General features: G+C 41.8%; 1 protein-coding gene across 1 annotated transcript; it reads left to right on the forward strand.

The window, feature by feature from the left end:
• The first annotated feature begins 9,840 nt into the window (after positions 1–9,840).
• On the forward strand, positions 9,841–56,450 carry SMARCA1 (SWI/SNF related, matrix associated, actin dependent regulator of chromatin, subfamily a, member 1). The gene is made up of 24 exons (XM_053373476.1): positions 9,841–10,222; positions 12,695–12,781; positions 18,418–18,584; positions 20,418–20,518; positions 20,623–20,723; positions 22,410–22,589; positions 23,163–23,318; positions 23,694–23,825; positions 24,809–24,877; positions 25,441–25,550; positions 26,614–26,840; positions 27,662–27,783; positions 28,301–28,453; positions 29,897–30,029; positions 32,693–32,841; positions 33,058–33,177; positions 35,066–35,176; positions 35,312–35,425; positions 39,804–39,926; positions 42,188–42,320; positions 45,207–45,325; positions 45,723–45,935; positions 54,134–54,244; positions 55,968–56,450. The coding sequence occupies exons 1-24, from the start codon at positions 10,058–10,060 to the stop codon at positions 56,037–56,039; spliced, it is 3,168 nt and encodes a 1,055-aa protein (XP_053229451.1). The 5' UTR covers positions 9,841–10,057; the 3' UTR covers positions 56,040–56,450.
• Positions 56,451–72,089: the final 15,639 nt, after the last annotated feature.

Raw genomic sequence — 72,089 nt, forward strand, 5'->3', positions numbered from 1 at the left:
GCCCCCATTAGCTAAAGTGGTGCTTCAGGTTAAGAAAGTTTCAGGTTAAGAACAGACCTCCAGAACGAATTAAGTTCTTAACCCGAGGTACCACTGTAGATAGATATAGGTACATACATACGCTTCAGGTTAGATAGATATAGGTACATAGATAGATATAGGTAGATAGATACAGGTACATACATATGCTCGGGTTACATACGCTTCAGGTTACAGACTCTGCTAACCCAGAAATATTACCTTGGGTTGAGAAATTTGCTTCAGGATGAGAACAGAAATCGTGCAGCGGCGGCGTGGCGGCAGCAGGAGGCCCCATTAGCTAAAGTGGTGCTTCAGGTTAAGAACAGTTTCAGGTTAAGAACAGACCTCCAGAACGAATTAAGTTCTTAACCCAAGGTACCACTGTAGTAAAGAGGAGGAAGCTGACAGGCAGTGATGCCACCCCCAGGACTGGTTGCAGGTAAATTAGGAGGTAGGCAGGTGAGGGCTGGCTAAGGGCAGACTGAAGTTGGTGGGGCAGTGCCCCATTTGTCCTAATGGAGCAGCCTGCATGTAGGATATGTTTCACTGAAAGGCAAAAATGCCATGTTTTACTACTGTTTAAAAACCCCATGCTCGTGTTAAGTAGGGATCTAGTGCTCTCTAGTGGTAGGAAGGAAGCACCACTGCTGTTACTAACTTCTGAGCTGTCTTTCAAGAGTGGGTAACATTTGGACTTGTCAGTGGGATCTACTTTGTTTTCCCCTGAAATGCTGACACCCACAAAGTGAAGCCAGGTGAATGAATGAATGAATGAATGAATGAACTTTATTAAGGTCTCAGACCAGGTTTAAAAAGCATATAGATAAAATAGCAGTTAGGATTTTTTAAACCGATAAGGCATAGGATAAAACATCTGGATAAAATACAGGATTAGACACGGATAGTGGATGGATAAAAAACTGATAACTAAAACAAATAAGAACTAAAAACAAACAAGGACACGCAGTTAAAACAACTGTGAGAGCAAAAGAACTAAAAGATTCTCAGTTAAAACAACTATAAGAGCCTGCAGAGTAAAAGCCTCTTAAATAGAGGACACTCACAACATTAAAAACTGCTGTGCAGATATGGTTAAAACAGACAATTAAAACAATGTACAACACTAAATTTAGCAGCAATGTACAACTATAAACTGACTCAGGGAGTTGACTCAGAATCATCCATGAAGCCGTGTTTGGGACTTTTCATGCCAGACTATTTTGAGATGGGTGATGGTCTGCGCGCACAGATCTGTACACAGAATCTGGCGACCGTCCATGTCATCTTCTGATCTTTGCCTAGCAGCAAAAGGTCAAATTTTTGCTTTTGTGGGAGGTCGGCGAGCCTCACCAGTAGGGGAGCAAAGATCTTACTACGTGCCTCTTCATAAAAGGGGCATCTAAAGAACAAGTGTTCTGGGCTTCCTATCTCTCCCAATGGACAGGTGCATAGTCTCTGGGCATACGGGACCCTTCTAAAGGCTCCATCCAGGACCAGCGAGGGAAGAGCCAAACTTCTGGTAAGTGTAAAGGCCCTTCTTGCATCCCTAGATACGAGAAAGAAGAGATATACTGCTGGTGTGGCTATATATCTCTCAATTTCTCCAATTCTATAGTCGGGTCACCTTGCACAGTCCTGCTGTCTCTCAGTGTCTAATATTCTTTGCCTGACCGTAGCTTTTGCCTGGTCCAAGCCCAGACTTAGAAGGGCTTGAGGGGCAAAACCCAATTTTCGGAGGGTGTTCAGAACTGCAGTCTGCCAGCCCGACTGGAATTGGTCACAGAGGATCAATGGGGCTATCCCTCGGGGTAGCAGGTTCAATGTCAGCCATTTGTAAATTGATGTTAGGCAGATGCTAGCCTCCACTCTCATCATCCCCATTTCCAATGTAACCCATGCCTTAGAGACACATCTGGAGACTTGGAGGAGAGCTCTAAGAAATCTAGATTGAACTCTCTCAAGTGGGGAGAAAGCAGAGGAAGGTGGGCCCAAAAAGGAACCATACAGGAGTTGTGCCAAAGTTTTGGCCTTGTATAGTTTTAGAGCTGCGGGGACAAAGAAGCCCCCTTGTGCTCTGAAGAATTTGAGGATACAATTTGCGGTTTTTTCCGCTGAACTCCCAATGGAGTTTATGTGTAGTTTGTTGGTTCCTGAGGCCCGTACCACCATTCCTAGATACTTGTAGTTTGTGACTTGTTCTAATTTATGGCCCTGGAGTTCCCAGCTTCTAAGCTTTGGTTTTTTTCCAAAAGCAAGTATCTTGGTCTTTTGATAGTTGATTTTGAGGCATTCAGATTCACAGTATGTTGCGAGCTTTCTTGGTGCTCTTTTGAGTCCAATGGGGGTTCTGGATAGAATTACCGCATCATTGGCATATAGCAGGACCGAAATATGCCGATTTGCAAGCTTTGGCGGGTGGAGTTCTGAGTCATTGAGTGCAGATACTAAGTTATTTAGATAGAAATTAAATAGTAGAGGGGCCAATAGGCACCCTTGCCTGACTCCTTTGAAGGTTTTAATAGGGTCTGTTAGGTGTCCTAGGCGACTGCACCTGACTCTAAGAGCCGTGTTTGCGTGCAGTGCCTGAATTAAGAGCAGGAGCCTTCTATCTATATTGGTCTCCTGTAGTCTGTCCCAGAGTCTGGTTCTGGAGACTGTATCAAAGGCTGCCTTTAGGTCAACGAAGGCAGCGTATAGTGAGGCCTGCCCTCCTGATTTGTATTTGTCGATGAGATGTTGTAGCGTTAGGCAGTGATCTGTCGTGGACCTTCCGGGTCTGAAGCCCGCTTGTTCTATTGCCAGAATATCTTCATTCTCTAGCCATTCTGTAAACTTGTTAAGGAGGTGCTTTGAGTAGAGTTTACTAATCACACTTAATAAGCTAATTGGCCTATAATTCGCTGGGTCCCCTCTGTTGCCCTTTTTATAGATTGGGACTATTATGGCTGTTCCCCATTCCCTTGGGATGCGGCCAGTGTCATCTATGTAGGTGAAGAGGGTGGCTAAGAAAGGTGCCCACCAATCCGCCTGTGCTTTTATTATTTCTGGCGCAATGCCGTCTGAGCCTGGGGCTTTGGCCGTTTTCAGTTGGTTTATATATGATTTCACTTCGGTTACTGAAACAGGCGGCCATTTAGCCAGTTGTTCTATATTATAATCCCGTAATGGAGGTTCAGCGTCCTCGTACAAAGATTGGAAGAATGAGACCCACAGGCTAGGGGAAATTTGTGAGGTTAAGGGGGAAATAGCTTTATGGGTGCCAGAAGTTACCAGTTTCCAGAATAGTGTCTGATCTTTTGCTTTTGCTGCACTAATTAGTTCTATCCAACATTTTCTGGTATAGGCATTCTTTTGGTGGCGTATTAGGTCTTTATAGTCTTTTTTTAGGGCACGGGCGGCAAGATAGGCTTGGTGTCTGACAGAGTTTTCGGCTGTCAGGGCGGCTTTGTAAGCATTTTGCAGGGCTTTCTTTGCCTCAGAGCAAGTGTGATCAAACCAGGGTTTGTTTGATGTTATTGGTTTAGATGGCCTTTTTTTCTGTGGTATTAAAAAGATGGGGTTTTAATTGTTGGAGCAGGCTCTCATACTTGGAAACTGGGTCCTCAGGCCCAGGATTATTTCCAAAGCCAGTTAAAATTGTACGGAGTTTTTCAGAGGTTAGAATCTTCTTCAGTTTGGAGTCAAGTGCAGGGGTCCATTTGACTCGGCAACCAAGTCGCTCTAATGCGGTGATCTCTGCAGGGTATACTGTTCTCAGGAAGGGTGACTCGTTTAACGGACACACCTGGAGGTGCAAAGGGAAATGGTCCCCCTCTATGAATGGGAGCACTTTTAAATTCACTATTTTTGTTAGTAATTCACTGTCCACCAACATATAATCAATTGTGCTGGATCTTACCCCAGACATGAATGTATATTCCCCGGGGATGTCGCCCATGGTGTGATCATTTAGGATATGAAGACTTAGCTGCCTAGAGAATTTGAGGAGGCAGGCTCCCCCAAAATTTGAATGCTGATCCTTTGACTGCCTTGGTAGTTGTAAGGCCTCCGGGCCAAAGTCGTCAAGGTACCCTATTTTTTGCCTGTATTTAGTTTCTAAACTGGGGTCGTCAGGACCTAGCCTTGCGTTTAGGTTGCCTACCAGCAAGACCTTTGCTCCCGGATAGTCTGTTAGCAGTAACCTGACATAAGAGTCCAGTCTATTCCAGATGCCCTCAATATCGTGTGTTTTTTTTGCTTGTTGGGGGGATATAAGCGTTGATAATTAGTAAACTGCAGTTTCCCCAGGATATGAGTAGGGTCATTGCTAGGTGCTCTAGAGGGGACAGTTCCTTACAGGTGGCATTTAGGCAGAGTGAAATTAGGATGCATAACCCCCCCCCTTGAGCCTCCCTGGTCCTCTGCCTGCAACTGCTCTCACTGCATATGTGTAGTATCCTTCCAGTGATGGATTTTCGGCCGCCCACGTCTCCTGGAGAGCGATGATATTAAAGTTTTGACGGTAGAAGGGAATGTCTGTAGAATGGGAGAGGCATCTGGACCAGCCGGCAACATTCCAGGAGATGATGTTTAGGGCAGTAGTTGATTCTCCTTTGGGTTTGGCTTGATTGAGCCGCGACGCGGAGGAATGGGGGAGCCTTTTGAGGGAAAGGCTAATTTGGGGGTATTAATTTGTCTGTCCAGGCAGTCACCCACTAAGACCTTATTTCATTCCTCTGCATGAATAGCTTCTAGGATTCCCCGGCAGTCCATGAAGATTGGGCCAATTCCCGGCGCTGGCACCACTAGTTTGATTTGTTGCAATTTGGACTGGGCTGTTGGTGGGGGTGTAGGAGAGCCCGTTTCTTCTGGAGCCAGATATTGACAAGTTGTCCATTCCTCGTTAGTTAAAGGCTTTGATTTACAATTGATGTAATTAAATTCCAAGGGAGGAGGCGGGGCTAGAGGTGGAAGGGAGTTCCTTAGGATAGATAGTCTTTCAATTAGTGCAACCTGGGAGAGTAGAAGCCAGGCGGAAAATGCTGTCTCTTGAGTGCATGCTTAGCCCAGCAGTTTATTTTCAGTGCCCAAACTGAAACTCTCTCTCTCACTCCTTTCAACCACATATCTTTTACTGCTTCGCCTAAACTTTTTTTTTTAATCTCAGCGGCCTAATTTAGCATGTGAAGGCAGGAGGAAGAAGAGTGACAATTGTTGTCAGTATTGGAAAATGACTGGGAGGTGGAAAGCCACACAATTTTCAAGGAGATACAGGTGAAACTCAGAAAATTAGAATATTGTGGAAAAGTTCATTTATTTCAGTAATTCAGCTTAAAAGGTGAAACTAATATATGAGATAGACTCATGACATATAAAGCGAGATATGTCAAGCCTTTACTTGTTATAATTGTGATGATTATGGGGTACAGCTGATGAAAACCCCAAATTAACAATCTCAGAAAATTAGAATATTGTGAAAAGGTGCAGTAGCTATTCAATCGATAACAACTGCAGCGGGTTCAGTAGGAAGCACAATCATGGGGAAGGCTGCTGACCTGACAGTTGTGCAGAAAGCTATCATTGAGACCCTCCATAAGGAGGGAAAGCCTCAAACGGTAATTGCAGAAGAAGTTGGATGTTCCCAAAGTGCTGTATCGAAGCACATTAACGGAAAGTTATGTGGAAGGGAAAAGTGCGGAAGAAAAAGGTGCACAAGCAGCAGGGATGACCGCAGCCTGGAGAGGATTGTCAGGAAAAGACCATTCAGATGTGTTGGGGACTTTCACAAGGAGTGGACTGAGGCTGGAGTTAGTGCATCAAGAGCAACCACACACAGACAGATCCTGGAGATGGGCTTCAAATGTTGTATTCCTCTTGTCAAGCTGCTCCTGAACAAGAAACGTCAGAGGCATCTAGCCTGGGCTAAAGGAAAAAAAAAAAAGAACTGGTTTGTTGCTCAGTGGTCCCAAGTCCTTTTTTCTGATGAGAGCAGCTTTTGCATCTCATTTGGAAACCAAGGACCCAGAGTCTGGAGGAAGAATGGGGAGGCACACAATGCCAGATGCTTGAAGTCCAGTGTGAAGTGTTGATTTGGGGAGCCATGCCATCAGCTGGTGTTGGTCCATTGTGCTTCATTAAGTCCAGGGTCAACACAGCCGTCTACCAGGATATTTTGGAGCACTTCATGCTTCCTTCTGCAGACGAGCTTTATGGGGATGCTGACTTCATTTTCCAGCAGGACTTGGCACCTGCCCACACTGCCAAAAGTACCAAAACCTGGTTCAATGCCCATGGGATTACTATGCTTGATTGGCCAGCAAAATCGCCTGACCTGAACCCCATAGAGAATCTGTGCGGCATTGCCAAGACAAAGATGAGAGACATGAGACCGAACAATGCGGAAGAGCTAAAGGCTGCTATTGAAGCATCCCGGTCTTCCATAACACCTAGCAGTGCCACAGGCTGATCGCATCCATGCCATGCCGCATTGAGGCAGTAATTGATGCAAAAGGGGCCCAAACCAAGTACTGAGTACATATGCATGCTTCTACTTCTCAGAGGTCCAATATTGCTCTATTTGCAATCCTTGTTTTGCTGATTTCATTTAATATTCTAATTTTCTGAGATTGTTAATTTGAGGTTTTCATCAGCTGTACGCCATAATATCACAATTATAACAAATAAAGGCTTGACATATCTCGCTTTGCATGTCATGAGTCTATCTCATATATTAGTTTCACCTTTTAAGCTGAATTACTGAAATAAATGAAATTTCCACGATATTCTAATTTTCCGAGTTTCACCTGTATACCAGTACATCCTAAACTAGAATGCTGATTAGAATGTTGGTCTGCGAGACCAGGGTTCAAGTTTCAGCTCAGCCATGAAGCTCCCTGAGTGAGCTTGGATCAATTGCTGTCTCTTAGCCTAACCTGCGTCACAAGGGTTGTGGTGAGGAAACAATTGGGAGAGGGGGAGAACCTCCTTAGAGGAAAGGTGGGGTGTAAATATAATAATGATAATAATACAGTACTGTAAATACCTTCAGCCCACCATTGTTTTATGAGGCAAAATACATTATTTAGGAGATGTTATGATAGGATATGGGACGCGGGTGGTGCTGTGGGTTAAACCACAGAACCTAGGACTTGCCGATCAGAAGGTTGGCGGTTCGAATCCCCGTGACGGGGTGAGCTCCCGTTGCTTGGTCCCTGCTCCTGCCAACCTAGCAGTTCGAAAGCACCTCAAAGTGCAAGTAGATAAATAGGTACCGCTCCAGCGGGAAGGTAAACGGTGTCTCCGTGCGCTGCTCTGGTTCACCAGAAGCAGCTTAGTCATGCTGGCCACATGACCCAGAAGCTGTACGCCGGCTCCCTCGGCCAGTAAAGCGAGATGAGCGCCACAACCCCAGAGTCGGTCACGACTGGACCTAATGGTCAGGGGTCCCTTTACATTTACCTTTATGATAGGATAGGTGGCGCTGTGGGTTAAACCACAGAGCCTAGGACTTGCCGATCAGAAGGTTGGCGGTTCGAATTCCCGCAACAGGGTGAGCTCCCGTTGCTCGGTCCCTGCTCCTGCCAACCTAGCAGTTCAAAAGCATGTCAGAGTGCAAGTAGATAAATAGGTACTGCTCCGGCGGGAAGGTAAACGCTGTTTCCGTGCGCTGCTCTGGTTTGCTGTATGCCGGCTCCCTTGGCCAATAAAGCAAGATGAGCGCCGCAACCCCAGAGTCGGTCACGACTGGACCTCATGGTCAGGGATCCCTTTACCTTTACCTTTATGATAGGATATCCTACATATTTACTGAAATATATTTTGGATCCTATTGTTCTAGGACCAATCAGACTGCTGCAGTTTGGATCCTATTCAACTCAGTACATAACATTTACTTTTACAGTATTTGAAAGCATGTCCCTCCTTTCCTCAGCTGGATCAGGGCATGGAAGCTAATAATGTTTGACTCTTTCTCTTGCACCATTTTCTTGATCTAAATCCCTAATGCAAGATCTTGTGACAGCTCCCCTCTGAGGGCAGGCATGACTGGGGCGCCATCAAAAGGAAGGTTTTTAAATGTTAATGTCATGTCTTGCACTGCCAACAGAGCTTTCTCAGAGGACGGGGACAAAACTAGGATTATTTAGCTCTGTCTATTGTTGGAGCTTCTCAGCCCTCGGTCCTACCAGTCCTAATGGACCAAACAGCTGGGTGACAAATCAAGGCATCAGTCCTAAACTTTTACCTAGGAGTAAGACCCTTTTCCTTTTGGGGAGATGTGTACAGGATCACAAAACAAATTGCATTAGTACCTGACCATGTTGAAACCTACACATTAAATTTGCTTTAAAAATTCAGACAAATAACAATTTTTTAAAAAATCGATATGTTTGGAGTATTGAACTTTCCGCCTGCATACATCAATAGATATGACACATGCTTTATAGTTGAATACTGTGAAGATTAGTTTTCTGATTTCCTCGCCTGAAGGGTGGTATAGAAATTTAATTGTTTAAAAAGTTTGTAATGGCAGTTCAAGCTACGTGCTCCTCTTCATTTTTTCTACCTATATCTATGGGTTTAAGGGCACAACGTAAAGGAACTAGCCTCGGAAGTCGCCTTTACGCATGTTCAGTTCGGTCCTCCCTCCCTCCCTCCCTCTCCGGGGTCACTCGCGCATGTTCTGTTATGAGCGCTTGGAAAGAGCGGGGAACTGGGAACGGGGGGCGGGGGCGGGAATCATAGCTGTCAACTTTCAGATTTGAAAATAAGGGATCAGCAGCCTCACCTGTCCCGGCGACAGTCTACGGCATATCTAACAATCCGGGATAGCAGCGGGAAGCAGCGGGAAACGGCGCTGGAATAAGGGAATTTCCCGCAAAAAAAGGGGAAGGTTGACAGCTATGGGGGGAAATACAAATCTTCTTCGCGAGCATTAGTAATTAATTAATCAGTTTGGTGTTTATGCTGATCGTCAGTATGATAACATCATCATAAGTGTCGGAAGTTTAAAACTAAGGGAGGAAAACAACGAGCATGAGTTAAGACTGTCTGGATAGGGATCGGTATGCATGTAAGGCGATGGTGTAGCCATGATTTGAAGATTCCTTATTAACTTCCCCCTCCCTTGCAAACGTCCACTTTTTAAATTGCTAATAGGAAAAAACCCCAACCACCTCTCAACAGATTATCTATTGTTGCTTTAGCACCTAAACGCGCTGTAAATTTATAAAAGATAAAGGCAGTCATCACAACAGACAAGAGGAACGTTGGAAGCAACACCTTCTGACTACTAGTATTTATTGTCTTTATAATATACATTACATACATATATGTGCTGTATGAAATCAAAAGACCGGACTGTTCACAAAGAAAAAACAGCTGGTGAAATTCAAATATGGAAATAGGAAGTTTGTGTATGTGTATGGGCGAGGGCTGTGGCTAAGCGCTACAGCATCAACAGCACATCCCTTGCGGGGCATTAGGACCCAGGTGCAATGTCTGCCACCCCCCCCGTCAGAAAGCCTGGAAAGCTGCTGCCGACCAGTGTAGACAATACTGAGTGTAGACAATAGTGAGCCAGGTGGACCGTTAGTTTGATTTAAGCAGCTTCCCGCGCTCCTTATGAAAAAAACAATACGGAAAAAAAGAAAGTGAGGAAGGAACCTAGCACCAAAAATAAAAAATAAAAATGCTCAAGCGGGACTAAATGCTATTAATTAACCGGTATTGACTATTAAAAGCGCGACAACGCCGTTGGAAGCAACCCTTAAAATTTGCCCCTGCAGTTTCCCAAAGGGGGAGGAGCCTACTGTCTCGCGTCACGTGCTCCTCCGAACCATAACAACCACAACCTTTCCTTCCCATTCCCGCGCGCGCGAAGGCGCTCAGCGTCGTTCTCGCGGTTTCTTGCGATACCCGTCGCTGCCGAGGGAGGGCGGCGGGAGGAAAAGGAGGGGGAGCCAACGGAGGGGGGCGGGTTTTGAGGGGGTCCCTACCCCGCCCCCCCTCCTGCCCCCACAACTCCTGCTCTACCGACCGGTGGTTGCCGAGACACAAAATGGACGCTGCCGAGGCCGACGTCGTTGTCCCGGTGGCGGCGACAGCACTGACAGCGGCTCCGGCCCCAGCCGCTGCCAGCCCGGGCTGCGAGGAGGTCGAGGAGGAGCCCTCCACCTCGGCCGCTTTCTCTTCCTCCTCACAGGAGCCCGGCGGCCCAGAGGAGGTACGGCGCGGGAAACGGGGAGGAGGACGAGGGCGGCGGCGGCCTCTAGATCGCGCGCCACAATCACCCCAAACCTGTGCGTATGCTCAGAGGAACACTTTATTTTCATTTTTTAACAACCCCACCCGGAGCGCTAAGCTCCGGGGAGCCAGCATACGAAACTGCATCCGTCCTTTTGAGAGACCATCACCCCCCACCTTACCCTCGCGCGCCCATTTCTTTATTTTTCGTTTACACCAAGGCTGCAGAACCAGCGGTCCTCCAGATGCGTCCTCCCCATCAGCCGCCCAGCCAGCATGCCCAAAAAGTGCTCGGGAATGACAGGAGCAGCTGTCCAGCACATCTGGAATGGAGGATCGCTGATCTTCATCAGCATAGCTGTCAACTTTCAGATTTGAAAATAAGGGATCAGTAGCCTCACCTATCCCAGGGACAGTCTATGGGATATCTAACAATCCGGGATAGCAGCGGGAAACGGCACTGGAATAAGGGAATTTCCCGCAAAAAAGGGAAGGTTGACAGCTATGCCTCATCAGTCGTTTTACGCCCATCGTGGTCAGGGACTTGGGAAGGTTTACCATGCTGAGTCCTTGCTTGCCTGAGTAATCTGCTGTTTGATACTAAATGTATGGAAGAAACGCCCTCAGGCGAAGTGTATATCCTCCAGGCGCATGTTTATTCCACTTGTGGTGTGGGAGGGAGGGAGGGGTTGGCTTTGCGAGGGCTGATGCCAACCCATCATGTGCGGGTTTTATGTGGCTTCCCAGGGGCACCGGGTTGGCTGCTGTAGGAGGCAGGACTAGAACAAGGGTGAGGGACTTGTGGTTCCCAGCGTGTGTTAGTTATTGCTTGTTGCATTTCTTTCAAGGAGCTAAAGGTGTTGAATGTATTTCTCTCCCCCTGTTTTATCCTCACAACAACCCTGTGAGGTAGGATAGTCTGGGAGTGAGGGACTGGCCCAGTGAACTTCATGGCTGAGGTGGGGATTTGAACCCTGGTTTCCCAGATCTTAGTCCAGCATTCTATATCTGCTATACCATCTTCTCGGCAATGACAGTGCTGCCTGAGACTGATGGTGTGCAGCAACTTCAGGAGCGTCACAATTTCCCCATCCTTGGTTTAAGATTCCTTGAAGAGCATCAAAAGGTCCTGGGAGCAGGACTGTGAAGCTCAGTTATGGTGGGAGAACCAAGCAGTCCTCCTTGCAAGTTCTTGACCTCTTGCTTATGCCTAAATGCAATGACGGCAGCTGTGCACTGAGGCTGTCCACAGGACAGGTTGAGAGCAGGAGTGGGGAAGCTGTGGTCCTCTAGGTGTGTTGGTACTGAAACTCCCATATTCTCTGACTATTGGTTATGCTGCCCAGGCTGATGGGATGTGGAGTTCAACAAAATCTGTAGACCATCAGGTTGTTTATGATTTTTGTTAACCATCCAGAGTGTGTTACAGCAATATAAACAAACCACAATCAGTTAAATAAACACACAATCAGAAGAATAACTAACATAACCTAAAAACATAAAAAGCCAGGCAGATTCCATATAGTTAAACATTCTTTAGGAGTTTTCATTAGGTGCAGTTACCATCATTGGCCAGTTGCCCAGGTTCTACCTACTTTCTGTCCACTATGGGCACAGAGACCTGAAAAGAACAGATGATCAGTTTAGTTTGCTGTCCTTGTATATCCACCTAAACTATAACTCATATTTAAGGTATGATTGTTGGCTTATTGTGGTTCAGCAGGAACAAGCAGCAATACTTGAGCATGTTGTAGTTGCTCAAGTTTTGCTCATTCCCAGCCCACCTGTCCATTCCTGCCCACCTGTCAAACTAGCCCAACCCCTGACCTAGAGAGTGATCTAATTTATTTATTTATTTTACTTATATTAAGTAAACAAAGATGAACATTTTGAAACTGGAAGGTGTGCCTAATATATTTGTAACTAGTATCCATTCATTGCTGTTAATGATCTTATGGAATGGAAAATGTTCCTTGGAAAAAATAAAGCACTGGAATTTTCCCTGCCCCTGTGTAAGAGCCTAAAGAGCAACTTCAGGCATATCCAGTGCAATTTTGACTTCCCTTTTTCAACAGCCCACATGTCTCCCCTTGTTATACAACCATGTGTTTTTGAAATTTTCCTCAGTTTTAAAAGCAGTGCACAATATGTCACAGGGATGTGTTGCTGTTTGAAAATCTTAAGTTCAGATGCCCATAGGCACAACTACTTGTATCACTCTTTGAATCTTAAGCAATTTATGTGGTATCTAAGTGCAGGAAACTTTTCACAGTGGGTGTGGTGGAGGTATATGCATTGTTTTGAATGCACAAACAAGTTCTTTCCCTCATTTCAGAAGTCGTATTTTCTTGATTTTTACAGAGGCAATGGGGGTGGGGGAGGTGAGTTGAATGGGGAATTTGGTCCTCCATTAGACACACAGTAATTGTATAATTTGTCATTTTGTTTACAGAGAAGTGATCCTCCATTTCAACTAAAGCCCCCTCCAAAGGCATCTAAATCTGAAAAAGATGTTGATCCAGAGTATGAAGAAAAGATGGTAAATTTTCTGATATAGCAGTTTATCTGATAATATATTTGTTACGTTTTTGTTGAGCTTTAGTTGTGGTGAAAAGAGAAGTAAAAATATTAGTATACATAATATTAACTGTTCTAAAATAAAACAGATTGTTTTTCTAGACAGTTTTAGGAAGCTTTAAAGTGCATATATGTAAACATTTAAAAATATTATTTATTCATGATACCATCACAAAACAAATGTTTAACAGTCTGAGAGTAACACAAGGTGACATCATTTGAAATTAACCCAGACCCAAATAAAACTACATCATAAATGAACTTAAAATGCTGAATTTCCCTGGCAGATCACAACATGTGCCCTCCCTTTAAAGTTCCACTTTTAAGCAATATTTCAAGTAAAATAAATAAAAATAATACACGTGTATCTGAATAAAATTAGGATAATTTAACTGATGTTCATATATGCCAAAGTGAAAACAGCAAGCTATAACCCATTCAGGGGATCCTTAATACACCAAATCAATCACTAGAACAAGTTTGTGTATGTAGTATGTGCAGCCTTATCCCGTGCATGCTTACGTGGAATTCAGTTTTCCCCCATCTCTGGCTTGCTCCCAAGTAATTGTGTGGTGAAATTTGAGGCATTTGTTTGTATCTTCACATATAATAAAGCTGAGGTGGAGGAGTCTGCTGTTACCCAAAAGAAGCATAAGACCCATCTTACTTTACTGCTTTCCATAGATTTTAGCAAATTTATCCCTTCCTACCCTATTTGTAGTATTGGACCCAGTCTGTTGGAAAACTGCTTAAAAGTTACAGAGTGCAATAAGGTAAGCCAATAAAAGGGCAGGTTTTGGTCCACTTTTCTTTGTGCTCCTTTAAAATTAGTTCCCTCTACCCCCATTTTGGGACGCGGGTGGCACTGTGGGTTAAAGCCTCAGTGCCTAGGACTTGCCGATCGAAAGGTCGGCGGTTCGAATCCCCGCGGCGGGGTGCGCTCCCGTCGTTCGGTCCCAGCGCCTGCCAACCTGGCAGTTCGAAAGCACCTTTGGGTGCAAGTAGATAAATAGGGACCGCTTACCAGCGGGAAGGTAAACGGCGTTCCGTGTGCTGCGCTGGCTCACCAGATGCAGCTTGTCACGCTGGCCACGTGACCCGGAAGTGTCTGCGGACAGCGCTGGCTCCCAGCCTATAGAGTGAGATGAGCGCACAACCCTAAAGTCTGGCAAGACTGGCCTGTACGGGCAGGGGTACCTTTACCTTTACCTTACCCCCATTTTATATGTGAACGGAGTAAGTCTGTGTTACACATAATTGTCTTACATGTCTTTTAAAATCCAAACAACATCATCTATTCGAGGTTCCGTCATTTGGTGTGAGAAGTTTTTACTACTGCTTAAAAAGTAAAAACATTTTCTCATGTCAGTAGCCTTGACAGAAAGAATTGTTTTGATTCTAAAACTGATGCTCAACAAATCTTCTTTTTAATATTCTAGTGATCTTTCCTTAGGATGATCATACACAAGAGAAGAGTAGACTACTGTACTAGTTTTAAAGACTATGTGGAAGATGCAGTTTGTCAGAAAAGTGAGGAAAGTTGCACTTCTGAAATTCTCTCTTCCACACATTAAAAGTATAGAGTAACACTGTCCTCTGTTAGATTGGGTTACTCTCTGTTGTTCAAACAGTGACTGTATTTGCATAATCAAATATTAGCTTAATAAGATGAGATAGGAACAAGCTTCATGCACAACCAGTTTGCTCATTCCTTTGCATGAGTGAGTAGAGAAGCCAGGAAGCTACAGTTAACAATAGCTTTCTATTATATCAGAATTGGGAAACGATGGCTAATGTCTTCCAAACAAGCCAGAATATGAAGCCATGATTTCAACTTGGCTTCCAGATTATGCTTTGTTTGGATGCCATTAACCATAGTTACCATTCCAGCCTGATTACATTACTTTTGGCAGCACTCAGTGATTTTGTATTTCAAGCAAATCTGTAATTATGTTTGAAATTTATAGTAGCTTTTCACTATTGCTAGAATGTTTCTTGGTAGAGAAAAAGAAGAGATTTTCCCTTGAGAGGGAAAACCCCTAAAGATGAAGATCACTGTTGACAATAAAGTTAAACAATTTGAATAAAATATAAAATAGTATAGTATAGTATAAAATATAAAATAGTATAGTATAGTATAGAACAGAGATAGCCAGTGTGTTACGCTTCAGATTTTGTGTGGACTGCTGCTACCACCATTCTTGATCACTAGCCATGCATGCTGGTGTGATGAGAATTGGAGGGCACTATGTTGGCTATTGTGGTATAGAAAGACCTAATGCTTAGGATCTGTTGAGCGAAAGTATAGTACAACGTAAGAAAATATCCATATTAGAAACTCATTGATATGAATCTTGCTAAATAAGAATTAGCTCTGAAAGTCTACAGATTCCATTGAAGAGGAAACTGAATGATAACCAACATTTAATCATTCACTTGTTTCTGTGAAATTCTGTCAAGAATTAACTTCAGCTGCCCAAGTATGATAACATTATAGCAGCCATCCTGCAGTTTCTCAGAGCTGCTAATGGAATCGGACTTTTCAGTTAGCCAGTATTCAAAATCTGCCTCAAGAATTCCTGTAAGTAAGGAGACAAACATTAAGACAGTCTTCAAGTTAAAAACAGCTGACACCTGGCTGGTTTCCTGGTTCTTTGAAGGAGTTGTGTATTGTTGCTTCCAAGTTTGTAGAAAGATAGTGTGGTTGTAATCTTATGCACATTTACTTGGGAGCATTATTTCTAAATAGACATGTGTAGGATATTATTGTGTGCCTACTACAGAGTGTATGCTATTTTTGGACTTGAAGAAATTTATATCTCCCCTTTGCTCATTCTTTAAAACCTTAGCTTCAGCATACTTCCTGAGCAGTGTCTCAAAAAGACAGAAAGGCAAAGGAAGAAGTAACCAGAAAATACAGGAAGCTCTTGCTTATTATTCTAAATAGAGCTCTGCTCAGTTTTAGTCTGTTCTTTTTCAAATCCTGTATGTTAAATGTTTTCCCCCACAAAAGGCCTCAAAGCTTCAAGAAATTTTATGCTGTGTTATGTTGCCCTCATGTGGTGAAATGTTATGCTATCCTCCTTTTTAGCTTAAATTAAAATAAACTGCTTAGCATTTGTATATACATGCAGGTCCCGCTATCTGAATGTTTGTTGTCCATTTATCCAAATATAAAAAAATATGCCCAAACCCCACTACACACATGGCTGATTCAGATAGCTGGAGTTTTCCCATATCTTTGTTTGTTTGTGCTTTGCTGGTTGACTGCAACTATTTTCAGATGGAAAACGTAGAGAAAGGTGGGGAGAGAGATCGGCCAGAGAGCAGGAGAAATCAGACAGATCAGTTTTTCCTTTCTCTTTTCATTTGCAGGTTGGCTGTAGCCATTTTAGGAAGAAACCATGGCGGGAGGGGAGAGAAAGATGGATGTCCCAAGGGTGACTGATCCAAGGTCATTCAGTGGGTTTATGGCTGAATGAGGATTTGAGTCCAGATCTTCCCTGTTCTAGTCTGCCATTTGTCATAGTCTAGTTTCCAGGCTTTGGTCTCTAGTGGGAGGGGACAGAAGCAGCTACAGATAGACTTGTAGAGCTGGATAATGATAAATATTGCTACCATGCTGGAGATGGGAAGCAGAAAAAGTGTGGCTTGTTAGTAGTCACCTAGTGTGTTTGTGACAGAGACAGAATTTGAACTCTGGACTTCTTGGTTCACAGTGTAAGCATGTATACTCCTAAGCATGCTTTTATATATGTTGGCTGCGGCAAGCCAGTCAGATGGGTGGGATACAAATAAAAAAAATGTTGTTACTCATCTTAATGGGGCTTATTCTTAGGTAAATTTGTATAGGATTGCAGCTTTATTTTCATAGCCACTACAATTCACCAGCTGTTTCTTACTTAGGCCATCCTTACAAAAGAAGAACTGTGTAGCATATGCCATGAAACCATGGGGCTGTCACAGTATGTCACTGGTCCAATGCATGTTGCAGGTCACATTCTGGATCTTGTTTTCTCAACTTGGCAGAAAGGGTAATCTGAAGATGGGGGATATTGACATCAGTTGCTTGTCATGGTCAGATCACTTCCTGTTGAGATCTAGACTTTCAGCACCCTTTCCTCTCTGCAGAGGCAGTGGACCTTTTGGAATGGTCCGCCCTCAGTGGCTAATGGAGCCAGTGGATTTCAAGACAGTTCTGTGGAATATTCTGGCTGATATGAAGGGTGCTCCTGTCTAAGCGCTGGCTGACCTCTGGAACATCTGAATAGATTGGGCTGTTGATATGATCGCTCCTGGGTGCCCTTTCCTGCTTCGTAGAGCCATATTGGTTCCCTAGGTGGCACCACTTTGCAGTGGTTCCACTTCTACTTGGATGGGGACTGTTCTTTGGCTCCATGGAACCTTCAGTGGATATGCTGGACTGTTGTCTTGCCTTGATAATGGACTAGATGAGAGCCAACACACTGAAGCTCAATCCAGATAAGAATGAGGCACTCTTAGTGGGTGGTTCCCTAAACAGGATGGATGGGAGGTTGCCTGCTCTTGATGGGGCTATACTTCCTTGGATAAGTGTGTAAGCAACCTGGGGGTACTTCTGGATCTTTTGCTGTCGCTTAGGACTCAGGTGGCCTCACGGGTGTGGAGTGCTTTCTATCAGCTTTGGCTGGTAGCCCAGCTGCACCCATAATCAGGACAGTGATAGTCTCTGTTGTCTATGCTTTGGTAACTTCTAGGTTAGATTATTGCAATGTGTTATACGTAGGACTGCCTCTGAAGACAGTTCAGAAACTTTGGCTGGTGCAGAATTCAGTGGCCAGGTTCCTCACAGGGCAAGACAATTTGAGCATGTTACACCAATCCTGGACTGACTGCATTGGCTGCCAATTAGTTTCCAGGACCAATTCAAAGTGTTGGTTTTGAACTATGAAGTTTTACATGGCTGAGGATCTCAATACCTCAGGAACTACCTCTTCCCAAAGAACCTACTGGGAACCTGCAATAATCATCAGAGGCCCTTCTTGGTATGCCTCATCCATGAGAGGTCCAAAGGGTGGCAGTATGAGAATGGGTCTTTTCTGCAGTGGCTCTCCCTTTGTGGATGCTCTCTCCAGGGAGGTTCACCTGGTGACTTTATTATACACTTTTAGGTGCCAGGCAAAAACATTCTTCTTCAATCAGACCTTTGGCTGATTAACATCCTCTATCCTTTTAAATGTGTTAATGGGAGGGTGTGTGTTATTGGTTTGTTTACGTTCTTGTTTTTATTATGCAATTTGTGTTTTTATCTTGTATTTTTCTGAGATCTTCAGGTTTACACTACAGAAGTTGAGAAAATATTGTATTCTTGATTAGGAAGAGTGCAGTTTATATTGTATTTCATATATTATTTTGCTGCCATGCTTCTTTATGAATGGATTCTTGTAAGGCTTTGAGGTATTTTAAAAGTTTCAAAACGTATTTTTGTACTCTGTTGTTTGGTCATTTTTCTACCCTGCATTTGCCTACTTTGTGAGGATATTTTCTGAAAAAGTGAAATACAAATGTATAAAATAAAGATAAATGAAATAAATACTGTGTTTGTTGCCTTGAATATAGAAAACAGATCGAGCCAAGAGATTTGAATTCCTGTTGAAGCAGACAGAACTCTTTGCACATTTTATTCAACCTGCGGCGCAGAAATCACCAACATCTCCCCTGAAAGTGAAACTTGGACGACCACGAATAAAAAAGGATGAAAAGCAGAGCTTACTTTCGGCTGGAGAGTATGTCTTTTTAATTTAAATTACTGTTTGATATTAAATGCTATGTGTGTTTAATGCACTGCATCTTTTATATGCAAACCTGTACAGGTAACTTGCAATTTACATGGGAGTTACTTTCCTGGCCATCAAACATATAAGCAAAATTGCCTAAAGCTAGAACACTCCCGGAAAACCATAAAAACCCTAGAAAACCTAAAAACAGAGTAAGCTATCATGTCAGTGACTGTGACTTTGTGATACAGCCTCATCTTGTAATGAACCTTTGCCATAATATGCTCCTGGAATGGAAGATGGAAGATGCTCTACTTGAGGCTCCCGGGGGTCTCCTTGCCACACCTACTGGACCACACCTACTATGCAACTGGACCACACCTACTATGCAGAACCTGTCTCCTCTTGATTTAGGTTTGCTGCTGGGGCGAGGATCATGGCTCGAGCCTTCATTAAAAGGGGTCCTGTGGTCTAGCTTCTTAGGCTAGGGTGAAGCTGATTAAGCTGATAGTTTGGGCTCTGATACCTTTGCTGCAGCCTGCTGCTTACCCTGCCTGTCCCTGCAGCTTGGCTGCCTCAGGACTGTGTTATTCTCCAGCTCTGTGCTGGACGAATCATGGCTTTTATGCCTGACAAGGGTGGGGTGTGGTTTGAGAGAGTGAAAGTCCCATCTCTTGAAGCTGAGATGGCCAGCAAATTCAGGCATGGGGAGAAGAGAGCCAATGAGGATTTTTTTTTTGCCCTTTACTGTTTTGGGATTGTGCACTGCCACTAGGCCCACTTCATAATCCATACAGGTATCTATGTAGATGAAAAATAAAACCAATTCCCTATGTTCTGTCTGTGTTTTATACTGTGAGCTGTCACCTCAGAGAAACAGAAGACAGAAACTTGGTTTCAGGATGAGATGAAGCAAGGCCATTCTACATGGTGTGAACCTTAGGTATAAAACAATTTTTCCTCAGTTCCAACATGGAACTAAGGAAATTTGTATACAGAGAAAGAGTGGAATGGTGTCAGAGATACAGTCCCTCCCTGTAAGCCAGGAATTGGCATGGGGAGAAGAGAGCCAATGAGGATTTTTTTTGCCCTTTACTGTTTTGGGATTGTGCACTGCCACTAGGCCCACTTCCCTTCTTAGGCCCACAAAGGTCTACCCTCCAGTGAGAAGCACCTCTCTCTGGCCAATCCTGGGTTTTTGTTTTCCAGTAGAATTAGAGGTGCAGGGACTTAAGAGCGGGAGGATACCCTCTTCAAGTATGAACACCCTCTGTAGTCATAGATCAGGCCCTGTTGGGCAGATTGAAGCAAACCATGACCTCACCGGCCTTTGCAGTATCTGCCTCATGGCCACTGCTGAGGACGGTTTTTGCTTTGCTGGTCTTGGCATCCAGGAGGCTCCTCAAACCACCGTGCCGCCGCAGCATGACTTTGATGCATAGCTTGAAGAATTGTCCAAGATAGTTGAATTCAGCAGCTCTAGAGAGGGGAAAAGATGGTAGGCATAATGTCCTGACACTGGTCTAAATTCATCCTCCTTTCCTGTCCCATGTATGAAGAGTAGCCCCAAAAGGAAGTGAAGAGAGAAATGAAGGGCTACCAAACGTGTGAGGAAATGGCTGATTGAGTGGGCAGGAAGGAACTGGGGCAGGGGCTGTCCCACCCTTTAATGAGCATGTTTCATATTCACATAGTCCTTCCTTGTGGAGTGAGTTAGAGGAGCAACTTATTTGAGATTCCTTGCTCTACTACAGGAAAAAAGGCAGGACTTTTGTGGCATACAAAAAGGTCCTTGTGGAAAGCACATCATAGGTTTGACTAGTTTCTTCATTTTTTCTTCAGTTATCGCCATAGGCGCACAGAGCAAGAGGAGGATGAAGAGCTACTTTCAGAAAGTCGAAAAACCTCAAATGTGTGTATTAGATTTGAGGAATCGCCTTCGTGTGAGTATATTTATTAAAATCTTTTTCCATTTTCTTAAACGAGTTAGGAAATAATATTATAATCAAGCATATAGATAAAAAGTCACATTTTATGTGCTTTGCAGATGTTAAAGGAGGAACGTTACGAGACTATCAGGTTAGGGGGTTGAACTGGATGATCTCCCTTTACGAAAATGGCGTGAACGGCATTTTGGCAGATGAAATGGTAAAAAGCTTTCTTTTTGGAGTACATCTTTGGGGTGGAAGTGAAGTGTATATCTCTTGGAAGAAGACAATTCTCCAAGCAGAAAAAAATGGTTTTAAATAAAAATGTAATTCTCATTGAAGTCAGTGGCCATAAGCCAGATGTGGACCTCCAATGATGTCTCCCTTGTCAAATCCTCAAACTACTTTTTAAACTCTCATGAATTTAAAGAACAGTTTTAGATTGGAGTCCACATTTCCTATGCTTTAAGTAATCCAGGTGGTTTTAGTACAACTTTGGGAATAAGTCTCTTCAGCGTACTTAGCCCATAATTATTAGCTAATTGGAGAATATTTGGAGTAAGATTTTAAATCCATTGTCTTCAGATATCATACAGCTATTACTAAAAGCAATGGTGTTTCTTATTATCTTTGTGATTCTGATAAGCTATGATTCCTAATAAGCTAGTCAGATGAAATTGGCTAGAAGAATGTGACTCCCTGATGGCATTCATGGAAGAACAAATTTATCCTGTCATATGTCCATGTTAGTCATTTGTGGTGCCTGATTGGGGTGACAGGAAAGAAGAACCAATTGACCCTCAGTTTACTTGAGCTTTCTGTCTGGTTGCCTCTACATGATTGTTGCTTGCCCCAGGTAATGAAAGTAATTAATGGCTGCTAAGATGACAACTATAAATAAATGGTTGCGAACTGTTCCCAACCCTTATTGAAATAAATAGTAAATGTCCCATTCATTTTCTTAGTTGTGAATTGTGCTGCCAGTTAAAGCATAATGATCTTGGTCTAATAAATCATGGTTTATTTGATCAAGAGTGTTGTATTATGAGCACCACAATACATTGCTTTTGGAGTTCGTTAAGCAACACTTTTCCATAACATCTGAACTGGGAAACTGGTTTATTAATCTTGAACTACGGACCAGGATCTGATCATGGTTTCATTTTATTTTTATAGTTCAGGATTAATAAACCAGAGTTTCCTGGTTCAGATGAAATGGGAAACTATGGCTTAACAAACTGCAGAATTAATACTGTTGTGGCATAGAAGACGAGAGAAGGCAGCACAATGCTTGCTCTCTCTGACAAACCATGATGTGTTAGATGAAGATCACTATGTCTAAACTGACGTACTATTGACTGAGCTCATGAAAGATTTCTCATGGGTTCATTGACAGCAGGTCTTTTGAACTTTGGTGGAAATAGAATTCAGTATGGTGACAGAGGAGATAAGTATCACAACTTGCCTGCCATTAGCATATCCTAGTATTATGTGGGCATTTTCTCTTTGGTATGTAGAAAATTTACTGAACTCAGAGAGTCAAGGAATAACAATTGTGTGTAATTCAAAGAAAAGATGCATAATGCATAGCAGTAGTACAGACTGAGACTCAAATATTCAGTTGTAACATGGCTAAGAGCAAAATGTAATTAAAAAATTCATTCTCTGTAATAATTCATGCATATTGCAGAGGAATGCTTATGAGAAGCTGTAGTTTTATTATCTCAAAACAAACTCTAACCAGAGTTGTAATTTGCATATTGCAATATATTGAAATTATGGCAGATTTCTATTCCATAAATTGTACCATGTTCGTAAACTTTTCTACTCATTATTATAAATGGAAATCAGTTCAGTGCTGCTAACAATGATGCATAACTTTAAATAATTTTTAATACTATTGTAGGGTCTAGGAAAGACTCTGCAAACAATTGCATTGCTGGGCTATCTGAAACATTACCGAAACATTCCTGGCCCACACATGGTTCTGGTCCCCAAATCGACTTTGCACAACTGGATGAATGAATTTAAACGTTGGGTTCCATCTCTACGTGCCGTTTGTCTCATTGGAGACAAGGATGCCAGGGTAAGTGAGCACTATGTAAAGAAGTGACTTGCTTTTCAAGTTGGGAGTGTAATGCCATTGCATTTGTATAGCATCATAATTGTGCACAGCAGTTTACAGGTTAAACCACACATCACTAATGTTCTTATTGTTTTACTATGATTTTGTTTTTTAACTTTTTATCAGATTTTGTATGGCTGTGTTGTTTATTCTTGCTAGCCCCCTCAGACTCCGTTTGGAGAAGGGGCGGGATATAAAAGTTTTGTATGTATTAATGAATGACATACTTCATTTTAAGATGCATATGTCACATCAAGGTTCATCTGAGAAGAGGCATTCACTTATCCCTCCCCTCCTTTATTTTTAAATATATATTTGTCATCATTGATTTTTATTTATTTACTGGGGGGGTGAGTCATTGTATTAGCCTTTATGGAACTTGATTTCCTCCCCACCTTCCATTTCTTCTTCATTTTTGTGAAATGCTTTCCCCTTATAACTAGTATATGGCTGCAGGAGCAGCTTCCAAATGAGTTAGGTGGCCCTATTCAGCTTACCTATCTAGAAGTGTTTACCATGTTCATTTTTCATTAGGCTGCTTTTATCCGCGATGTTATGATGCCTGGAGAGTGGGATGTGTGTGTTACCTCCTATGAAATGGTAATTAAAGAGAAGTCTGTTTTCAAAAAATTCAACTGGAGGTATCTGGTGATTGATGAAGCCCATCGAATCAAGAATGAAAAATCTAAGGTGAGCCTAAGCTTTATTTCTGTAGATACCTAGAGAAATACTACAGAATACTAGGATAGTGGAAAAATCTGGTAACTCTTGAATGGAAGGATAACTTTTTGTACACTTTGAGAAAATAGGAAGCAATAGGAAGTAAAAAAATAGGAAGTTAAAAAATAATTCCTTTCAGAATGGCAGGCAGGGAAAAAATGAAGAATTTAAAACACTAACTGTTACATCCGAACAATTAATAATGCTTGTAATTATTATCTTAGGTTATGGGAGTTTGGAGCTTCATTTTGAAATACTTTGTATGTACTTTCATTTGTAAAAAATGTATCCTGGAGTATGGTAGTAATGTAGTAGTAACAAGTGCTCTTCTAAAAAATTTCCTAGCTCTCTGAAATTGTTCGAGAGTTCAAGACAACAAATCGGTTGCTATTAACAGGAACTCCCTTACAGAATAATCTTCATGAACTATGGGCATTGCTCAATTTCCTTTTGCCTGATGTCTTCAATTCTGCAGAGGTGAGATTGTACATTATGTTAAAGTCCTATTTTTTGGTTTTGCACACTTTATATGGTAAACTAACTTTTGCCAATAATTTAAGTTATCTTTTTATCATATTATAATGGTTTACATTCTTAAGAGAAGGTAAATGAATAGAGAGGGAAGTTAGGGAAAAAATTATGTAGCAGATTCTTAATACAGCGGTACCTCTGGTTGTGAACACAATCCGTTCTGGAGGCCCATTCGCAACATGAAAAGAGTGCAACTTGCAGTGGCGCATCTGCGCACAGGCAGGTTGTAATTCGCCGCTTCTGTGCATGCGCGTGACGTCATTTTGCGTTTCTGCGCATGTGCGAGCGGTGAAACCCGGAAGTAACCCTTTCCGGTACTCCCGGGTCGCCGTGGGGCATAACCTGAAAGAATGTAACATGAAGCGGACGTAACATGGGTATGACTGTACTGTTACATGGTGAAGTTGCATAATGAGCAACTGAAATGGTCAGTGTGGGTAGAGGACATTTTACAGGAGGAGAGGGACTAAATCGTCATTGCATCTTTCAGATGCAAGTATTAGTTTATAGTATTGGTGTATCTGAACTGCATTGTTTCCTATTGACTTAGCTTTTAGTCAGTGTACTCTACACGAGCATTTGAAGGGAGGGGTAGGTGGAACTGCTTTGAGAAGTTGGTTCAGCCACTTTGGGCCACATTTTAAGTGGATCTGCACATTATATGAGACACAGGGATGCTTTTCACAATTTGTAACAACATTTGCTTGTGCCTGTTCACGTACGCCCCCCTGCTAGTGATGCACATCTATGGCAGAAATATAATAATGTCAGGGCATAGGTATGCTTTACTAGATGTTAAAGAAGGGAAGAACTTGACACACTGTTTCCAGTGGACAGCTTCGTTTCTAGTTTACTAAAATTTCCCCTTGAGTTTTGAAAGTACAAACACAGTAACAACAAACCCAGTAACAACAACATAATTTTTACAGGACTTTGATTCATGGTTTGACACTAAAAATTGCCTTGGTGATCAAAAACTTGTAGAGAGACTTCACGCGGTAAGTATGGCAATTCTGCTTTCTGAAATAAATTTAATTTCTCTTCCATTGTCTTGTACGAATAGTATATTATTCTTAGCGTAACATCTTAATGTACGTTTCTGAGAAATGTGTTGTGTATATTGTGATGTGATATAAGACAGAATTTGTGGAATTCTGGTGAGGCAGCCATTTGTTTACTACTTATTAACATAACTATTAATGTGTGTCTTTGTGTCTTTTCCCAACAGAAGCAAAGCATCCAGTTATTTATACTATACACTCAGTAAATGTATTTAGAATGAGGCGCATCTTGAAACTTCCCTTTCACAATTTGTGATACCAAGGTCTTTAGGAGATACATTCTGTGTACGGGGGTTCTAGTTGCTCCTGTTGCTCCTATAAACACCATGAGAAATGGTCATGTATTCTGCATGCTCTCCCACCTCAAGTAGCCTCAAAAAATTAGCATTAGGAAAAGGCATCACAAGAGCAGTATAAGAAGTCTAGGACACTGGCAAAACAAATACTTGAAATGCAGACTTGTAGCAATGTGTAAAATGTGTTGATGTGTTGATTTTTAGGTTTTGAAGCCATTTTTGTTACGGCGTATAAAAGCTGAGGTGGAGAAGAGCTTGCCACCTAAAAAAGAAGTAAAAATTTATCTAGGACTCAGCAAAATGCAGAGGGAATGGTAAGATTCTTTTTTAAATTTAATTTAAAATCAGTCTTTTATACTGGCCTAACATAGTGACTATAACAAATTAACAGTAAAGACCCGCTTCAAACCTACATATGATTTAAGCTACACATTCATTAAATTGCCTTGGGCAAGCTACCACATCTCAGTCCCAACCCCGCACCTTAGTCTGTAATAGAGAAATAATAGTACTGACCTACCTTACAGTACTATAGTAAATATTACTGAGACAATGTATGTGAAGCACTTTGTACACTTTAAATGTACTATATAAATGCTAAGTATTATAATCCATACAGGTATCTATGTAGATGAAAAATAAAACCAATTCCCTATGTTCTGTCTGTGTTTTATACTGTGAGCTGTCACCTCAGAGAAACAGAAGACAGAAACTTGGTTTCAGGATGAGATGAAGCAAGGCCATTCTACATGGTGTGAACCTTAGGTATAAAAACAATTTTTCCTCAGTTCCAACATGGAACTAAGGAAATTTGTATACAGAGACAGAGTGGAATGGTGTCAGAGATGCAGTTCCTCCCTGTAAGCCAGGAATTGGCTTGCGGGTGTGTGATGAAGGAGGCAGCATATCTCTTGGCTACCACTTTAGTATACAGATTCAGTAGCTTTGGGGCAGGATTTTGTGTTTGAGCTAAGCTGGACATGGGTATTTGTGTTTCACTATGGTCGTGTAGCAGGACTTCCTGCCCATGCTTGGCCCATAGTAGCACTTCAGGATAAACTCAACTGGGGGCTTCAGAATGTGCAGAAACTTGTCCCATTGTTTCCTATCTTTCTCCTAATCTGTGCTTGGAGTGGCCTCCCTGTCCCCAACCACTGTCAAATCTGATGGGTGTGCAGCTAGTGCTAATGAATCTTTGTTAGAATCACATTTTGCAGAAAAATAAAATAATATTAGAGACGTAAACCACACTTAAATAAATGCCAGTTGCCACTGTGTAAATACGTAAAGCACTGGGATTTAGATGCCTTCATATTTGTATGCTTTCATACGTCCAAGGACAAAGAGTTGTTTTTAAATTGTCCAATAACCTTTTAGGTATACCAAGATTCTAATGAAAGATATTGATATCTTAAATTCGGCTGGAAAAATGGATAAGATGCGGCTGTTGAACATTCTGATGCAGCTGCGGAAGTGCTGTAATCACCCATACCTCTTTGATGGTGCCGAGCCTGGCCCACCCTATACCACTGATACTCATCTTGTGACCAACAGTGGCAAAATGGTTGCTCTGGATAAATTATTATCAAAACTCAAAGAGCAGGGTAAGAATGGCTTGTTATGAGTCACTGTTCATTTAGAAATGTATTTCGTCATTGTGGCGTGACCAAGTAAACAGAACCCTGGGTGAAACTATGAGGGAAATAAATTTTAAGGTTCTCTGGTGGATCCCACTGAATGAAAAGGGGCAAATGGGATGCATTTCTGGATGCAGCCTAGATGGGGAAAAACCTGGAGTCAACTGGGGAAGAGTGCAGATTTAGTTCCCACTGCGGGTGGGTCTATGAATTTGTCCCTTTTAATTTATCCATCTATTCATATGGCAAAGAATACAGTGCCTAAAAATGGGGACCTTAAAGTAATGTATTGGGAACAAACCCTGCCATTACTCTTGTAGAAGACCTGGCCTTCAGCAGGGCAGCCCAAGGTGATGTGCAATATGTCTGTGTTCTGCAGAGGCACATATTGCACCTACCCAGGGTTCTACACCTTAGCCAAATAGATGTGTACAAAGTGGTATTTTAAATGGACGAAAAGTAGTGGGCTGCAATTATCAGGATCCAAAATTGAGAAGACCAGTTGTTACTGCTGTAGATCTTTGGGGTGGAATTCCTGAGACTAGGGAGATGCCAGTGAAGCAGAAGACATCAGATTGGAATGGGGAAAGCCAGGTTTTAGTATGGGGAAGGGACTTGGGAACTGAGAGAAAGTTATAGAGGGGAAGGAGCAGTACCAGAAGCTGTAGAAGAAAGGATAGAGTAAAATGGAGAGGCAGTGTATGGGACAGAGAACACACTTTTATTTAATATAAGTGTAAGTTCAGCAGTGTGATGAATTGTTTTCTTAGAACTTACTTGTCTCGCAGGTTCCAGAGTTCTCATTTTTAGCCAAATGACCCGTCTGCTGGATATACTGGAAGATTATTGTATGTGGCGGGGCTATGAGTATTGTCGATTAGATGGGCAAACACCGCATGAAGAGAGAGAGGTGAGAAGGATTTATGTAGCTCATTGGATTTTCATTCCATTCTATCCTGGAGGCATGTTGGAGCCTTGACAGTAGCTGTCCAGTTGCTCTTATACGGTGGCTAGTCATTTCTCTGTTGGCATTTAAGCTTCCCTGAGTGCTATCTTGCTAAATAAGGATTTCTTTTATGGCATGCCTTATAAACAGGGATTGATCTAGGGTTATTAAATGGTCCTTTGAGTTTCTTTCATATCATTCAGTCTTCTAATTTGTGTTTAAACAGTCAAGTGAAAGATGCATTTACAAAGTACCTGTGAGGAATAAGCATCTAGAAGGTTATCTGTGATTCATTGGTTCAGGGGGCCTTGTGGTACTAGTGAAGTTGAAGGAAATTATTTTGATTCATGGTGATCTTACTTTGTCCATATTTAGCCCAACAGCTTTTCCAGGGAAAATAAGCAACTTTTGCAATTTTAATACCCCGTAAACAGGTTATTTTCATGAAATCCCTGCAATTTAAATTGTTTTCCCTTTATAGGAAGCAATAGACACCTTTAATGCTCCCAACAGCAGAAAGTTTATTTTTATGCTGAGTACAAGAGCTGGAGGCCTGGGGATTAATTTAGCAACAGCTGATGTTGTTATCCTCTATGACTCTGACTGGAACCCACAAGTTGATCTACAAGCAATGGTGAGTACTCTTGGTATGTCTCATGCAAAACTAGAGTTCCTACTGTAGTGACAACAGGATAGTTAGAACTGATAGGCTGTGCCTGTGGAGCTGAGAGGCAGGCTTGGAGCAATCTTTCAGAGAGCCAAGAGCCTAGGAACCTGGCTTTGGCTTGCTTCATGTGTAATAACAAACAGGTGTGGGTGAATATAAGGGGAAGGGGAAGCACCTGGGCCTATCTTTCATAATACCAAATCATGGTTGGTGTTAAAATCATAAAATCATAGTTGGAAGGGAACCTGAGGATCATCTAGTCCAACCCCCTGCAATGCAGGAATATGCAGCTGTCCCCAAACCTGTGACCTTGGTATCATCAGCACCACACTATAGGTATGAATAGGACCTGCAGCTGTGAGCCCATAACAACTGCAGGGATCCAGGGAAGAAAAAAATGTCCAATTTATTCCCTGTTAAGAGGAGGAGTAGCTGTCTATTCAGTTGTAGATTTGGCAGTGGACTGGGGAATTTATCCCAAGGAGCTATGCAAGAGTTAAAGGATGAAGTGGAGTCTTAGTATCTCAATATAGGGGTCTGTCAAATGCTCATAGACAGAACATAGGTACACACATAGAAGTGCCAATGCAGTGCAGCACATTGTCACACTGATGCATTTGGGCATAGCCACATTGCACAGACCTGAAAGAGAACAGTTAACAGAATATTTCTGAATGTGGATAATGCAGCAGTTGCTAAGCCTTTGTTGACTAGGAAATCCATTTTTTAAAAAATGGATTTTTAAAAAATGGATATCTATATCCACTTTTCTGCTTTTTTTAAGCACTTAGGCTGTTGTATTTCCTCTAAAATCATAACAAAATAACAAATAAATAATTAAATAAATATTAAAACAGAAGCACATAGAAGCCAATCATTTGGGAGAGCTAAAACACTATTAACAATCTGAGATAGTGGTGGGGAACATGTTGGCCATCAGATGTTGTTGGACTCCCAGCACCCATCAGCTTCTGCCAGGATATAGGACTATGGGTGTTGCAGCCCAGTAAATATCCTTTGGAAGGCTACCTGTTTCCTATGCTTCAACTAAGCTGAAGGCCTGCTGAAAAAGCAAAAGTTTAAAAGTGGTATCTCATGCTGTTAAAGAAAAAAATAAGTAGATTTTGCAATGGCTTGCCCCAGTTCAAGTCTTGGTGCAGCTGCTGCCGTTAAAATGAATTGAGAAAAAGAGAAAACAGAATAACAAGCTGCTTATGTTAATACATGCCAGCTTTGAAGGACTTCTAAAAATAGGGTAAACAATTAAAATAAACAACAATGAAAAATATTTTCATTTGTGCTAACCTTAATAATTACAGGGCAGTGTGTGTGTTTTTTTTCTTCTGTCAGAATTTCAATTACAGATGTGCCAGGATGCTTTTATTTAAATTTGCTATTTTTGTGATTTAGGATCGAGCACATCGTATTGGTCAAAAGAAGCGAGTTCGAGTATTCCGACTTATCACAGACAACACTGTTGAAGAGAGAATTGTAGAGAGAGCTGAGATAAAACTGAGGCTAGACTCAATAGTTATACAGCAAGGTACTGCGTAATATTTAACTGTTAGTGGCTAAATAGTCGCTCACCTGGGGCTCCGGGTGGGCGGCATTTGCCGCATGGCACGGCCGCGGCTGGTCCGGGGAGCCTGTCACCTTCCTACGTGGCTGGGGGAGTGGATGGTCACCTGGTGCCACCCCCCTCCGGCTGCAATGGACCTCCAGGTAGGGGTGGTCAGTGCCTGCAAGGCCCATCAAGGGGAAGAGCATGGGGGCTGAGCCCGCCCCTGGCATATTTAAGGGAGTGGCCAGGTGCAGGCCACCCTCTTTGTAGATCGACACAGGATTTTCCCACCCGCTCAGACTGTTAAGGGATTGTCCATTGGGGAAAACACGCAAGCTTGCTATGGCTTATGTGGTTGCCATATTCGGGGATAGGGAGGAATTTTCTACAAACGAATTGGCCAGCTTGCAGGGTTTTGCCTACCTCATAGCATCCGTCACAACTTTGGTGGATAAGGCATTGGGTGAGTTCTTTGTTTCAAGGGAACCCTGTTAGAGGGGTCCAAGAGGAGTGACTGTCTGGGAGTCCACAGGGAGACAAATAGGCCAATTCAACTCTCCCAATGGCGGCCTGTGTAGTGTCATGGCACCCAATCCATGTTGTGGGCGACTTAGCAGCACAAGGTTGACCCCACTGAGTTCCTATCAGGTAGCAGGCAGGCTGCCTGTTGCTGGATACATGCCCATTGCCATAGCCAAACCTCCTTTCCTGTAATCAATAAAGTTGTGGCATAATTCAACTCAATACCAGTCTCTTGTGTCCATTCTGGAGGCCCTCCCTGCACCGGCCGCGGTCATCATGTGCCTGAGGCGGCAAATGTTTGTCATGAAAAGGAATAGATAGTTAGATAGATATTCTAGTAGAGTGTTTTGCAATGCACCTAGGAGACCCAGCTTTTAAATTTTTTTTGCTGGGCAAGCCGCTATCTGATCATCTCTGTCTCGTGTCATAAAAAAGAGTCACAGTGCCAGTTGTCATCCCACACACAATTATTTTGGAGAGATGAGTGAGTTGTTATACAAGCAAAAAGCAATTATTTAAGATAAAATCAGGCTCTTTCGTAGCAAGGATATTTCAGCATAGATAATTATTGGCCACTCTTTACTCATTCACGCAGAAGACCCTCAAAACCAACAGGCTTTTTATGGTTAGGATATGTAAAGTGTTACTCTAATCATTGACTTAATGTTAGCAAAGATTAATTTTGTAAAGCAGATTAGAACTTAGCTTTCAGCTGGTGAAAGCTCTATTGAAGTAGTTGAAACTTTGTGACTATGAAATATTATGTAGGTCAGGCATCCCATTTGTTATCAAGTTTTTTTAAAAAAGAAATAAAATATATAAATGCTGGGTGGGCAACATAAAACTCATAAGCCATACATAAGCTCAAGGGATTTTTCTGCAGTCTGCAACATCTTTGTTAGAATGTCAGCTTTTGGATGCTCTAGGCACTTAAGGATTCCAGGGGGATGTTCTAAAAATACTGTGTGAAATAATTGGGATTGGAAACAAAAAATGGTTGTAAAAGAAGACTATTTTCTTTGCTCAACATCTCTTCTGATTTTGAAGTCATAAAGATTTTCAAAGCCTGTCTCATATTTTTCACATATGAACCAGAATATTGCAAAATAAATGCTTTTGTCCACAAATGTTAGTTGAATGGCCACTGTGGTCATAAAAATATCTAAGTTATGTTAATGTAGTACAGCTGAAACACGCTGAATGCTCAGCATCCTTCTATCTTACATTTCTGATGTGCCCCTCAATGCCAAACAAGTAGGCTATGCCTTCCAAATATGTTATGTTCGTTAGCAGTGACAGCAAGGCAGAGGTGGCAAACCTTCGGCCCATGGACCAGTCTTGGCTTGCCACAGAGTCCAGTTTGGCTCATGAAGCCATCTTCCCCAGACTGCACCACCCCCATCAGCTGATGTCACTGGGGTGGGAGGAAAGGATTTAATCCCTTATTGGCTGCATGCCTATTCCTATCATCTGATGAACAAGAATTAAAGTACATTGCAAAAGCCCTGTCTGAAGCAGCTTGTGCTTCAAAAGTCAGTGGATGGGCAGTGACAGCAGTGAGATGGGTGAGCACCTACCCTGCTGCTGCTGCCCATTCACTTGCTTAAAGAAGAAGCGCCTCAAACAGGACACTACTGTTTCAAGAGGCTGAAATGGGAGTGTAGGGGCTGTTTTAAAGCCTTTGTAAATCTCCCCATGTTTCCCTTTTAAACCTCGGATTGGCCAGGCTTGTAGGAGGAATGTTGCAAAGCCGCACAAGAGATTTTGTCAGGTGAGCATCCTCCCCCACTGGTCAAATTTGGCCAGTTAGGCTGATCCTTATAAGTTTCTGACCCATGGAGCCAAGAAGTTCTCCATCTCTGAAGTAAGAAAAAATGCTCAAGAGTTAGTTTGATGAATCTATAAAATTGCATTAGTTTAATGTGATGCTTACTTTAGCTCATTACCTACACCTATAGAAATTATTTTTAAAACTTATGCATTTTTGGGTTCTAAATCATGTATTAGGATTCATTCTTACCCCTCTGCCTTACTACAGGTTCTAACTGGAGTCCCTTTATAACTCTGGTATGAAAAAGCTGAGAAGTTTTGCATTAAAACTGTGACTTTGTTTCCTGTGTCAGGGAGACTTATTGATCAGCAGTCTAATAAACTGGCAAAAGATGAAATGCTACAGATGATCCGACATGGAGCAACACATGTATTTGCTTCCAAGGACAGTGAACTGACTGATGAAGATATTACCACTATTTTAGAAAGAGGTGAAAAAAAGGTGAGAGGATTTGGATGATTCTGTATGTTACCATTACTTTCATTGTTGCTCATCTTCTGTCTCTATAAAAATCATCTGCTTTGAATTAAGAAAAAAGAATCAAGTCTGTCTGATTCAGCTTTTCAAGTATCTTATCAAATCAGTTTTTATGTTTTATTGATGAAAAATGGCTTTTCTAAAGATTAACTTCATTTTATTTTTGGTGGCCTGCTTTAGACAGCTGAAATGAATGAGCGTTTGCAAAAAATGGGTGAGAGCTCCCTCCGAAACTTCACTATGGACACAGAAATGAGTTTGTACAATTTTGAAGGTGAAGATTATAGAGGAAAACAAAAGGTACCTTTCTGCTGTACTGATAAGTATAAATGTGTTTGCATTGTACTGTTACTGTATTTTTCGCCCCATAGGGCGCACCGGCCCATAGGGCGCACCTAGTTTTTTGGGGGGGAAATAAAGAAAAAAAATTTTATTCCCCCCCCCAGAGCTTCCCCCGACCCCAGCCCCCAGAACAGGCTGCTATCCGCAAGCCTAGGGAGCCCGGTGCGACGTTGCGCCGGGCTCCCATGGCTTGCGGAGAGCTGCCCGAAGCCCGGGGTGTGCTCCGCTGCGCGCCCCAGGCTTCGGGATGCAGGCAGCTCTCCGCAAGCCATGGGAGCCTGGCGCGACTTCCCGCCGGGCTCCCATGGCTTGCAGAGAGCTTCCTGAAGCCTGGAGAGTGAGAGGGGTCGGTGCGCACCGACCCCTCTCGCTCTCCAGGCGTCAGCGACAGCAACATGAAGCCTGGAGAGTGCAGAGGGAGCGCTCCCTCTGTGCTTCGGAGGCTTCTTGTTGCTATCGCTGAAGCCAAGGAGCCTGCATTCGCTCCATAGGACGCACACACATTTCCCCTTCATTTTTGGAGGGGAAAAAGTGTGTCCTATAGGGCGAAAAATACGGTAAGTGAATATAGTTCCACTTCAAACACTCCTAATATTCAGAGCAGGTTATGTAGGGAAGATGTAGGATTTCAATGTACTCTCCCCCCTTTGATTCACTTTACCTATAGCACTTTGTAGGGGCATTAACCAGGCTTAGAGTATATCTATCAAAAAGAAAGAGTCCTGAGAACACATCTTTCTTTTGATGCCTGGAATTTGAACATTCAGAGAAAACAAATGAAGCTTGCTGTAACAAGACACAATTGTATGTTTCACATTAGAAAACTAACTCAGTTCACTTACCTGTTTTTGAGGGAGTCCATAATAATGTAAAATGTATTCATCATGAACACTGTAGAACTGTTGCATATGCAGAGGAAAAAATACTGTAAGACAGAAGTTAAAAGGATATGTAGGCAGATTGAGAGGCCTCTGTTCAGAAAGATACTAGAATGGGATTCTGTCCATAATGTGAGGGAATAATAACTGAAGAAAAGAAATGCATGAAAGCAATCTATCACTGTACGAAATGGGACAATAAAGCTATAAGAGCAGCAATTTATTTCATGGTAGATGACTAACATTCTTTTAAGAGCCTACAAATAAATGCAGACCTTAGATTGGAAGATTCCGTTAAAGCAAAGAACTGCTAGTTTTCTTAAGTTAAGTGAAAGAAACTTGCTGAAAAGTGAACTCTGTTCTAGAGTTCTGTTATAGTTCATGCAACAGGGCAACATAAGGCCTACCCGCTTCATTTAACGAGGCAAGGATTATGAGCCTGGTTTCAAGTTAATGTGTTTGGAATGTTTTGTTGGTTTCTCTCCTTGTTTGTGAGAGAGGGTTTTTTTTAAAAAAAAAAATTCACTAATAGTGCAGATTAGGATGTGGCAATGAAGTTTGGTATTTGTGCTGATGACATAATAATATAATTCATGTTTGAATGTTAGCCAGTCTACTGTCTGCTTACAAGAGGAACATAAAAACATACAAAACTTATTTCTTCTGCTTATTCAAAAACTATCAGGTTTCAAAGAGGAGTTGGAAATTAAAAAACAAAACCTGAAAGAAATGCTATTCTAAAGTAACCCCTCTTGAACTAAGTGATTCGCTATTTTATCCATTCATAGCAATGCAGGTAGTTTAATATCTATTGAAACATGCACTAGTCTTCATTCCAGTCTTCTGCATTCTAGTCTTGTCTTAAAACAAGTACCTCTGTCAACAATACCAATTGAGCAATTAAATATGTGCTACTTAGAATTATCTTTTGGTATTTTAAAAAAGTTTTGATCTTATTTGTTTTCTAGCTGAGCATGATGGAATGGATAGAGCCTCCAAAACGAGAACGCAAAGCCAACTATGCTGTGGATGCCTATTTTAGAGAAGCTCTTCGAGTTAGTGAACCAAAAATCCCAAAGGTGAGAGGACAGTTTGGTAGTTCATACTAGTTACACCAACCTCAGCCTTTAATAACCTTTTTTATATAAAAACATGTTGCAACATGTCCAAAGACAAACATGTAGCATTAATGGTATATATGTTTAATTTCAAAGGCTCCACGACCTCCGAAACAGCCAAATATTCAAGATTTCCAGTTCTTTCCCCCACGGTTGTTTGAACTCCTTGAAAAAGAGATTCTTTATTATCGCAAGACCATAGGCTACAAGGTAAGGATCTGTTTTCCTTCCCTTCCCTAATATGAAGCAGGAATGTGGATTTCCATATATCCACATTTTGAAAATGATTAGATGACCAGCTCTTATGTAAATGGGGGACATTATAAATTACATTGTTTGCTCAAGGGTGAAGTGGAGTGAGAGCAAACACAATCAAAAGTGATTTTAACAAGGAAAAGGAGGAGCAGTCTCCTCTCTATGTAAGCTTCTGATCCCAGTTGTGGCTTCCTGCAGCTGCTTGACTTCTAAATTAAACAAAAACATTGGGGGGAGACATTAGAATCATAGAAAGCTTGATCCTAACCCACAAAGGAATAGGGACAGCAGACATTCTGGTGCCTTGAACGTGCCTCAGCAAGAGTGCTACCATTAAGGCTGTGTGAATATTTTGTGGTGACAGTGATGTCCCCTAGCTACCACCACTACATCCTTCTAGGATTACTGCTGTTGAGCTCCGAGTGCTATTTTATCAGGTTGGGCCTCCACATTAGTGGTTCTACTGTCTGCCACCTTTGGTCCTGCTTGACAGCTCTGCCCCTACAACTTCTATGCATTGTTTCCAAATAAGCCTTCCAAATTCATCCCATTAAATATTTGCATTTTTGGCACATTGTCAAAAGAAATTCAACCATAGATTACAGTGGTACCTCGGGTTACAGACGCTTCAGGTTACAGATGCTTCAGGTTACAAACTCCGCTAACCAGGAAGTGGTTGCTCCAGGTTAATAACTTTGCCCCAGGATAAGAACGGAAATTGCATGCCAGCAGCACAGCGGCATTAAGAGGCCCCATTAGCGAAAGCACGCCTCAGGTTAAGAACCATTTCAGGTTAAGAACAGACCTCTGGAACGAGTTAAGTTCTTAACCCGAGGTACCACTGTAGATAGATTGTAAGAATAGTAATATTGTGCTTGGAAAAGAACAATATGTTGGTATGGTCTTTCATCTTCAAAGGATAAAATCAGAGCTATTTAATTCTATGTTTCTAAACTTTGCTTTTGTGACTGACATGCTTAAATGGAAATATTCAGTAGCTAATTTATATAGTCACAGGCAAAATTACTTCCATGCTTTCTAAAAATGGTTTTACAATGGTAACAATTTGCCTCGTAACATGCTCTATATGAAGCCAAGATTATATATGTGCTGAAATCAGTGAAATATCATTTTGTAAACCAATGTCAGGGATAAGGTAAGCTCCAGTTTCTTGTCCTGAAATAACTGGCATGAAGATATCTCTCAGGCTTCTTAGATATGATGGATAGGAAATGTGTTACTTTTCAATAGCAGTTATGTGAAGTTAAGTATCATTTTAAAGTGAATTCAGAAGTGTGTAGTAGAAATGGGCACATTTTCCTCACTACAATAGATATAATTTCAAAGGATTGCTGTGAATAAAAGAAGAAAACAGAACAAAATCAGCGATATTTCCTTCTGAAGAATATATTAGCTACATTTACCTATGTATAAGATCTATGTCCTAAGACTTGAATTCCATTTCACAATCCCAAAAATAACATTATTTTCCATAGTGTACCTGGGATCTTAGTGACACAAATAAAACTATTTGTCCCATCCAGTTGGGGGAGAGGTCATGCGCTCTGGACAATTTCTGATTCCTCAAATTGGTCTGGTGACCATATGGTGTTCAAAAGACAGAACACGTGTGGGCAGAGTAGTGGGCTAGCTCAGTAGCCCAGAACATCAGTCCCACCCCGGGGTCCAAATAGCGTCAGCTTCCTCCAGGAAGAAGTGTCAAGAGTGGTGGGGTGCGGGTATGGAAGTGTCTTCCTTATAGGTCTGACAGGCTATGGATGGAGAATTACCAAGGTTTTGTTTTTTTAATAAAGTTCTTACTGAGTTTTTATGTATTACAAAAATTACAGTTATTGGATATCTACAAATAAATAAAACTACCAAAAAAGCCCCACCCACTTCATTCACAGAGATAAACAGGACCAAGACCCCACACTGCAATTCAAGGTGCAATATGAAATATGACAGTACAGTTAATATAAACTTAATACGCTGTCAAAAACAGTATGTGAATATTTAATGTTGAATGTATTATGATGCCCTTCAGTTATTTTTTAAAAAAAAGAAAATACAGAGTTTCTGACTAGCAAATATGGAAAAATTAAAGATTGAATTTCTCCACATAGACTTCAGGATATCAATACCAATATTTTGCTGGGGCCATCTTGCTGGGCTTCTGTGCATTTTTATATCCAAGGAAGGGAAACTAAATAGTCTCAAATTGATCTCTTTTCTGTTGCACTCTGATCACCTCTAGTTTATGAGAGAGAGAATAATTTACTTGTTCTTTAAGATCCTATTTGACCTGTCAAACAGTTCCAATAGTGTGTAATATGGGCCAAGTGTTTGGGCGTCAAATATCAGCTGTGTATTAATTTCAAAGATATCTCTCTCACAGAGGCAGAGATTGATTTATAGGTTGGCTTTTCCCACAGCCCTTACCAGGAAAGTTACCAAGTTGGTCACCAGGTCATCCACTATAAGACATTTATCATCCACAGTCTTATTGGAGAGGATGGTCCCAACCTCTTGTGTATTATTCAGACTTGAGTGGGGAAGCCATGATATCTTGATCTAACCCTATGTTGCTTTCCTGGGTTCTTTATGCAGCATCAAGACAATTGGATCATTATGGCTCTTCCTTAAGAATCTATCTGAACCAGGAAACTGATTATGCATGGGGGCTCACTTTGAGGTTCTGTGCCTAGTGTCAGTTCAAAGAACAAAGCAGGGATTTTGCTGGTGTACTATCCATCCCACTGCCCAACAGTCTCCATAGCCAAGATGGCCTACCCCAGATAGAGCAGATACCGGGAGACTTCCAGTATCACACTGGATCTGCTTTAAAAGCACCTGCCTGGGACTTCAGGGTCACCACCACAATCATGAGCTTGTTTCAGTACATCACGGCTCAAATGCATGTGGCAAGATAGGTCCTTGATATGCTTTCTGCTATAGTGTGTAGGGAGTATTTTAGTGTTTCCATTGCCATGCAGGAGTTATTTCCTGGCAATGCCTGGCTTGACAGTGGCAGTTCTTTCTCCCCCACTCCCCTGCCCATGCCAGGCCATTCCCGCAAGGTGGGGGGACTTACTGAGATGGTTTGCCCATAGAGACTTAAGGAATCATAAAGATTACTGAATGCTCTGGGGTATTTTCCAGTTGACATGGCTGGTGCTCTTGTCAAGGCTCTTTTTCAGTTTAGAATGGTGAGGAGGACACAATCAATCCTATATGCCCTTTTTTGGTGACAAGGAACCTGTACTACTCCCCCTGCCCCTGTTTTCAGGAGAGTTACAGGCAAGGAAGCAGAACAGGTGACAGCTGGGGTGCGAGTGCCAGAAATATCATAGAGAATACCACTGAGCACACGATTGCTGCCATCACTGCCACATGGTAGGCACAAAGTAGGCTTATTTTTCCACCTTTTTCTTATTTTTCACATGCTCAGCTAGCTGCCCAGGAGAGCTTTTCCAAGTGGTTAATGAACTGTTGAGATATGCCCCAAAGGTTATGGGCAATGGAGCATCAGAGTCTTGCTCTGACAAATTTTCTAAGCACTCCTATGGTAAAGTTGTTCACTTTTACTCTGAACTTGATACCACTGTTGATACAGTTTCAGCTGAGGTGTCCAGAGCACTGACAGGTCCAGTTGCATGAGATCAGTTTCAGTGATAATGATTGTAAATGATGCCAGGTGTGGAAAAGGTTGGTGCTTGCCGAAAAGGCCTTGGGGTTCTAATAATCACTGTAGTTGGGGAAAAGTTAGAAATATTAAAAGAAATAAAGAGCACTAAAAACACATTTAAACATTCTTTTGATATCAGATAATTCCAACTTGTGTTCATTCCATTTTACCCTAACTGTAGAAATTAATGTCTTCTTCACTGTTTAATCACTGGAGTAACACACATACATTTCCTCCTCCCCTTCTCTTTCTTGTTTGTGGTATCTGGGAACACTGAAAGGCTTAAAGAAAACCCTCTTGAGGTGCAGTGGTTGCTTGCTAGTTGCAGTTATCATTACATTTCCATGGACGAGAGCCTGCAAGCTATAAAAGGACAAATATAGATGAGTTATGATATGCTACATTCACCTTGCCTGAAGAACTTTCTGAGGACTGTAAACACAAGTAAAAGATGTTTCTCCACCAGCGGCCACATGCTAGGGAAATATTTCCTTCTCTAACAAATACTCAGTAGATGAGAAGCGCATCAATCCCACCCGACTAGTGTTTCTCAAAAAGGCAGTAAAGGGAGATGGATAGGACTATATACAGAACCTTTAATAGCATTGCTCTTTTACTATACATTCATTCCACCACTGATTTTAGGTCCCCAGAAACCCTGACCTCCCAAATGCAGCTCAGGTACAGAAAGAGGAACAGCGGAAGATTGATGAGTCAGCTCCTCTTACTTCAGAAGAGACTGAAGAGAAAGAAAGACTTCTTACCCAGGTAAATGGCTTTTAAATTTCTTTTCTTTAACAAAAGAAGAACTTATAAACAAAGAAGAACATTTACAAGCTTGTGTGCTTACTGTGTGACAAGCTAGATTGTGATGAAAAAAGGTTGATAACAGCCATGTGCAGTAAACGCAGGCAGTGATAACTAGATTTCCTATGGAAAACTGCAGATACTATCATCTGATCTTACAAATTATCTCATAGTTACATTAATTTGAAGGGATTTAGTTACAGTGCCTCTGTTTTGGATTGTGTGTGTGTAGAAACTGAGAAAGTTGGTTAGGCTCTTCTATTTTCAAAATGGCAGCTGCTAAGCTGTCGCTGGTGTGTCAGGTGATTTCTCTCCACAGAAAGGTGCAGGTGGATGAGAGTTCAGAGAAGAGAGCAGCTGAACTCAACAATAGTCAAGTTGAATCTCAAGTCCTTCGACAGTTCCTTTGGAAAGATCACATTGTTTCTCTCAGAGTGAATGGTTTTCTTCTTGCAATGATTACGTTATTAATCTTCCTTCGAATAGCATAGTTGTGTACACTACAGTGGATAGGTCCTGGCACTCTCAAATGAGGCATTCTTTAGCTGTCCACCTCAGCTTTCAAAACTTAGATTTACTTTATGCATTTAACTTGTCTTGTTGACACTTACATAATTATTTTTGGGTTACTCTGAAGATCATTTTTAGCTCACTTGACTTTTTAAATATTATAAGGAAGGAAGTGCAGGGTTTGCTCACATTCTCTGATACTTTTCTGCATGTAAGTAGTCACATTCTTGAGTGGTGTTCTTAAATGGTTATTTTAGTAATTGTCCTTTGAAAATTTAAATTGCCTTGTGTTGATTGAAGTGAATCTCTTGAAAGTACAATATCAGCCACATCACTCTTAGTTTCTGTGTAGGCAGTTTAAAAATCTTTAATGCTAGTATTGCTCTCTGGAAGTAGAGCTATACCAAAGTACCTGGAATTTTTCTTATTTCTCTGTAATACCTTTGATCAAGCCAAAGCCATATGACTCTATCTACTCCTTCGCTGGTTGAAAGCATTCTTCCTCTTTTTGTCACGTATTAAGGACAGAATATAAATAGAAGAGCTGCTGTTATAGGCTTCTGTTAATATTTGAAATACAAATATGCATTTCACTTCTTATTCGCCCAAAAGCAATTAGAATTAAACCAGCAAAACCAAATGTAGATATGGTGCCTCTCATTGCCATTGGTTTTCTTTTCAGACATTCCTTGTTAAACTGTGGTGGATACAAACGTTCCCTTCCTCTGATGAAAGTAGATTTTATTTGATGGAAGAACTGCTTTTGTTGACCTATGAAGTTTTTTTCCACCAGGGGAAGACTTTCTGTTGGAGCAATGGAAGCTTTGGATCCAATCTGTTGTATAGAACAGTTTGCTCTCCTGTATGCACAATGTCAGAAATAATTTACAGTTGGTTTGTTACAACCATGTGAATTGAGTGTCATGTCTGCAGTTAGTCCGACATTCATTATCTATGGAATCTAGGAGTAAAAATGATAAAGATGAAATTTGGAAGCTTCTTTTACTAGAAACTCCATGAAGTTCTTTTTTAAAAGTTGCCATTATTCTTGTAACTTATAAATCAACTTCTAGTGGGTTAAGAACCTGAGGGATTTTAAAATTCTGACTTAATATACAATGTTAGCTTTGGGGTATTTTGTTTTGTTTTGTTTTGCATCTGCTACAAGAAGTTCTTGCAATTGTATTGATAGAGGAGGTGTAGGGAAATGGGTGTTTTGGCTCCATTTTCTTTCTATCCAGGTGTTCATTTCATTCACCATTTGCTTTGTAAGTATTCAAAACAGAATGTTATTGCATTTAGTTCCAGGATGCCCAGGAGATTGCCAGTGACATCTGGACAAGTGCCCTCATACTCTTGCAATTTTATTTGTTACTTGTGCTTGCTCAAGTGTGATATAAGTGAAAACCCATTAAGATTTGAATTGAACTTTGTTTCTTCGAAGAAATGCCATTTACAAGCGTGAATAAAAAGCTTCTCTCCCTGATGCATGGGGAGCTGTGTGCAAAAATAACTCGTTCAACTTTTTATGACTGAGTAATAAACCTTGGATAATAGATGTTTATGGAAATCCTGCAAGATCATTAACCCCTGTAATTATTATGTGACATTGTACCGAAGCATTAACGAGCAAATCCAACTGTATCCTTCTAAGATGCAAGATCTAGCAAAACATTTCCTCCTTCACCTAATGGCAACTTCTTGCTTAACAGGGTTTTACAAACTGGAACAAAAGAGACTTCAACCAGTTTATTAAAGCTAATGAAAAATATGGACGAGATGATATAGATAATATTGCCCGTGAAGTGGAAGGAAAGTCACCTGAAGAAGTTATTGAATATTCAGGTTTGTCAAATATATCTTGGATAATTAAAAAAATATTTCCAAAATGGTTATATTTGTTGGGTTACCTTTGTAGTTCTACAAGGGTTGGCAATTTTGAAGAATGTGTAGTGTAGAAAGAATGCATGGTCCCGCATGGAGAGATTTAAAATCTGCAGAGGGATTATGCTGAGAATGCTACTCTGTAACCCTTTAGCCATTACTATTCTGCACTGTTTTTTAGATCGTGACATGCTTCATTTGCCACCGCTGTGGATGGCAAAGCAGGGGCGGAGAGGCTGGATTTATTCTTCCCTTCTCTTGACAGCAATATAATGCTGATAATGATTTTGTTGAGTGATAGGAATTTGGAAGAACCCAAAATGCAGTTCTAATGTATCCAGACATAATTCTGTTTTGCAGCCTCAGCCGTACCTTTTCAAGGGTGAGGTGTGTTTTTAAATAGTTTCAGCCATTTATTGGAAAACACTAGAAATTGCTCCTGCCTCCCTACAAACACGCACATAACACCACATGCTGACTGCCTGTTGCCCACTGAGGTACAGCACTGGGGAAAAAAAGAAAGGAAGCAAACTGCTCCAAGGTCACCCAGCGAGTCTCATGGCTGAGTAAGGAATTGACCCTGGATCTGTACATCTTTGGCTGCTTCAGACTGGATGACCCTTTGGGTCCATTCCAGCTCTACAATTCTATGATTTTATGACATGATAGACATCCTGTGCCAGAGCTTAGAGTATATTTGCATGCTCATGTTTAATGTAAAGTTGTAATCGGAGGCTTTGATTGAGAGTAGAGAAGTTTAAGTGGGGGGGACTACTAAGCAGTTTGCTTCTGTCTCTTTTCTGCCCAATTCCACCCCCCTTCGCCTACCAGTTCCCTGTGAAACAACTCAGTTAGCTCTATACAGTGAGGGGGGAAAGTATTTGATCCCCTGCTAAATTTGCCCGTTTGCCCTCTGATGAAGAAATGACCAGTCCATAATTTTAATGGTAGGTTTATTGTAGCTGTGAGAGACAGAATAACAACAGGAAGGCCCCCAGAAACCCAGAAGACAAAAGTCAGAGATTGATGTACATTATAATGAGTGAATTAAGTATTTGATCCCTTTGCAAAAGATGACTTAGTACTTGGTGGCCAAACCCTTGTTGGCAGTTACAGAGGTTGGACGTTTCTTGTAGGTGGCCACCAGGTTTGCACACATCTCAGGAGGTATTTTGTCCCACTCCTCTTTGCAGATCCTCTCCAAGTCAGTAAGATTTCGAGGCTGATGTGTAGCTACTTGAACCTTCAGCTCCCTCCACAGATTTTCGATGGGATTAAGGTCTGGAGACTAGCTAGGCCACTCCAGGGCCTTAATGTGCTTCTTCTTGAGTCATTCCTTTGTTGCCTTGGTCGTGTGTTTTGGGTCATTGCCATGCTGGAATACCCATCTTTGACCCATTTTCAGTGCCCTGGCTGAGGGAAGGAGGTGCTCACCCAGGATTTGACAATACATGGTCCTGCCCATCGTCCCTTCGATGCGGTGAAGGTGTCCTGTCCCCTTAGCAGAAAAAGACCCCCAAAGCATAATATGTCCCCCTCCATGTTTGATGGTGGGAATGGTGTTCTTGGGGTCGTAGGCAGCATTCCTCCTCCTCCAAACATGGCGAGTTGAGTTGATGCCAAAGATTTTGGTCTCATCTGACCACAACACTTTCACCCAGTTCTCCTCTGGGTCATTCAGACGTGCACTGGCAAACTGCAGACGGGCCTGTACATGTGCTGCCTTGAGCAAGGGGGCCTTGCAGGCTCTGCAAGATCTCAGTCCTTCACGGCGTAGTGTGTTACCACTGTTTTCATGGTGACTATGGTCCCAGCTGCCTTGAGATCTTTGACAAGCTCCCCCTGTGTAGTTCTGGGCTGCTTCATCACCGTTCTCATGATCATTGCAACTCCACGAGATGAGATCTTGCATGGAGCCCCAGACTGAGGGAGGTTGACAGTTATTTTGTGTTTCTTCCATTTCCGAATTATTGCACCAACTGTTGTCACCTTCTCACCAAGCTGCTTGTCAATAGTCTTGTAGCCCAGTCCAGCCTTGTGCAGGTCTACAAGCTTGTCCCTGACATCCTTGGACAGCTCTTTGGTCTTGGTCATGGTGGCTACTTTGGAATCTGCTGGATTGATTGCTTCTGTCGACAGGTGTCTTGTACAGGTACTGTAACGAGCTGGGATTACAGGTAAGACCTCTCCCTTATAGCAGGTGCTTCTAATCTCAGCTGGTTACATACAGTGAAGATATCAAGTAGCCTGCCATCTGGCTGGTTGATAGGCGATCAAATACTTATTTCACTCATTATAATGCACATCAATCTCTGACTTTTGTCTTCTGGGTTTCTGGGGTTTTCCCTGTTGTTATTCTGTCTCTCACAGCTATAATAAACCTACCATTAAAATTATGGGCTGGTCATTTCTTCATCAGAGGGCAAACGAGAAAATTTAGCAGGGGATCAAATACTTTCCCCCCTCACTGTATGTAACATTGGTTGTTTTCAGCGGGCCTTTTCTGGAGCAAGCATCTGGAGTTCCTTCTTATGGGAGATTCAGATTATTTCATATATTTCATATATTTCCACAAAATCACATCAGAGATGCATTTGCTTTCTGTTGCAAATTTCTTAAGGGACTTAGAGCCTTTGTGGAAAAAAGACTTTCTGTATGAAGTCCAACTCACTACATTGTAAGTTTTAAAAAAAAATATTCTAAATATATATATGATAATATACCTTGTTTAAACTGTGTTGGCCAATATTGTGAAAGAGTAAAAGCTTTAATTATATAAAAGTAGTTATTAATGTTATTTTATTACAAAGCATTTAAGGTGTTTTTTTGAATGCTTGAAATTTTCAGCTGTTTTTTGGGAACGTTGCAATGAACTCCAGGACATTGAGAGGATCATGGCTCAGATTGAACGAGGGGAGGCCAGAATACAGAGGCGAATTAGCATCAAAAAAGCCCTGGATGTCAAAGTAATTTTTCCACAAATTAATATTTCCTCTGATTAATTTTTTCCCTAAGAAACCAGCATATGGTTATGTTCCCCACTGATAAAGTATTCTCAGTCCCCTTCTAATTTTTCAGTACAAAGCTTACACTAATTCAGTGGTGAGCAAAGTTATTCTTTTCTATGATAAGTAGTTTAACTTTATTAAGCCATATGGATTGAAATTCCCAGTATAAACACATTAGGATTGTTACACCAGCTGTAACAATTTTAGTCTTACAACTGGCTAAATAAAGTCTTGATTAGGGGCTGATTTAATGGCTCCTGACTTTAGTATAATCCCACTGCAGCTAAAATAGCATAAATGGCCATTGAATAATATTCATATGCACATTCCTAGTAAAAATCTTTTTTCCCTTTAGATTGCTAGATACAAAGCACCTTTTCATCAGCTGCGTATACAGTATGGAACAAACAAAGGCAAAAACTACACAGAAGAAGAAGATAGATTCTTGATATGCATGTTGCATAAAATGGGATTTGATAAAGAAAATGTGTATGAAGAACTAAGACAGTGTGTACGCAATGCACCCCAATTTAGATTTGACTGGTTTATCAAATCTAGGACAGCAATGGTAAGTAAATAGTGTTGATTTACATGAGCTTAGTTTTTGCATGGTTTTTTTTTATTTCAAAGGGTTTTAGGTCTTCCTGTGTTTCATTGTGTTATACTGATTTCTGTTTTGAATTTGTTAACTTTTATCAAAAAGCAATATAGAGATATTAAATCAATCATTATGTCATGGAGAACCTGAGCCCTTCCAGATGTTGATGGACTCCAACTCCAACCAGTCCCCCACAGCATGACCTAATGATCATGACTCATGGGAGGTGTGGTCCAACAAAATCTAGAGGATACCAAGCTCTCCATCCTGGTCTGTATGTATATTATACCACTCTACAAGAGCACCAGAATGAGTATGTATGAGAACGAGTGCATTTAAAACTCTAGTCTTAGAGTTCTTGCATGTCCCTAGCCCTGTCCAGTCAAGATGAGCCCTGTCCAGTCAAGATGCTGGCAAGTACCTCGGCACCCAAAGTCTTATGAGGTGTGTGTGGCTACGCAAATGGACAAGTAGGTGCACTACAGATTCAGCAGCAGTGGTAATGTGAAGACAGCCAATATAAAACCAAGCCCACATGAACAGGAAGTACCACTTGGCTGCTTTCTCTTCTGGCGCTACCATATCTGGAGAAGCTGCCATCTGGAAGTTTGACCTGATCCTGATATTAGTCACAGATGCAGTGTCTGGTTTAAAGACCGATTTTGGTACAATTGTACATTCACTCATTAACAGTAAGTAAACAAAATTACTCTCATTTTCCAGGATCAGCTGATGCATAGAATAATTCTTCCCAGAAAAACTGACAAGCATAAAATAGGAAGATAGACCTTGAAGCCAATAGTTTTTCTTCTATGTTTATAGCAAAACATGAAGTTGTTGTGGGATGGTAGGAGGGTATGCTCTAAAAAGCTAGTTAATAGACGTGCTGATTTAATATTGGTGTCTGATGCAGTTCTGTGGTTTGCTATTATAATTTGAGTACTTCCCAGAAGCATGCAGTGCTGCACAACTAACATCTGTTATATGTGGTTGATCCTGTAATGTTTTTGTTTTTTGAAGGAAGACTGTATGGTAGAGTTGTTTCGAGGATGACATATTTTTCACAGTGGCAATTTAGCAATGGTTCTCTTGATAATTAATTAAAGCCTTGAGGGAAAGATATGCCACTTCATTAAGAGTAGAATTTCTGTTTTTGAACCCAAGAGTCATTTCATTTAGCCTAAGCTGAGTTTTTTTGTCCACTTCTGTTATTGCATGGACAATTTCTCTTCTGTTCAGGAATAACTTTTAAATTATTATTATTACTAAAATAAATCTGTACTTCCCTCCCCCAAGGATCTCAAGATGGTTTACAATATAAAATTACAAAAATACAGAACATAGTAACAAACACCCCCCCCCCCCAGTTTAAAAGGCCACTGTTTGTTTAATTAGCCAAAGATCTGGGAGAAGAGGAATGTTTTTGCCTGGTGCTTTAAAGTTGGAGAAGCAGTGTGAAAATAATGGTTTCAATGCTGTTAAATTGGATAAAGTCTTCCAAGAAGGGCTACCTTGAGGATGCTTCCCAAAAGGATCAAATATGCCCAAAGGGTTAGTAGTGCCTGAACACCTATGATTGGCAGGCAGTATACCTTTTACCATGTACTGTGGACAAGTAGTTCCTATGCATGGCGTTTTACATACCACTTCAGCTGGAGTTATCAGTCCTGGCTGTCGCTATTCTTCCACTTGAAATTCCAAGCCTGATCGTGATGGGATGCAATTCTCATGGTCACAGCTCAAATCTTGAAGAATGGAAAAAAACAACAACAACATGCAGTAAAGGGCAACCAGAATGGTTAAGAGGCTGGAACATGTTCCCTATAAGGAAAGATCACAACATTTGCAACTTTTGGGTTTTGCAGAAAGATAAGTAAGAGATTAGGGAAGAGGTATACAAAATTATGCAGAATGTGGATGAAGAATTTTTTTCTCCCCCTCATTGGGATCATTGATGAAACTGATTGGCTGGAGATTCAGGACAGGCAGATGGAATCACATGCCTCATAGTTAAAGCATGGATTTTGCTGCCACATGATGTGAAGCTGACCACTAGCTTAAATGGCTTTACAAGGGCAGTAAATAAATTAATGGAAGCTGTGATCACCAGTGGGTACTAGTCACAATGATTATATGCTGTGTTCAGAAGCTTATGCCCCTGAATAACTATTTCTGGGGAACAGCAGCAGGAGAGGACCGTTAGTTTGGTTGTGGACATCCAATTAGCTGCTGGGAATACTGGATGCTGGACTTGCATGACCATTTGCCTGATGCAAAAGGACTTAGTTAAAAAAATTCTTTATTTTTAACCTGATTTACAGACTGCATTTCAGGGCATGGTTGTTCAGTCATGTGTTCCGGTCTCTGATAATGTTGGGTTTGTAGTTTTTTCAAAATGTTGTCTATCTCTTACTCGTCTTGTCAGAAATGTCTGGCTTAATGTTCATACCTTGTTTATCCAACCAAAATATGTATTTGTTTGCTTATTACATTTATATCCCACTTTTCCTCCAGTGTGCTCAAGACAGCATATATTTCCTACTTTTTATTTCCACAGCCACCCTGTCAGATAGGCTAGGATGATTTTATATGTGATTGGCCCGAGGCCATCTAGTAATATTCATGGCTGAGTAGGGAATGGAACTAGAGTCCACCCCCCCATCCCAGTCTGTCACACCTCAGTAGCCCATGATATCATATCACAGTGGAGGTTCTTCCTAGAATTTTCTTTTTGTAAAGGATTGCTAGGTAGAAATTTTATAATCTTTTAACAATTATTTCAAAATGCTTATACTTAAAAACCAAGGCTTCTATGCATTTTACTTAGAAATTCATCATTACCTTCTGATGGCCACTAGATGTCTCCCTAGTTCTGCCTAAATACATTGATTTTTTCCATGTTTCCCCTCTATGTGTTTATTTGAAAATTTCTCTTCAGAAAACTTCTCTTCAGAAACCAATATAAATTCTTTTTTGTTTCTTATTTTCATGCAAGCATATGGCTTACACAGTATGAGCTCATAAATTGCTTGATGGTTTCCTATAAAATTCTAGTTTTTCTGCACCAGACTTTGTACTTCACATTTAGATGTTCTGCTGTCATAACTACCCTTCTTCTTTGTGACTCTGAGAGGGGAATGGTAAGCGCACCGCTGAATCGCAGATCTGTTCTCTTTAAGGCATGCATATGACTGTTCTCTGTATACTTCCTTTCCCATTGGTGCAGAATCATTGGGCTGTGATTTCTCCTTTGAAGATTCGGTGTTCTTTTGTCTTTCTGCTTCACTGGTGGTTTAGATTAAAGAGAGACAATGTGGTGGAACTCCAACTCCCATCAGCTCCAGCCAGCATGGCCAGTGGTCAGGGATGATGGGATTTGTAGTTCAACAACATCAGAAGAGAACCAGGTTGGCTACCCTGGCTTTTGTCCATGGCAGTGGAGAACAGCACTTCCTCCTTTGAGGTTTACTTGATACTTTCTGCATTTGCTGGAAGTTCCAATTTTTAATAAGTTAAATGATAATGGTTTTTTAGCCTTGTGCCTGTTATGATGCTTCCTCTTCTTACTCCATTTATCCAGGGTGCTGAGTGCCAGCACAATGGAGTTTATTTTCTGGTAGGGGGATTCTAATGTAAAAAGGGATAGCTGTAATTGCTTCATTAGTAAGATGTGGGTAGGAGAAGTACAACATTGTTTAAAGCCTAGGATACAAGGAAATATTGTGTGGTGAGAACAAGAGGTCTGTAACATTCACTGACTGTATGCTTTAGGGGTCAATAAGATATGGAAGGGTGGAGGGAGGGAACACCATAGACAGAAATGCAAAAAATTGCTACTACAGCTTTAGCAAAGCCAGGCATGCTTACTTGCTGAGCAGGAGGGATATTATTTCCATAGGTTTAATTCACACAAGGAGGACCAAAAGAAGTAGTGCTGTATTTACTTTTTAACAGTTGGGAAATGTGAAAATTCCTGAATTGAGAGTGCTTTCAGAAACGGAGACTGCGGTTGGCACTGGAATGAAATATCTGTCCTTAAGCCCTGCACTTCAGCACATGTGGGAGTTGGTGTCCTATTCAGTGCTCCTCATAAATTCCTTTCCTGAGGCAGAGCGTTAGGCTTTCTGGAAGCACCAGCAGATATTATTGATGATTTTGTTACATGTATTGCTGTGGTGGTATCAGTGACATTGGTAATCTTCAGTAAATCATGAATTCTCCCTGGCCATACATAATGTATCCATTGTCACAAACACTTTATATGTTGGTATACCAGTAAGGAAGAGAAAGAGCACTTGAAAACCATGACATTTTAAAAAAATTGTGGTGTCTGTGTTTACTCTCACATTCCAGCCTACACAGAATAAAATGATTTCATGCATGTCTCTGATGCAAGTTCAGAATGCTTCTTCCATCATGCATGCATCCCCCCCCCCCAAATCTAGTGCATGTTTCAGTCACACAGTCAGCTTAAAACTTAAGTATTCTAGAAAGTCTTATTACCTCTCTGCTTTTGACAACTTTGAATGTAACAATTCTGACAATATGCTGTTAAGCACATGGGAAGATAGAACAGCTGTAAGCTATTTATATTTCAGTCACAGAATTGGGGAGACCAAATTTCTTCTTCCTCTGGTTTTCCTGAGGAAGAACAAAGGTGCTCCTGCTCGTCCTTCCAATGTTGTCTTATGTCAAAATCAAACCCACAGGTACAGATTTGTGGGAGGCAAAAAGAAACAGCTGTAAGTGATTTTTGTATCAATACTCTTGGTGTTCAGCGGGAGAAAAATCTAAAGGCAGTAAGTGCAGATAAGTTGCCTAGTCTCTCCCCCCCCCCATCCCTTTGTTGTTTTGAGGTGGGTTGTGTTTTTTGGTCAATCTTGCTCTTTCACTTCTGATCCTTATGTAAGTCAATAGCAAATGATTACTATTCGTAATCTCCGTATCTTCACAGCTGTCCTGTGAGAAAAGCTAAGCCAAGATTCAGCAGCTTTTGCTAAAGTCTTTCCCACTGATAGGAGTTTCATAACCCTTTCTCTGCTGACCACTTTTCTGCTCTACATCACCACCCCTGTTGCTTTTCCTACACACCCTCGGTGCAAATTAGTGTTGTGGATTTATTGAGAGAGAGAAAAGAAAGATTCTGGGCTCTGAACTGCAGACATCACTTCAATTGAAGAACATTTGTAGTCCAGAGAAATCATAGAATCAGAAAAAGAGTCCTGTCATAAAGTGAAACCCTCAGATGATGCAGGAAGCATACTGCTAACTACATCCCCGTCTTAATCCTACTCAGAGTAGACTCATTGAAGTTAATGAGCATGACTCATTTCATTTGGTATGCCCTGAGTAGGGTTTAGTTTACTACAACCCTTTATAACTATATCTTAAACAAAAGGTTTGTAATGTGAACTTCATGTGACATTTACAATGTAAGCAATGTGTTTTCATTTCTCATGTATCCCAAATTTTAGTTGTATTTTAAAGAATACAGTCTTTTAAATTTTTTTTTTTAATGGGATGTTGGTTTCACGGGAAAAAGTGCCCGTGCCTCTAATTGATCCTGTTCTTCCTCTTACCGCCCCTTGACAGTTGGGATTGTTCTACGTGTGTGAAATATTCAACTGAAAATGAGTTTCTGGCTTAGAGCAGTGGGTAATTTTTGAGGCAATGTGAAGTGCTTGATATTCCAGAAAGTTTTATATTATTACCGAGTGGCTCCTAATAGCAGGTCTTTCCTCCTAAGAAAAGACGTAAGAAGCCAGTGAATCCTATAGCTTGTACATGCAGGACCCAGTTTCTGGTTTGCTTCAGTGCAAAGAAGATGCGGACGTGCAGCTTTTAAACTCAGAAGATGCCAAAAATAACTGAGAACAGCCTCTCTGTCCTCTGCCTGAAATAGAGGCTTTTAAGAAAACTCCTTTGTATGAGACAGCTGCATAGATACGGCGTGACTTTTATACCCGCAGCACTGGGGTCAGAGACTGAGCTGAAAATGACTGACTTCAAGGGATCATTAGGTTACCTGCTTTTCCCTTTTTTCCTACAAATGACATTTCTTATAGAGGTTGAAGAGAAAAGCAGTTGAAAACTTTTCTGGGGGTTACAATGAGGAGAGTTAGAGCATGTGTTTTGCATGCCGTAGGTCTTGGGGTCAATCCTTGGCAGTCACTTTTTAAAAGGATCATGTAGCAGGCAGTGGAAAAGACCTCTGCTACAGAGACCTCATAGAACTCATGCCAGTCAAAGACAACAGTGGACCTAATGGGCCTAACATACGATAGGAAATTACATTCTTTGGTTGGTTGATGTTATTGGTGATAATCCCTTATACATTGTAAGATCTTCACTTAGCATATCTTAACCACCTGGAGCTTAGGGCGATGTTTCTCAAACTTTGGTCTCCAGCTGTTGTTGGACTACAGCTCCCATCATCCCTGACTGCTGCTCCGGCTAGTTAGGGATGATTCATTGCTCTCTGCATTGCTTGTTGGGCAAGGCCTGCTTGACGGAGGGACTTTGGAGGCTAGGAATGCTCTTGTGGGAACTGATGGCCCTACAAAATGTTGTGACAGTTTCTCAGAGAGCCTAAGAGCTCTTTATGCGCCGGATAATGCAGGCAGACCCAGCGTGCTTGAATTTAACTTGCGCAATTTCAATCAGCCTGCCTTCTACTACACATGGTTGAGATCATGCAAGTTAAATGCACATATTGTGTGTTTGTACTGTACTCCAAAACAGGCTAAAATTTTATTTATTTATTTATACATAATTTAAATTTCTATGAACATGCTTCATCCCAAAACAATCCCAGAAGTTGTACTCTTAATTGTTTTTAAAATTTATTGCCTTATTACATGTATATGCCTTTGCTTCAAGGAGCTCTCTACCACCCCCATTGTTTTCCTTGCAGTGGCTCTGTGAGGTAGGTTAGGTTGAGAGAGAGTGACTGGACCATGGCCACTCAGTGAACTTAATGACTGATTATTTGAATCTGGGTATCTAAATTTAATAACTATACCACAGTGGCGGTGGAATCAGCCCATTTTTAAAAACATAATCTCAATTCATTTTAGCAGTATCTTTAAATTGGATATAAATGAAGTGTTGCAGGATGATTTGAAGTGCTCTTTCAGAAGGTTTCTGAATTAAGGTAAAGGTAAAGGTACCCCTGCCCGTACGGGCCAGTCTTGACAGACTCTAGGGTTGTGCGCCCATCTCACTTAAGAGGCCAGGGGCCAGCGCTGTCCGGAGACACTTCCGGGTCACGTGGCCAGCGTGACAATGCTGCATCTGGCGAGCCAGCGCAGCACACGGAAACGCCGTTTACCTTCCCGCTAGTAAGCGGTCCCTATTTATCTACTTGCACCCGGGGGTGCTTTCGAACTGCTAGGTTGGCAGGCGCTGGGACCGAGCAACGGGAGCGCACCCCGCCGCGGGGATTCGAACCGCCAACCTTTCGATCGGCAAGCCCTAGGCGCTGAGGCTTTTACCCACAGCGCCACCCGCGTCCCTGAATTATTTTATATTTATTTATTTATATTAATTATTTTAAGAGATACTGTGTTTTATATGGAACTGAGTGAAAAGGTAAAAAGGCTGACATAAAATGAATAACAGAATTTTCTTTCTCTGTGTGTGTTTGCATGCATGCACTTTTTGAAAACATTTTGCATGCCATAGAGCACATTTTCATGTGCATTTAGGTGTTAGTCATGCTTTTATTGCAGTTTGCTTTAGATGAGCCAGCTCGGCAAGTCTAAAGTGCAAAGCTCTAGAAGAGTCTTGCTGAAATCAGTAGCTGTGGCAATTTGTATTGTCTCTTTGTAAGTTGTAAAGCCCTTTTAATACTTCTCTTTCTAAGTTGCTGTAGAATCTCATAGGACATAATTAGAGAAAAAGTCAACATCCCATTGAATTTTATCATTAAATACCCATTGATTTTAATTACTCTGTACTGCACCCTAAAGCTACAATCAACAATATGTTTTGCTAACATGAAACACATTTTAAAAGGACTTTGTGGGTGTCATTTTAGAATTTTGACAGGTATGAGTGATCTGCACCTTCTCCTCTGAATGTGTTGACTGCTTAATGTCTCTGTATGTTTGGCGAGTTTGTCACAGAATTTGATATATATACACATATATATTAATCTTATTTCTCAGGAACTCCAGAGACGCTGCAATACACTCATATCACTCATTGAAAAAGAAAATATGGAAATTGAGGAAAAGGAAAGAGCTGAAAAGAAAAAGCGGGGAACAAAAGCTCCAGCGGTAATCAATCATCAGCACCCCTTCCAAACATTTAAAATACTTATGTTGCACTTTTCCAACATGTTTTCAAAGTAGCTTATAATGCAGAGAAGAATAACATAAAACAGTACTTAAATAAATAGGATTTTAAAAACGTAACCAGCAGATGAGTGAGAAGAGTCACTTTAGGAATTCCAAAGGATGAGTAGAGAGGAATGAAAACAAGGTGGAATAATTCCTCACTTCCAAGGTCCCTGATTTTAGTGGCAGATGTTCAGATTACACAGAATAGATGTTAACTGAATTGGGCCTGGGAAACCTGTGGCCCTTAAGATGGCCATGATGGCTTGGGGTGACAGGAGTTGGACTTCCCAAAAATATCTGGAGGGCCACAAGTTTCCCACCTTGGATGCAGGAAGAGACAGTCTCTAAAGTATGTGGGTCATAGGCTTTACAAGTTCAAGGTTCAGGCTTTGTAGATGAACTATAATAGTAGCTTACTTTGAAAGTACTGTAGTTATTGAGGTAGAAAGCATGCTTGGAGGTTTCCTTCTCCTTTTCCTTTGCCAGAAAGAGACCTGCTGTTATGACATCAGGCCACAGCTTGCTTTCAGGTCCCTTGCTTTCAGAAAGGGAATAGATGAAGGTCATATTGGTGGCTTCTGTGTAAACTTGGTCTACTTGGTGGAAACCTTCATGGTTTCTGGGAAAACCAACTGCTGACTACTGCTATGGAGTGTTTTATGGGGGGAGGAAAGCTCTGTGCATGTGCCACTTTCCTATCCCACTTCTTTTGCTCCAGCTCCCCTCCTTTGTTCCACTTGGTGACAATAAGGCAAGTGGGAGGTTGGGGGAGGCCTTCCTGGTGATTTTTAAGCTTGCTGCAGTTGTAGACCATTGAGCCCAATGTACCTGTCAGGGTGGGAAAGTTCAGAAGAGATAGAGCTGTGCTTTTGTATCCCCTCCTTCCCACATTCCTGGCACTTCTGACTTGCTACAGCATGACAAAACAAAAATGCTAGAGTCAGAAACGGGAGTACTGATGAAGGCTTATCCTCAGTTCTCTAACACACTGGTTTCCACAAGGGTAGATAATAGGAAAGTAGAATGACAGGGGCAACCCCCTGTGTCATCCTTTACATTTACCTTTCCTAGCACAGGTGGTTTAATGTGACTTTCCTTAGCGCTTCTTAGACCACTGATACCTAGAAACTGAATTCTTGATGAATCTTTCATTGCCCAGTCAATGGCAAATGCTATTTAACAAGCATAATCACATATGACATAGCAGCAGCATCTGTAACAATAAAACAGAATAGTGTATGTTTCTGATCAGCTAGCATGGTCAGTATTCTTGCTGATTTGAGTTGCAGTTCAACAAATCTGGAACGCACCAAGTTAGCCACTCCTTGCCTTATCAGTCTTATCCTTAACCTTTGTAGAACATCCACTCTTACTGGTTTTTGGGAATAGCTGTGCTATACTCAAATTGGGTACCTTGAAAACTTAAGTCTTAAAACTGAAGTTAGGACTCTTTAAAACTGAATCTTCTTTCAATGCCTCTGTTAGATTGCTTTTGAACTTACATGGATGAAATCCAGAGAAATCTAGGTTCTGTTGTTATTTTAACTGGCAACTTCATGGTCTATTGGATTTCATTACCTTTATATACATTCAGCATCAAACATTGTTAAGATGGACAAAAATGTGACGACTTATCTCCCTTCTCACCTTTTTTTTCCAGTCACAAAAAAGAAAAGCAGACTCTGCCATAGAAAGCTCTGGAAAAAAGGATGCCAAGAAAGTGAAGACGTAAAATTGGGAAAGGAAGCTCAGTTTAAAGCTGCCATTTCCCCCTTCTCTGTTTTCCAGTGTTATTGACACTGTCTGTGTATTCATTATACCCTTCCCCCCCAAATCTTCCCGCCGGTTTCAATTTTTGCAAACCTGTATATTTTACAATGCTTTACCTAATGTGTAGTTTTTTATTTTATGCATTCCAGTATTTTTGTGCACTTGTATTTTACGCTTTTTCTGCATTTCTTGAGCAAAATTTTACTCAGTCCTTGTTCTTCTGAAGTTTGTGCTGGGGCTTTTAGCTTTCATATGTTTTATATGCTTTGACAAAAAAAAAACTTGTTTATTCTGTTGTTGTATTATTGTTGTTTCCTACTTTATATGATCGTGGAAAACCAAAATGAATTAAAATGACCAGAGGAGAAATATACTTTTAATTTGTTTTTTGTCTCTCTCTTCAGCCCACTCCATCTTGTAGTCCCGTCCCCCCCACTTCCATACAGTAGCTTAGATAACATTTACTGCTAGGGTAATTGACTATAAGAGGAAGTATCTTTTTGTATGTGTGAACATGGTCCTGTTTGGGCTTTTTATCTATCAGTTCCTGCGTATCTCTTAGGCAGAAGCAGAAGTAGGTGGTAAACAGACTGTACAAACCACAAACTAAAGGTTGTGCAAAAAGTATGTTTTTTGTTTTTATAAACGCCTCTCCATATTAAAAGCTCCCTGCAAATAGACAACTTAGCATGAAGGGAATGGGCTGGATTAGACACCTTCTCTCTCAGCCGCAGGCATTTTATTTACCTCCCCCAAACCCCCTCCCACAACAACTCATATCTATCAGCAACAGTTCATAGTCCACAAAGCAAATAATTCACACAGCTGTTGGAAAACAATATTTAAATGTTCCCAGTAGCAAAATCAGGCTTAGTTTTTTGATGTTTGCAACACAAAAGCCAGCCCCACATTTATTATATATATATAATTGCAAAATCTAAACACAAGTGACTGTGGTGCTGTGCAAAATAAAGTAAGACGAAATTGCCCAGTGTGCTCCTTTCTATCCTTCTGAAGCAACGGGATCCCTTTATATTTCTGATCTTCATTGGTAGATGAAGTGCCGGCTGAGGTGGTCTTTCTTATTTTGGATTAACATTATGCTATGCTTAGGTGTGAATGCTGCACAGAGGTATGCAAGAAAGGATCTAGTTCTTTTTCTGAAATGGGGAGTGAACACAACAGTATAGACAAATTAATCAGGACCCCTCCAGCCCTGAGGGAGATGATGTCTGGGGCAACATGCTGTGGCAATATTTTACATCCTGCCAGGGCTTTGTCACTGGGCACAGCGTCTGTTGGCAGAGCTGGATAAAGGCTCTTTCTGCAGGTGGAAGCTGCTTGCCCAAGTGCAATGAAAGGATTAAGTAAGTTCAGTGATCACTAAATAATTCCAGAGTTTGGAAAACACGGGGACCTTTTAGTTTGATGAGATGTCATTTGACAGGGCCTGCAAATAACATCCATTGTGCCTGCCCAAGTAAAAGTATAATGTCAACTGTTCGTAGTTTGTGGGCAGGAGGAATGGGTGGTCATTGAGGGGCTTCACTTGCACACATTCTGGTTATATCCAGGCTAAATTACTGCAGTGCATTTTGTGTGGGGCTACCTTTAAAGACTGTTCAGAAACTTCAGTTACTACAGAAAGCCTTCTAGGTTGTTTGTGGAGGTCAGGTGGGCTTCAGTTCCGTACTAGTTTCATTAGTTGCCTATATGGTTTGGGGTTCAATTTAAAGGGCTGATTTACACACCTTAAACCAGCCTTTCCCCAATCTGGTGCCCTCCAGATGTTTGGGAATAGAATTTATGTCATTCCTGACCACTGGCTGCTGGCCAGGGCAGATCAGTATTATACTCTAAAACATCTGGAGGGCATTAGGTTAAGGACGGCTGCCCTCAGTGGCTTGTGACCAGGTTACTTGAAAGTTGTCTGCACCCATATGAAGTTGCATGGACCTTGAGTCTCAGAAACTCAGACCTTGAAGAACAGCTCTCAGTAGGAGTACACAGTATTTGGCTTAGATGGACCAGTGGTCTGGCTCAACTACCAGTCATGTACAAACCCCATTTGTTTCAAATGTGCTTGTGTGAACCTAGTTGCTGCTTTCAATGTGACTATTAAGAAGGGGAAAAAGCTAATAAGTACAAAATTACAGTAACAATACATTTTCATAAAGTAATAGCGAAGTCAACGTGCTTTTTAAGTGTAGCACTCTTAATGTTCTGCTTTCGTCCACAACAGAAATACTGGCTAATGTAAAGGCTTTCAAACCATTGCGGCAAAATGTGAGGACATGAGTTTTGCACACAAAATATGATTTTCACATTCCAGGCAATTTGCACAACTTAAATAAATTATCAACCCTTACATTTCATATAGTCGTAACATTTGGCCTCTCCCTTTGCTGAAGCAATGACTTGAATGCAATTGAGAGTTCTTCAAGAAGTTTTAACCTAGTAAAATTATAATTACGTGTCAGTCAATTGAGGAACTGGATATAAAATGCTAGCATTTTACAGTAAAGTCAGCAACTTAGTAAAATGATTGTATTGGTAAGCCATAAGCTTTTTTTATTATCTTTAACGCCAATAGACTGTGCCCCCCCTTTCTTCATCTGCATATTTTCAAAAACCTGACAGTGCTTTTTCCACTGTGTAGGATTTGTCTTTTAAGATTGCTTCCATCATCTGTTGCCTTACTTGAATAGATCTTAATATCATGGTTGGAAAATATGATAGCTCTTTGTAGCTAAATTCAACAAAATGTTGCAGCATAGAGTGCTCCTATAAAGGGGGCTAACTAGCCGGGTAGACAGCCATTCCTTCAGGATACTCCATTTCATTCCCCTTGCCCTTAGTTTTCCATTTCCCACTGTACAACAGTCAAACTATGTAGCCTCTGAGCATGCCTGGAGTGTTTTGGGATTTCCCTCTCTTAAGGATTCTTTTGTTTTGCATTTCTGCAAATCTTGGGCTTCCAAACATGCTGCTACTTCTCTCCTATGCATGGATGGTCCTCACTTGGAGAATGAGTTTGCTATTAGTATGCAAGATAACTAACGCAGGAATGAATATCTGTAATTGGGAAGCTGGGCTTCAGATTATTAGGGCATAATAATCCTCAAGAACATCTTATAGGACGCTTATGAAAGCCCATGAGATGGCTATGAAAGCTGCTAAGAAATCTTACTTTGCAGCTTCCATTGCATCCGCTAGCTCTTGCCCAGCACAACTTTTTAGAATAATTAGGTCAATAACGTCCTTAGGAGGACAACCAAATTTAAGCACAAATTCGACCCACAGCTGTGAGGCATTCGCGAGCTTTTTTGCAGAGAAAGTCCTGTTGCTCCGCCGTGACCTCCCTGCCAATTTAGATACAGTGACTGAACTGGAGGCCCCTCGACTGACTTCAGGTCCAGTGTTGGACCATTTCGATTGGATACTCCCTACTGATGTGGATAGATTCCTCCAAGTTGGTAGACCCACCACCTGCCTCCTTGATCCATGCCCGTCTTGGCTGATTAGGGAGTGTCCAGATGTTGCGCAGACCACCCTGGTTGAAATTATCAATTAGTCCCTTGACACGGGGACATTCCCAGGGGAACTGAAGGAAGCAGTGGTGTGTCCACTCTTAAAGAAAACTTCATTAGATCCCTTAGACCTATCCAATTACCGCCCAGTTTCAAATCTTCCATACCTGGGTAAGGTAATTGAGAGAGCGGTTGCTGAACAGCTTGGTAGGTTTCTGGAGGAAACATCGGCATTAGATCCATTTCAGTCCGGTTTCCGTCCTGGTTTTGGGACGGAGACGGCTCTGGTTGCCCTAACAGATGACCTCCGTAGACAACTGGATTGAGGCGGGTCAGGACTGCTGATCCTTTTAGATTTGTCAGCAGCCTTTGACATGGTCGATCATGATCTTCTGGACCACCGCCTCGCAGACGTGGGGATACAGGGCATAGCCCGTAACTGGCTGTGCTCTTTTATCTCTGGTTGGGGAGAGAGGGTGGCACTAGGGAGGGAAATGTTGTCGCGCCACTCCTTGGTGTGTGGAGTGCCGCAGGGCGCAATTCTCTCCCCGATGCTTTTTAACATCTTTATGCGCCCCCTTGCCCAGATTATCCGGAGCTTTGGGCTGGGCTGTCACCAATATGCTGATGACACTCAGCTCTATCTGCTGATGGATAGCCACACCGACTCGGCCCCGAACACACTGACCAGATGCTTGGAAGCTGTGGCTGGATGGTTTCGTGGGAGCCGATTGAAACTAAATCCTTCAAAGACAGAGGTCTTATGGCTAGGTTGGGATGGCATGGGGATGAGGGACCAACTCCCTTCTCTTGCAGGGGCCCAATTAGTGCCATTGCCTTCTGTTAAGAGTTTGGGTGTAATCCTTGATGCCTCCCTTTCCATGGAGGCGCAAGTTATAGCAACAGCCAAGGTGACATTTTTCCACCTTCGCCGCATCAAGCAGTTAGTCCCTTACCTTTCCCGCCCCGACCTGGCCACAGTGATCCATGCGACGGTCATCTCCAGGCTTGACTACTGTAATTCGCTCTACGCGGGGCTGCCCTTGAAGCTGTCTCAGAAACTCCAGCGGGTGCAGAATGCTTCAGCGAGGCTCCTCACGGGGTCTCTGCCATGGGAGCATATTCACCCAGTGCTTTTCAAGCTGCACTGGCTCTCGGTGGAGTACAGGGTCAGATTTAAGGTGCTGCTTTTGACCTTTAAAGCCCTTCACGGCCTAGGACCCTCGTACCTACGGGACCGCCTCTCCTGGTATGCCCCACGGAGAGCCTCAAGGTCCATAAATAACAACACCCTAGTGGTCAAAGGCCCTAAGGAAGTTAGATTGGCCTCAACCAGAGCCAGGGCCTTTTCAACTCTGGCTCCGGCCTGGTGGAGCGCTCTGCCTCATGAGACCAGGGCCCTGCAGGATCTGATTTCTTTCCGCAGGGCCTGTAAGAGTTGTTCCACCTGGCCTTTGGCTTGGAGCCAATTTGATTCCCTCCCTCCCTCCCTCTCTTTCTTTTTTCTTTTCCTTCTCCTCCTGCGATGAGGCTACATTTTAATATTTTAATGTTCCATTATTTTAATGTATTTTATTTTTGTTTTTAAGTTGTAATCATTCATCTTGTTTTTATTATTGCTTGTAAGCCGCTCTGAGCCCGGCCTTGGCTGGGGAGGGCGGGGTATAAATAAAAATTATTATTATTATTATTATTATTATTATTATTATTATTATTATTATTATTTGCTTGTGTCGCTCTTGGTCTGTGGGTTAATTTCCATCAAGACATATTCTACGGCAACCAACTCGACCAATCCTACTGAGCCCTCAGTTATGATCCAGTAGGGTTGCCTCCGGAAGGTCTCCTAAATGAGGAACACGTGTGACTACAAGAAAATGGTATGTTTACTGTCAGAAAATTAAAAGCACTTTATTAAAATATATACTCCTTGTCTTATACTAAATACGTGCCCATCATATTTTTGCAACACTGCAAGGAATTAATTAAGAAATTTGTGCATCCACAGAGATGCTTGAAGACGGGGTATAGCACAGTGGTAGAACTTATTTCCATGCCAAAGGTCCCAGGTTCAATCCCACATCTCCAAGCAAGGCTGAGAGCAGCTTCCAGTGTGGGCAATATGGAGCTTGCAATGTTCTTATGTATTTTGTTTTTATTGTTGTTTTGGTTGTAATTGGGAGATGTTTCATGGCTTAAATTTTGACTGTACTCTGCCCTTGTGTCACGCTGTGGTCTAAATCACTGAGCCTCTTGGGCTTGCTGATAGGAAGGTCGGCAGTTCAAATCCGCATGACTGGGTGAGCTCCTCTTGCTCTGACCCAGCTTTTGTCAACCTAGCAGTTTGAAAGCATACCAATGCAAGTAGATAAATAAGTACCGCTGTGGCGGGAAGGTAAACGGCGTTTCCGTGTGCTCTGGTTTCCGTCACGGTGTCCCGTTGCTCCAGAAGCGGTTTAGTCCTGCTGGCCACATGACTCAGAAAGCTATCTGTAGAAAAACGTCGGCTCCCTTGGCCTGAAAGGAAAATGAGCACCGCAACCCTATAGTCACCTTTGACTAGACTTAACTGTCCAGGGGTCTTTTACTTTTACCTATAATATTTGAATTAAAAATAAATAACATTGTTAAAGGACTGGGTTTCAGGAACCTTTGCAAATAACCAAAGATCTACCAGTAGTCCTGGATCTATCTGAATGAAGGATTGAGTAAAGGAACAATTTTCTTACTCAGCCCCTTACATAATATGTGAAATTTCTCCAACCCAAGAATAACACATTTTCTTTTTGCTTAGTTCTTCACTTTGTGATATTTACTGATAATTAACTGCTTTTGCATGCTACAACTTATTGATGCTTTGTTTTCCACACAGACCTCGAGATTCCATCCCCCTCTTGAAAACAAAAGGGAAATCAATTTTGGCAAATTCAGTTGTTGCTTTTTTATTAGGTTAAAGTACTCAATGTAAATTAATGCTTTGAATTTATGTCCACAATCGATCGGTGGAATTATTGATTCTGGTCACATGAAGCAAAAAGAGAATGGATAAGATTTTCCTGGCATGGCATGTTTTTCTTGGTGGGTGTTTTTTTTTTAATAGTATGAAAAATTATTCTAGTATCTATGAAGCTGTAAGCACAAGATCAAAGACATGGAAGATGCCCGATTCATCTTGAGCTATGCAGTGGGGTTTGCATAGAATGCTGACAGCAACCTATAATAGTTTTTTATATGCGTGTTTAAGTATAGTCCCAAATGATGTGCGACTAGGGATGGGGAAATCTGTCAATTATGCTTTCTCTCAATTCTTGCTCCCACCCCCAATATTAAGCTTTGCTTTCCACATTTCCACATCAATTTGCATTTTAAAAAAGCCTTCGTGAAAATTATTCAGCATTTTAGTTCAAATCTATCCTACCACGCACATGTTTGCATGCAGTTTTGAGTAATATGCACATTTTTGCAAAGCATCTTTCCCTAACACAATACATTTTTGTACCCTTGCTTTGTAGGAGAGCTACATTGCAAAATTCAGAGAAGTGCAAATTTAGAACAACGGCTGTGTTTTGGTTCATGTATTGTTCCAGAAAGTGTGAATGTGGTGGATTCTGCTTTAAATGCAAACAGAATCTCTTTCTCTCCCCTCAGCAACATTCATATGTATGACTGAGCAGTTCAACAGTTTGCATTGAGATCTGAAGCAGAAAGCCTCATTGTGAATGCCTCCCAGGGTGGGGCAGCTCATTTTTAACATCATGATGTTATTCCAAACAAGTGGGAAGAAGTGGTGTGGTTGTTCCATTGCACCCTCATAGCAAATCAGTGGCAGAGCATGCACTGGGCATTCAGAACACCATACAAAGGATATAGTGTCTCCAGCAAAAAAGGAGATAGTGAGCAAGGTCTCTGACTCACTGCAGAGCAGGGGTTGGGAACATTTTACAGCCTTGAGAGCTGCATTTCCCCTCTAGGCAACCACCTGGGAGCCACATGATTGTAGTGGGTGGGGCCAGAGGCAAATGTGGGTGGAGCAATAAATGTAAGTACATACTTGTCCCTATATCTGAGGTTTTCTATCCCTGTCTTGGAGATCATCTGTCAGTCGAAACAGACAACACTGGGTGTTAAAAAAAAAAAAAAACTTGGGGAAGAGCCATATAGGAGGGGACAAGGAGGGCTTGACTGTTCCCAAATAGTAGAGTGACTGTGGCCACCCAGGCTAGTCACAGGTCCTGGCAAAAAGGAAGAAAAGCTAATGGGCTTAGCAGGGTTTTCTATACCCAGGGACCCTTCATCCAAAGCCACACCAGGCGTTTATACAGAAAGGCATCCTTTCTTTAGTCTGACGAGAGAGAGAGAGAGAGAGAGAGAGAGAGAGAGAGGGAGAGGGAGGGAGGGAGGGAGAGGGAGAGGGAGAGAGAGAGAGAGAGAGAGAGAGAGAGAGAGAGAGAGAGAGAGAGAGACGCTCTCATTTGATCAATACAGCTGAAACCAGTGGGGCAAGATGAATCGTCAGTGTTTGGAAAGGCAGGTGGCTGAGCATATGCACTAATGTGGCTTCCATGACTTTCACAGTATGTTGCTCATGCGCTAGTTTGTTTTATTTTCCCACAGAGGCACAGATATTACCTGGAATCCTCAAGGCTTTGGGGTTTTGGATAAGGGCCAAAGGAATGGGCTGTATAAAGCTAGCAATCTTCATAGGGTCTAGTTTATGATCTTCACAAGGCAAGTTTGCATGTATTCATTTCTCTGTGCTAGAGGTATAAGAAAGCCCAGTACAAACCTCAAGTTCATACACTCTTCTCTCGTTCTCCTATGTAGCTGGTAGAAGCTACCATACAGGCCTCACCTGCCCCATACATTTAAAGTGCCATGATACCACTTTAGCAGCTATGGCTTCCCTGAAAGAATATTGGGAACTTTAGTTTGTTAAGGGTGCTGAGAATTGTTATAGAGGCCCCTTATTCCTCTCACAGAGCTACAAATCCCCAGAGTTCCCTGGGAAGAATGATTGTTAAACCATTCTGGGAATTGTACCCCGAGTTCTTTAACAATGAAAGGGAGGGGATACCTTTCCTAGCCATTCATATTTATATTTTTATAAACCTCTATCACAGTGATTGGGAATGTGTGCCCTCCCAGGGCTGTTGGACTACATCCCCCTTCATCCCCGACAGTTGGCTGTGCTGGCTGGGGCATGTGGGAGTTGGAGTCTAACAATGTCTACAGGGCCACAAACGTTCTCCATCTCTATGGTATGACCACTCTCTATCATGACTCACAGTATTACATTTTTAGCATATAAGAGGTGTTATTACTGAAACCAGCACACATTTGCTGAATGAGATGGACACATAATTGAGCCCATATTTCATATGCAACAAACCAGTTAAGATCTCCTAATTTTCCAGTGGAAGGGAAGATAGTTTAGTTAATATATTGGGGAAACCTGCTCTATAAACAAGTCATCAGTATATATGAACTCCCCTTAAAGATGCTGTGTTTAAGTGTGGAGGGCTGACACCTGCAAATGAATCACAGCAGCAAATAATGGAGGCACCATAGATGTGGTTTATATCCCTCTTCCAAAAATCAAAAGGTCTCATAAATACAGTCTCTAAAAACGTCCCTAGTAGAGTTAACATAACTGTACAAGCAATAAGCCTGACCTTTCTGTGTAATTTATTTTAGCTTTGTTCAATCCTTTTTTATTAAAACTAGCACATCTGAAGCAGAATTAAATCCTATTATACCAGCACTGTGATCTGATCAATTTTTCCCTGGCTCTAGCGCACATTATTAAAAGTTACTTTCTTCCGCAGAGGATAGCACAATCAGGAAAGCAGATCAGGTCTTTTGCGACTCTCGGCAAAGGAGGACAAACTTGTTGTCCTTGCCTGGGAAAGATGCTGGCACTGGTCACAGAATATTTCTATGTCATAATAACATTTTTCCGATGAAAACAGGGATGTCTCATTCAATAATAATAATAATAATAATAATAATGTTATTATTTATACCCCGCCCATCCTATTAGGTTGCCCCAGCAACTCTGGGCAGCTTCCAACATATATAAAAACACAATAAGCTATACAGAGTTGCCTTCAGATGTCTTCTAAAGATTCTATAGTTACTTACCTCCTTGGCTCAGGGTTGCATAACTCCATAACTTCCAACATTTCTCTGGTGAAAATAAGGACATCCTATGGAAAAGTGGGACATTCCAGGATCAAATCAGAAACTGGGATGGCTTCTGTAAATCTGGGACTGTCCCTGGAAAATAGGGACACTTTAAGGATTTGACTGAAACACATATTTGGGTTATGGTGAGCCAGTGTTGAGAACCAGTGTACTGTAGTGTCAACCTAGAACTAGAGCAAACCAGATTCAAATCCTCACTCAGCCACAAATCTCATTGAATGATATTGGGCCTGTCACCAGTGTAGTGTATTAGCCCTCCTGGCTTGCCATACGAGGCACTGCTGAGTCAGCCCCTCAGGCAGAGTACTGTTTAGTTTCAGTTCTGCCTTACAGGCAGCAGCCTGTCACATGGATTGTTCACAACTGTTCTAAATTAAAGTTGTTGTTGTTAAGCATCTTCCATGTGGCCTCTTCATCCTATTTCTCATCCATCTCTTGGTTTACAAATTCCAGAAAGGAAAAACAAACAAACACACATTCAAAACTAAACAATGCAAATCATAATTAAGTCCACATTGTAAGTACCATAACTGAGTAAATATCTGCAAACAATGTACATAAGTAAAACAACTAAGAATCACAATAACAAAACATATGCCAAACATCAAAATATATTGAAATACATCAAAGTGCATCATAGAGTTGGAAGAGACCTGAAGGGTTATTCAATCCATCCCCCTGCGATGCGGGAATCTTTTGCTCAGCGTGGGGCTCAAACCTACAACCCTGAGATTAAGGGTCTCATGCCCTACTTCTGACTGAGCCATCCCAGTTTATATCATACAGAGAGACGTTTTATGACATGTCATAAACACATTTCTCCAGCCAAGTAAGCCAAGAAATGTGTACAACAATGTATATACTGGGGCATAGTGTGCTTAAAAATGAATTTATATTATATATAAATATTATATTATATTGTATTATATCATATATTATATTATATTATATTATATATTATATACTTTGCAAAAATGGAGAGATTGGGAGAGATTCACACTAAAGTACTGATGAGTTTCCATGAGGCTAGCCTCTCCATGTGCTTCCTAGATGTGACTCTACCTCCAGACACTCACAAAAGCACATGTGAAGAAAAGGGAGGATTCAAATAAGGTAAGACATTTTCCTCCTTGACCTTTTTGTGGGTCACTGCAAACAGGCCCAGCTGCTTCCAAGACTACTGAATTGCCAAGGCTGTGAAACCTTCTAAAGCAGCTGGATGTCTCAAGCCCGGACAAAGGCTCAAAAGGTGGCCTGCTGAGCTTTTGATTCTCTCACCTGTTGAGTCAGGAAGGATGATTGTCTCTGATGCCTCCCGGCACTGCCTGGGGACCGCAGTCCTTTTGTTCCAGGAGGGGCAGGGTGAGCTCTGAATATCCCCAAAGGGATTTGAGCTATAAGGAACGGAAAAAAGAGCTCTCTACCCAGACTCTGCAGTTTGGAGAAGCCAACAGCTTTGCCTTGTCCTCCACTTTTCTGCACGCTAGGAGATGGAACACTGAATACTGCAAATTTTGCACTCTACCTGTGGCAGTGCTTTGCAAATGTTGGGGATAGAAGTTGTGGAGCCAGAACAAGTTCGGGAAAAGGCAGCCAGAATGATCAAGGGGATGGAGCAAGTTCCATTTGAGGAAAGGTTACAGAATTTGTGGCTTTTAACCTTAGAGAAAATGTGAATAAGAGGAGACAAGATAGACAGAAGATTTTTTTTTTAATGCACAGTGTGTAGAAAGTAGATGGAAAGGCATTTTTATCCCTCTTGATGTGCAAGAAAAAGGTTAGCAGGTGGGAGGAGGCAAAAGTGAGCTCAAGCACATGCTCAGAAAGTTACAGTTTGTATAATGCAGTTAAGGGCAGCAACACCTTTCTGACATCAGTGACAGTTATGTGTGTCTTGGCCTTGATAAAGAGCAGCCCCTTCCCTGGAAGTGCTCTTCCCACCCACCCCAGTTCAGATCCAGGAGCAGAGGCAGAGCTAATGACAATGTCTAGGCCAGGAGGTCAGGACAGCATCTGCCACACAGCTTGAGTCAGTTGATAGCATTTGCCATATGATAGCTTTCAACTGGGGAGGAGGATTCCCTGTCCAGGGACAATGAGCACTAGGTTTCTTGTTAGCCAAGGATCTAGGAGTCTTGGTTGACCACAAACTTGACATGAGCCAACAATGTGACACGGCAGCTAAAAAAGCCAATGCAATTCTGGGCTGCATCAATAGGAGTATAGCATCTAGATCAAGGGAAGTAATAGTGCCACTGTATTCTGCTCTGGTCAGACCTCACCTGGAGTACTGTGTCCAGTTCTGGGCACCACAGTTCAAGAAGGACACTGACAAACTGGAACATGTCCAGAGGAGGGCAACCAAAATGGTTAAAGGCCTGGAAACGATGCCTTATGAGGAACGGCTAAGGGAGCTGGGCATGTTTAGCCTGGAGAAGAGGAGGTTAAGGGGTGATATGATAGCCATGTTCAAATATATAAAAGGATGTCACATAGAGGAGGGAGAAAGGTTGCTTTCTGCTGCTCCAGAGAAGCGGACACGGAGCAATGGATCCAAACTACAAGAAAGAAGATCCCACCTAAACATTAGGAAGAACTTCCTGACAGTAAGAGCTGTTTGACAGTGGAATTTGCTGCCAAGGAGTGTGGTGGAGTCTCCTTCTTTGGAGGTCTTTAAGCAGAGGCTTGACAACCATATGTCAGGAGTGCTCTGATGGTGTTTCCTGCTTGGCAGGGGGTTAGACTCGATGGCCCTTGTGGTCTCTTCCAACTCTATGATTCTATGATTCTAAGTGGAATTGCCGTTCCAGCCACAGTGTGACCTCTACCAGCAGGGCAGGCTGCTCACTTCTGACCAGAACCCTTCCAGCATTTTGTTCTGGAATGCTTCTTCATGTACAGATCTCCTGGACATATAAATGAGGGGTTGTGGATGAGGAATAGTGCAAAAGGGTCCCCCAGGAGTCAGTGGTGAGATATGAGCTGCAGCTCCTAATCTATATTTCAAATCTATTTGGAACTTGGCAACAATCCCAACAAACTCTTTTCAAAAGAAGCTGGCATTTAGTCTCCCCCAAAGCACTGCATAACCTTCACTTCTTACATCTTTGGAGTGAGTTTATTAGGATGGCTGCCAAATTCTAAATTTGGTTTGAAATTTGCAGTTCCACTGAAGCAGAATGCAGTTCCCTAACAGCTGGCAGACTTTACAAAGTCTGCACTGTTTTCAGCAAATCAACACCCAAGAAGATCTCTGCTGTTGTTGATTGCCAGGGTAATGAACACCCTGAGTCTTTCAAATATTTTAACATTCCCTGTCCAGAACACCTTATATAATCTTATCAAATGCTGTAATTAAAAAACAGTTCTCCCCACTTTCTCCCTCCTTTTACCAGATCACTTCTGAAATTGTGAGCATTTACCCCCTAAATTCACATATTATATGGAAATGACTTATGCTGCCTTAGGACTGTGAAACCAGTGGCGCAGTATGACTGTGGCCAAAACAAGTTTGTATGAGAAGGTTGTGAAACCAATGATGCAACCCAATGGCAATCAAAACAGCTTTCTATGAGAAGCTTTTGGAACTTTCACCTGACACAAACAAGTTGATTCAGTGGCAGGAATAGGAGCATAAGCTCCCTGAAAGTCAAACGGGCAGAGATGCTTGGAGTTGGAAAAAAGATCACGATTTGAAAATGAAAGTGCCCCTAAGTGCCTGCCTGCCTTTTCATCAGGGGTTTGTAGACAGTATTCAGAAGGTTTAGCTGTGCATCTTGCAAGCATTGAGCCCACACTGTATTTTACAGCTGACCAAGATCAAGTACATTTTGTTGAGTATACTGTTTCTATTTAACAGGCTGTTTACTACCACAGTATATCAGTCACTGGGTTTTTACTGTGCATATTTCCACCAGCATATGACAAGTTTACAGAGAATAATAACAACAGACATATTTTGTGTGCACAGGTTAATGCTCTCTCCCCCTCTCCCTCTCCCACCCAATCCAGACTCATAAATCGTTAAGGGTCTATCACTTGGAACTGCAGCATTTTGCCCATCTGCTTGGCTTCTGTAGAATAGTTTTTATAAAAGGCTGGGGAAGGATTTGCTACAAATGGACTTTGATTATGGGAGCAAACAAAGCACCTGAGGCCAGTTCCAGATTACAGATACTGCTTTTACACAAGCCTGCTACTTTCAGAAACAATGAGGTATGTGCTGTGCTAGATGCTGTATGGTTTTTCATTATATTTTTTATTGCTTCTTTCGGGTTTTTTGTTCATTTTCTTGTATTACAGTTTGCACCCTATATAATTCAAATTGTAACGCAGTAAAAGACAATGTAAGAAATATATCTCCATGATTCAAGATAAAACCTCTTAATTCTAGCCTCTTATTAGCTTTGCGGCTAAACTTCTCCACTACTTTCATGTTCCTCCTCCTCCTTTCACGACTGGCCCATCCTGCTGTCCTTCCAGGTGAACTGCTGAATTCTAAGAATGTTAGCACAGCAGCGGCGTCTGCCATTCTTCACAGAACACACTCCAAACCGTCTGAATGAAGCTCACTGGTGGTCTGTGGACCAAAATTTGGGAACTCCTGGTCTGCACTGACTGACATGGACAGCTGAATCTGTCAATTTGAGCTTCTCGCTTTTCCAATCTTAAATTTGATTTGCCATATCTCTGCACTATTTTCTTAACCCCCCCCCTTTTAAAAAGATCCTCATGAAAATTCACCACCTTTTTAGTGCAGAGTTCTCCTAATATATCAATATATAGATGCAATTTTGCCTAGTAAAATTCATTTTTGTATTAGATTGAGAGGACGAGACCATAAGTGGGTCCAATGCTGGAGACTGCTGTTTCTACATGTGTGTAGAGAGAAGTGAGGAGCAGGTGGGGCTTGGCAACCTGGAAAGGCAGTCCATCTAGGAGACGAAACCTCCACTGCCTTGCAGGATATATTCAGGAGAAGAGAAGGCAAAGGAGCAAACCCTACACAAATCCAGAGTGGAATCCCTAAGACAGTTGGATGCTGCCTTGTACACCTCCTTCTGGCAACTCCTGCAGCCAAGCTGGTGCCAAATGTATTGTTCTGCTTTCCTTAGGACCGCAACATCTGGGCAGCCCAGGGCCTCCATATACCTTGCCGAGACTTGTGCCCCAGGGGGGCCACTTTGGTACTGCTAATGCAGCTGGTCGACTTCACTCCCATCAAGACAGATGGATGCCAACAATATGCATTTTAATGCACACATTTCCCCAGAATATGCAAAATTGTACACATGTTTTGGTTGGATAATTGCATCTCAAAATACATGTTAATTTTGAAGGATAGCTATTCTTAATTTTGCATATTGTTTCAGGAAGTGCAGATAAGGTAGATTTGCATTAAAACACAACCCAAATGATTAATTTGAAGGAAATGAGTATCTTTCACTCAGATAAGAGAAGGCCAAGGGAGGCATGAACACACTCTTCAAATTCATGAATGGCTCTGCTAGAAAAGGGTGAAGATCTGGGTTTTGTTTTTTGCTGTCCAAGAGGGCAGGACTAGAGTTCGTTGGCTTAAGATACAGGATTTTGGCTGAACGTTAGAAGAAACCTCTTAACAGTGAGGGCAGATCAATAGCAGGATCAATTCCCTTGGGCTGGGGTAGAATTTCCCTTCTCTGGAGACTTTCAGGCAAAGAGCAGCCATTCTATGCTGGGGAGGCTTTAGCTCAGGATTTCCTACAATCAATAGGGCTTGGAGTAAATGGCTTCACAAGCAGCCCTCCAATTCTGTGGTTCTATTCTGGTGTTATTAAGGTCAGAAAGAACATGTTGGATAAAGTGCTCCTACCCTTCAAGTATGCTAGCTGAATATTTGTTTTAAAGGCCAAGTCGAAGATACGACAACGGCAGCAACTTGGGAAAGGATCCCTCTGAAACACAAGTTGTTGCCTAAGACATTGGAGGCATAATTGCCATTCACTCCTCTGCAAATGCTGGAGAGCAAACAGATGTTTCTCCTTTTCTCCCACTTCAATATGACCCCCCCCCAAAGCATTTGCCCTTTCATTCATTATCCTTGAAGACATGGGGTAGGGGGAGGTGAGTGGTGGTGAGATCTTAAATGCAAAGGCACTCAAAAACACAAGCAGTGTCGCTTCAAATCAGAGGGTCTAAATTAATGGCAGAGAAGGAAACAGATCAGTGGAAAGCGATCAGTAAACAAGCAGCCATGGGTGCCTGTGTAGGTTTACCAACTACTCAATTAGAGCCCCTTA

The sequence above is a fragment of the Podarcis raffonei genome, chromosome Z (assembly GCF_027172205.1).
Source record: "Podarcis raffonei isolate rPodRaf1 chromosome Z, rPodRaf1.pri, whole genome shotgun sequence".
In the NCBI taxonomy this organism is placed as follows: domain Eukaryota; kingdom Metazoa; phylum Chordata; class Lepidosauria; order Squamata; family Lacertidae; genus Podarcis; species Podarcis raffonei.

What these genes read in the sequence shown, in the direction of transcription:
- SMARCA1 (XM_053373476.1), top strand. Translation starts at nt 10,058, where the DNA reads ATGGACGCTGCCGAGGCCGACGTCGTTGTCCCGGTGGCGGCGACAGCA. An exon ending in TTGGAGACAAGGATGCCAGG is followed by an intron (nt 22,590 to 23,162) that starts GTAAGTGAGCAC and finishes ATTTTTCATTAG; the next exon opens with GCTGCTTTTATCCGCGATGT. An exon ending in AAGAAAGACTTCTTACCCAG is followed by an intron (nt 39,927 to 42,187) that starts GTAAATGGCTTT and finishes CTTGCTTAACAG; the next exon opens with GGTTTTACAAACTGGAACAA.